Below are 60,948 nucleotides of genomic sequence, written 5' to 3'. Positions count from 1 at the left end.
ATCCGCATTTTTGCTTGGAAAAATGTTATGGTAGTGCCATAAGGAAAGGAAAAATATTGAGGACGGTCGGGTGTAAAGATTAATTTCACACTGGCCAATCAACAAACGCCATGTAGGCATCCCAAAAAGAATTGATTTGGATCCACATACATCGAAACCTCTCCCTCTCCCTTCCCCATTTGCACTCAAGACCTGAAACCTCTCATTCTCCTTCTTTCTCTCCCTTTCCCTTCCCATCTGCACTCAAGACCTGAAACCTCTGCCTCTCATTCTTTCTCTCCCTCTCCCTCTCCCTCCCCCATCTGCACTCAAGATGCTGACAAAAGTTCCAAAAAAAATGTGATCTAGCAAGGGATATTTCAACTTTGACTTTGTGTGTTACAGAAGCAAAGTTGAATAACAGAAACCTGATCAATTTCCTCTGCAATGAAACAACAAACATATGAATAAACCACACCATAAACTTATTGGATGTCAGCAACAAAATGTCAACCTCTAATATGATCAATTGAGCTTAATTTGATCTCTCCCATTCAACAATTTGATTGTCAGCCGGCGCCCTCCCATGCATGCATGCATTTTCTTATAATAACTAAACCACACCATAAACTTATTGGATGTCAGATTCAAGGGTCCCAAGGGCAATGACACAAAGCAAAATGCAATTCAATTATCTGCAACATTATTACTCGTTGACATTCGTCAGGATTCGCAGAGACATGTGTATTCACCCCGGTGCAGTGGCGGGAACTCGAACGCATACAAACATCGCCTTGATCAAACTTTCAACCACCTTTGCCCCTTCTTCTTGCTTTGTTTTTTTATGGTGATGAAGTTTGGTTGAGGTTTTGTGTAATGGGGCTCTTGGGGTGGTGGACCTTTACCATTTTGGGTAGTTTTGTTGGTGGATGCCTTCTGCATTTGGTTCATGGAGTTCTGCAAGTGGGTTTTGATCAAGAGGTGTTGCTCTATGCTCTCTTTCACCTGCCTTACAGGCATGTTGGATTTGCCAATTTTGCAGACTGAAACTGATACATAAAAGCACAATTACTCGTTGAAAAGAGATAAGCTTCACCAAATGGCACACGAACGCACTGCCTTCTTTCTATTCTTTCATATTTCTCTCACACAAATGACACACAAATTGCTTGAGTGCTGATCGGAAAGGGAGAGGGAGAGAAAGAAGGAGAGGGAGAGGTTTTGGTGTATGCGGGTCCAAATAGGAGCAGAGATGCATTTTTCTAGTAGGACAGATTTTGAGATTGTTGCAGAATCTAGAATGCTCAGTGCTTAATATACTGCCTTTATTAAGACCATGTTTTGGAGGTTACTAGCAAGGGTGAGTTTGGTTGATCATCTTAACAATCAAATATCTGAATTTGTGCCAAAAGCTTGCTAATAAAAGTAGAAAGAATAAAAGATTAAAATAAGAAAACAATGAGCTGCAGAAAATTGTGGACTGGTACGCTCATGACCTGCAACCATGAATAAAGGGGTTGTAACAAGAGAGGGTACAAATACAAAGTCAACATCAGTAGATAACAACAGAGGTTCAACGTTTACGAGAAAAATAGGGACAATCTGTAGTTAATCTCGCTAGCTTAGCTAAATAACTTTTGGCAATATGCGTCCAATATGTCTTGTAATCTTGACTAAGTAAGTTTTGAAGAAATGATAGTTTGTCTTTTTCTCATTTCTATCTCTATAAAATCAGTCTTGAGTTTAGTCTAATTCACATCAAATTTTCTTTACTCTATGTATCCATATGCATTCTCACTCTCTAAACTTTTTCCCTTTCTGTAATGGCTCAACAATCTTCTTCCAACAATCTCCTTGATCACTATATGAGGTATTCTATACTTCGGCTGCCAGTTATTTTTGTATCTGCCATAGATGCTATGATGCAGTATGAGAATGATATGACTAACAAGTTAGATGATGACACTATTTATGAGTTTGTGAGTCTCGGTACTCGATACTTATCATCCATTGTCACGTTTTCCCGGCAGTTGCAATCTAGAACTCATGAGGTTAAAAAGCTTAACGAGAAGATTTTTGTACTTCATCGACTTGTTCGCGAGTCTAATAAAAAAATAGAAGATTTAAAGTAGGAGAATAAGGATTTGAAATCATTGCTTGACTCTTCATTTTGTTTGCCTAATCCTTTAGATAAGGATAACATGTTGATATATGAAGAATAAAAGCGCTTGAAAAATGAGGCTAAAAATCTCAAATTTTTGTAATTCGTTTGAGATAATAAAATAAAGATGCTTAACAGATATTCATGGCATCCATCATTCATATTTCTCTTCTAATCATACATAATCTATCTTCTAGAGGAAGTTTTGTGAAAATGTATGTCAACTAATCATGTGTGCTTCTAGTACAATATCGCTTTTCTGCATATGATCTTGAAGAAAATGATATTTAATATGCATCTAAGTAGCTGATTAGATCGAAAGAAGTGTGCTTAGGATACCATAATGACCATGTGCCTAAGGTTATGGGTCCATATCTCCAATTATAAGTACCTCAATTATAAGCATAATAGCATCAATTAAACTTACAGATCACCTCAACATCTCGTGACATTCTCTAATAATGCCAACCTAATCATTAAATCTTTAATGTGCATGTCTAAGGCATATATGTACTTAAATCATCTTCTACTCGTAAACATTAAATTCTCGTACCTCAAAAATATATTGACTTCACAATTTCTTTTCATAGCTCTATTGCTAAATAATTCCATAATACATGACATTTTCCAAAAAATTTTTGTTCACCATTCATGCTAGGCAAGAGAACCACATTACCTAAAGAACATAATATACTTTCCATCAATAGTCATGAAATATCAATCATCATATGCAAATTTCCACCATAACTCTAAAACCTACTTACTAGGTTCCCTAATTTCCTTAAATAAGACTCCATCAAATATAATTCAATCTCCATCCATTCTTATGAGCCAGATACACTATCAATCTTAAAAGTAAAAGTTTCCCAACTTCACCTTCCTTCAATCAATTACATTGTCATAACCAACTTGACACGTAACTCTAGTACACATAATTCTCATAAAATTCTAGATATCCATGCTACATGAAATTCCTAGAGTCAGGTGTCATAATTTGTGACCATTAACTAATATTTCGATACTGACATGAATAATAATAATAATATCTGTCATAACCACAATAGTGCTAACTAGTAAGAGTTATAAAATATCCTATCATAAAAATATCTCAATAACTCTTGAGTGAGCTAAGAGCATCCTAGGTGACATTTTTCTTTCTAAGAGTCTGCAGAATCTCTCAGCTTGGGCTCTAATACCATACTGTGACACCCCCTTCCCGAAGGCTTTGGGAGTGTCACGTGGACACGTGACTGAAGCTAAGTAAGAGACTTGCATAATTTTTCTTTCTTTACTACATAAACATTGTTCATTCCAAAGGAAAACTTAAGTCAAATCATTGTCTAAAACATAGTCATATCCAAGTTTCCAAACTAATTGAAAAGGAAAAGACAATAATAAAATCACTAAGTACATAATCTGCTCCTTCTAAGTCTAGATGCCCATTTGTACTGATAATCATCACCTGGGTGGTGGAAAAACTTAAAACAAAGCTAAAATGAGTCGAAGACTCAGTAATAAATCCATCACAACATAAACATAATAAGCATATGGTTTTCATTAATAAACATAATAAGCATATGGTTTTCATTAACTTTTCATACTGAGAGCTTAAAATCATGACTGATCATACTGATGCTTACTAACTGATTTAACTGATTAATCTAACTAACTGATTAATCTGGCCCATACACTTAACCCTATGTGCAAGGTAGTGCCCCGGCTCCACATCCCACTATAGTAAGGGGAGCCGCTGAGTAATATTTTGGCATACTACGGTGGACCACACTTAAGTCCGTGGCTTGCACGTCTACCCTGGAACTAAATGATCATTTGATTAATTGATCTGATCTTATCTTGCACTTTGACTTAAGATAGCTTGTGTGTCTTATGTGACATGGGATGCATGATAAACATATTGATATAAATAACTGTAATTTCAGAATCTGAACATGATGCTGAATGACATGATCGTGTGTTGTACTTGGTGACATGATTGCATATGACATGAGTGGTGCATAAATAATAGTAGTCAATGAACTGGCTTGAATAATACTCATATATAAGCTGAACTATGATAATTTTAATTTATGATCAAATTACTTATCTCGCTGTACTGCTATTTGAATCTCACTTCGTAGCTCGTCATCTATACGAAGTATTAATGTCACTAAATTTGTCTAGGAAAACATGTCCTACTATCCTACTTAATTAGAATCACATCGTAGAACATAATCAAATAAATATTCTGTTTAATACGAAAATCTATGAATGCTAATATCTTAAAATATTTAAGATACTAATAACATATTTTTTCTTTCAAAATGTAACTTGGTAGAATACTTGGGCAATTGTAATAAAAACCTCAATTCTAAAAATAGGTTACCTTTCTTATAATTAACATAATTATTCAACAAGAAATCTAATAACTATTAATATCATTTAAATATTCTAAACATTTTTCTTTATTTTCAACCTACAACTTTAATTGCATAATTATAACAACATCTATTAAAATAAACAGTAGAATCTCGTTTAATAAAGCATTCAAATAAATTAAACACCTTTACTGCTAAAATACTAATATGATATCTAATCTTTCAAATATAATTTAACTATATATATATATATATATATTGTATCTAAAATAATTGGTGGAAACATTCGATTAATAGAAATAGACTTAATCATATTTAATTACACTTAGATTAATAAATAATAATGTTATTCAAAACTCATAACATATTCTTTAATTTCTATTTAAATATAACATAATAACTTTATTAAAATCCGACTAAATAGACAAAGAGAAATATTAACTAAAATAATAGGCTCCATTGTATAGTTTAAAATACATTTCAAATTCTTTAAACGTTTTTTTATAAAAATGAGCCTATGACTAATATATTTATTTAAATAAAAACTTTGGCTTAATAATCAGCCCAATCCCAATTAAGGAAAACAATTCATTTAAAAATCACTAGAATATATGAAAATTACAACCTGGCCCATAATAATATTAAAACACAAGTCCATCTGAATAAGCACAACACAGGCACTTGGCCATATGGGCTTAGGGCCTATACGAATTAAAGGGAGGCTACTCTTCAGGAAAGACACAAACTAAAAACAATTGAAAGGGGGAAATGGTCGTGCGATAACAGGAGACTCACCGAGAGGGGGGCTACGACAACAGTTATGGGTGGCTGGGAGTGAAGGCAGTGTAACTAGAGGCTCCTCCGGAGGGAGTGGGTGTGACGCCGAGAGAGGGAGAGAGAGGATATGTTAAGCTGAAAACAAGAGAGAGAGGAGGGTGGCGGACGACCGTGGCTTATTGGGAGGGAGTGGGTGCAATAAGGTTGTTCTAGTCGGCGATCTCTGAGAAAACGACGGGGGAAGAGAAGGGGTTTACCGTCGGTGTGTTTTGGGCAGCGTGGTGGTGCTTCGATGTCCTCTATGGTGGATTCTGACGAGGTAAATGGCTCGATTTTACAGAGGCTGTGGAAAGTGCTACGGGTTTCAGGTTTTTGAAGTTGGGCTTGCTGTGAGTTTTTTCCCTTCTCTGCATTTTTCTGTTGTGTTTAATACAGAGGCTTCGTGGGATTTTATAGAGAGGGAAAGGGGAGGATTGAGGATAGGATTATTGAGCTGGTGGAGATAAGAATACAGTCAGGGGATAAGGTTGAGTTGAGGATGAGGCTTACGAGTGGAAATATGAATACAATCTGGAGATAAGAATGAGTTGAGGATGAGGCTTACGGGTTGTTACAATTTGTGATCAGGTTTGTTATTTGCTGTATACGATTGTGTTCTAACTTCTCCTGCTTTGTGTTTTCCTCTTGGAAATGAGCACCCAAAGCATTAGTGTTATCCCTGATAACTTTCTAATATAGGATAAAGGATGAGAGAACACTAGAAGAGAAAGATATTAGCAGTAGAGAAAGAAAAAAAGCCAGAAAACTAATAGAAGAAGAAGACAGAGAAAGGGATGGAAGACGGCGACAGCCTCAATTGATTAATCTTCAAAAATTGATCTTCAGTGTTTCATTACAAGCATTTAAATAGTAAAAATAACACAAAACCTAAATAAACCTTAGAAAGTTTATAGGCTGAAGCCCAAGCCCATTAATATAAACCAAAATAAGATAAATAAAACATAAGTAAAATAACCAAAATAATAATAATAGAAGATGTCCTCATCAACTCTCCTGGGGTGGAAAAAACTCGACTCCGTTGAGTTAACAAAACACAATAAGGCTGCAATCAATCACTCAACCATAAGCTAAGTAATTGAGCAAATTTCTTCCGACGCCTATAAACATGTGTGAGTGGAGGCCTGAATCTGTGTCCCCACCAACTCCCTCGAAACAATTGGATGGTGACCCGGGCAAAGGAAGATCTTGCTGACTCCGATAAAGCTCCAATAAATCTGGATCAAGTTGCTGAAATGTCTCTCTGGGAATCCATCTACGGTCTAAATCAGGTTGATCTACCTAACGAACAAGGAATCGCTGAACCTCTCCATCATTGGTCAACGCCATCTGTTTATCTAAAATAACATCAATTTTATATTTGTGTGTTGTGATAGATGGTATTGGAGTAGGAGTGACAAAAGGTTCATAGTCAAAGTTTACAGATGGAGGTAGAAGAGGATCATTGGAGGGATTGAAATGGCCTTTGTAAGCAACTAAGTTTTCAACATTGAAAGTAGAGTGGCAACCCATATATGGTGGAAGATCAATGACATAGGCATTTGTACAAACACACTTTAAAATTTTAAAAAGACCGGCACTACGTGCCTACAATTTGGAAGCGGATTCAGGTGGACGCCATTCCAGTCTAATTCGGATCATAACATAATCCCCAACTTTAAATTCAACATATCATTTATGCAAATCAGCTCGAAATTTATATGATGCATTATTGGCCTCAAGTTGTTTATTGATCTCAATATGCAAGTCATGAAGATGTTGAACAAATGCCTCAGCTGACACAGACACACTAGCGTGTGGGGGGACTTGGGAATAAGGTCTAAACACTTCCTAGGCTTATAGCCATGAACAACTTCAAAGGGACTCATACCTATAGACCAATTCACAAAACTGTTATATGCAATTTGAGCTGTAGGGAGGATCAAATCCCAATTCCAAAGATTTTCCTGGACCAAATGTCTTAATAAGTTGCCAAGATTGCGGTTAACAACTTCAGTTTGGCCATCCGTCTGAGGGTGGTAAGTGGTGGAGAATTTCAATTTAGTGCCAACCATATGCCATAGGGTTATCCAAAAATGACTAGTAAAATGAACATCCCTATCTTAAACAATAGTCTTAAGAAGACCATACAACTTGACAATCTCATTAAAATACAACCTAGCGACCTTAGACGCATTTGAAGTCTTGTTACAAGAGATAAAGTAAGCCATTTTTAAGAAATGGTTCACTACAACAAAAATAGAGTCATGCTTCTTTGGAGTGCGTGGAAGTCCCAACACAAAATTCATACTAACATCTTGTCAAGGACAACTAGGGACGGGAAGGGGTGTGTAGAGACCGATATTTTGTCGTTTTTGTTTGGCCAACTGACAGGTGTTACAGGTGATAACTATCTTAGTCACATCTTTCCTCAAGTTAGCCCAATAGAATTGACGCTCAATCTCCTCTATGGTCTTATCACGTCCAAAATGTCAGGCCAAGCCTTCGGCATGAATTTCCCAAACTAAAATTCCCGAACTGAAGTCCGAGGGATGCACAACTTATTGGTTCTAAAAAGATAACTAGCCGCCAGACGGAACCCATCAGTCGTATCCGACTGCCCACTTTGCAAAGCGAGAAAAATATCCCTAAAATTAGGACAATTCATACTCTTCCTTAAGTCTTTCAAAACCTATGACCTTGACATTTATGATAGAAAAAAGGTAGATGTGGCGGCTCAAGGCATCAGCTGTTTGGTTCTCAACACCATTCCTATGTTTCAAAACAAAAGAATAAGCCTGTAAATATTCAACGCAACGGCCATGCCTATAATTCAACCCTTTCTAGGAGTTAAGGTAGCAGAGGACCTTATGGTCCGAATAAAGAACAAACTCCTGGAGCAACAAATAATGGCGCCAATAGCACAAAGCCTGCACAACCGCGTACAACTCCTTATCATAAGTAAAGTACCTTGTTTGGCATCATTTGGCATCATTTAACTTCTCACTTAAATATGCAACGGGGTGGAGTTTCAGGCTATGGACTCCACCTATTCCTACCCCTGAGGCATCATACTCGACCTCAAAAATTTTGGAAAAGTCGGGAAGTCACATGACAGGAGCTTCCATCATTCGCTTCTTGACTAACTTAAAAGCCTTAGCCTCTTCTGGTGTCCAACGAAACTCTCCTCTCTTCATGCACTCCGTGATAGGAGCTATAATTGTGTTAAAACCCTTGATGAAGCGATGATAAAAGGTAAGTAGGCCATGAAAACTCTTGACATCATGTGAAGTCTTGGGCTCTGGCCAACCAACAATGGCCTGAATCTTTGTGGGGTCAGCAGATACTCCTGTAGAGGATACAATGAATCCTAGGAAGACAACTCGATCGGTGAAGAAAGAACATTTCTTTACGTTAGCCTATAGACTTGTTCACGAAGGGTAGAATAAACCTGTGTGAGATGATCTAGATGTTGTTCCCTAGTTTTACTGTAAACAAGAATATCATCAAAGTAGACAACGAGGAACTTACCCATGAAAGGCCGAACTGCTTGTGTCATCACTCTTGTAAAAGTACTCGGGGCATTGGTTAGTCCAAAAAGCATGACCAACCACTCATAAAGATCATCCTTCATCTTGAAAGCAATTTTTCACTCATCACCAGGGCGAATCTTAATTTGATGATACTCACTTTTTAAATCAATCTTAGAAAATATTGTGGCACCAACCAACATATCATCAAGCCTAGGGATGGAAAAACGATACTTCATTGTGATCATATTAATGGCACGACTATCAATGCACATCTTCTAAGAGCCATCTTTCTTAGGAGTCAAAAGGGCAGGAATTGTACAAGGACTTAAACTCTCACGAATAAATCCTTTGTGAAGGAGTTCATCCACTTGCCTCTGGGGGTCAGCATGTTCAGTGAGATTTATCCTATAATGAGGCAAGTTTGGAAGAGATGCTCATGAGACAAGATCTATGGCATGGTGAATATCTCGTAAAGGGGGTAAGTGGTTAGGGAGGTCGTTAGGGAAGACATCCCAAAAATTCTGAAGAATCGACTGGGCCTTAGCAGAGGCCACTATTGGATACTCCAACAGAACCTCCATAACAATCACATCAAACAAAACAGAATCTCACATGAGTGTACGCTCAAACTCCTTAGGGTTAATGATATTTAACCCTTTCTGTTCCACAATTTTCTTTGCTTGCTTTGAACCAACAGGTTTTGGGGGTAAAGGATTAAGATGAGTCTTCTTTCCATTAAACACAAAAGACCATGAATTGGATCGACCATGGATGGTCACATCCAAGTCAAACCACCAAGGCCTACCAAGAATGACATGACCAACATCCATAGGAATGACGTCACACCATATACGATCCTTATACTTTACTGGATAGGCACCAAACAATGCTCTTTCACAGCTATGGAAGAAGTATCAACCCAAGAGACTTTATACGGCAAAGGGTGAGGAACATGCTTTAACCCAAGATGGGACACAGTAGCTACAAAAACTACGTTAATGCAACCACCACTATCCACAATGATTTTACAATCTTTATTATTGATTTTGATTTAAATATAAAAAATGACATGATGACGCCAATCATCAGCATCTTTGGGTTGGATAAGGGTACAACAAACAACACTTAACCGGGGTGTGTCGGAAACAAGGGGCACATAACCTAGACCCACAGGAAGGGTCCGGATACAACCTAAGAAGGTATCCTCATCATCACTCGAATCACCAAATTCTTCAAGCTTAGGTTCGTAGACTTGATCTTTTAACAGCTCATCAACTACACTCTTATGTTCCTTATTGACTAGGGCTCGACTGTGACAATTGGAGGAAATGTGGCCAAAACCCTTACAGTTGAAGCACTGCAAGCAGGAGGAAGTCCTAGGAATTTCATGACCTTTACCCTTATTTTCCCGTACAGGAAGAACATTAGATGGGGGAGGCCTAGGAGAGACTTATGGGGAAGAGTGGTGGCTGGGGTGATGGATGAATGGTTGTCCACACGCTTTCCATGCAGAGTCCTAGTAACCGACTCATAGTCTCGGACTAAAGAGTAAGCGTGGTCAAGAGTAGTGACACTCCGAAGGACAAGCTCGCGTGATAATCTTTTAGGCCTTATCTAAACAAACTCAAAGTCATGGCCTTATCCTCAACTACATGGCATCTCATTTGGAATTCATCAAATTGAGGGACATACTCAGTCACTGGTCGATTGCCCTGTGTAAGGGCATTCCATTGGTCCAACAAATTACCCCTGTAAGATTGGGGTAAGTACTTCTCTTGAATACAGCATTTCATTTCTTCCCAACTCCTAACAGGAGGCGCTTTGGCGCCTCTCAAGGAGATCCTCTACACTTTTCCAAAAGAGTTGGGGTAGTGTCTGTTAATTTCAAGCTAGCGAATTGAACTCTCTGATGCTTAGGGACCCCATACCAGGTAAAGAAACAATCCATATCCTAATCCATTGAGTAAAAACTTGAGGATTTAAGCAACCATCAAAAGTAAGGACATCTAACTTGATGTTTCTAAATAAGCACTCTTCATGATGAGTAGGAGACTGAGCACGCTGACGGTAATAGTCTCGTTCTTGCTCATGATCATAATTCTTATCCCCACGATCACGTCTAAAATGTTGTTGACCACTTAGTTGACGACGATGGTCTCTATTATGGAACGCTTCAGAGTTGTTAGACGAATGAGGGGGCTCTTCAAAATTGTTTAACCTAGCAGCTAGGTCCTTGTTCTCCTCATGAGTGTCAGCCATCTCAGTTTGGATAGCCGTTAATTGAGTCTATAAATGCTGCTTATTAGTGGCTAGTTGAGCTAATTGTTGGGTGAGGGCATCAAATTGGGAAGGATCCATGGTAAAAGGACTGGAACTAGAGATGACAAGACGACCATTACGCAACTGCATGCAATGCAACACCGCTAAATGAAGTGCAATGGAGAGATCAATGAACAATAAATACAAGCAATGAAAAATATTAACCTGAGCAAATTTTTTATTTTTTATTTTTTTTTGGGATTAAGTAAATCCAGATACGGCAAACAACTAATACTGATATTTAAAATAACAAAGCAATGACCAAATACCAATCAAGAAAAACCAATCATGTAGGATTTTTTTTTTTAGGGACAATTAATGAAAAGAAAAAAAAAAAACAATGGTATGGACTATGAAAATGAGAGAATGGGAAAATGAACAAAAAGAAACAAAGGTACAGACTAAATCAACCAAGGGGTAGTCAAATGGTCAACTTAAAAGGCGTCATGGCTCAATGGGTCCATTCTGATGGATTTGGATAAAAATACTACGGGTAACAACAGCACATAGAAACAATTAATACACTTTTAAAATGAACCGGTAGTATAAAACCAAAAAAGAGATAGGAAACAATGACACCCTTTGTTCGTTGAGAAACTGTGCACGGTTGGTGAAGACATCGCGCGAAAGGAAAAGCTTCTTATGGTAAAGGCGACCGATTGTGTCTTCCTTGGGCTGTGACAAATCGGTACATATAGTAACGTATTTGGCAAAGCAAGACCAGCACGCAAGTGAATGTCTTTCTTTCCTCTTCTCCATTCGTATTTCTCTCTCGCAAAATCGTCTCTCTATCTCGGCAATTTTGTTTCTGGTCTGGGTTTTGGAATATTGGTTTGGTGGTTCTCGGCAAGGTCTAAGAATAAGATGAAACGGTTTTCGACAGTTTTCTCCAATATTCTGATGGCCAAATTATTTGAGAAGACAATGAAATGAGTTGGTTTTGGTTTGGATAAAAGGAAGTTCTTCAGTGGAGATGGGTTTCGTGGGTTGCAGAAAAAAACAATGAGCAAAGATGAGGACCAAAAATTACTCTACTATTTGAGAAAACAATAGAATCGGCTCCTGATACCAAATATGAAGTAGGATAAAGGATGAGAGAACAGTAGAAGAGAAAGACAATAGCAGCAGAGAAAGAAAAAAAAAAAGCCAGAAAACTAATAGAAGAAGATAGAGGAAGGGATGGAAGACGACAGTAGCCTCAATTGATTAATCTTCAAAAACTTATCTTCAATGTTTCATTACAAGCATTTAAATAGTAAAAATAACACAAACCCTAAATAAACCTTAGAAAAGTCTATGGGCTGAAGCCCAAGCCCATTAATACAAACCTAAATAAGATAAATAAAATATAAGTAAAATAACCAAAATAACAATAATAGAATATGTCCTCGTCACTTTATCCATGCTCCGGCCCCAGGATCCCTCTAATCTTTTACCTTCTTTCGAAAATGAGCTAGAAACAATCACATTCATCTGCTTTTGCATTTCCTTTTGTGTGCTCATTAACTGAAAAATATGAAAAAACCATTACTCCAAAAGTACCACATTAGGCTTATCATCTGTTGAAAACAAATGAGATATGAATATTTAGAAAGTAGAAAAATATATAGAGATGGGAGCTGTATTTAAACAAAAATTATGATGTAATCATTATGTATATGGTAAAATCATTAATCTTAGAAGTTTCCAGTTCATTGAACCATAAAATATGACACTGTTAACCACTAATATTTGGTACACACACTGAAGCATTCATATGCCATACCATATAAGCTATGACATCAAATTAGAAGAAAAACACAGAGATATCATATGTATCAAGTAGTGGATGTAAAGGATTTGTCTGCAGTTGGCATGACAGGCAATTTGTTTTTAGGCTATAATATCAAAAGAGGGCTGCTAGAGACACAAAGGGATCCCACACACACTGATATGGCACACTATCAATATGCCACATGTCCATTTTTTTCTAATCCTTCATTTCTCCCTTTCCTTCTCTCTCCTCTTTCCCCCTTCAGTTGTGCGCTTCAGCCGTGCGCCTCACCCAACTCGGTCTCCCAGCCACAGCAACGCCGCCGCCGCCGCCGCTCGCCGACCACGACCAGCGGCCGTTCCCCCTCACCGGTGACCTCTCGACCGGACCCAGCCCCCCACAGTGCAGCCCCTCTCCCTCTCCTCCTCCTGAAATCGAGCCCCTCACACGGCTTCTCCCTCTCGCTGTTGCCAGCGCCGTCGTCACAGCGCAACGGCACCACCGCACCCAGCCCCTTGTCAGCATAAGCTTCTCCCCCAGCCACCTCACCCAGCCCTCTCTCTCCCTTCTTCTCGAGCAGCGTCTCCCTCTCTCGGTAAAGTGCCTCCCTCTCTCCCTTATCGGCACTCCATGTCGGTGGTGCTGCTTGAACCGTCGGCGTCTTTTGTCCACCATGAGGTGGTCCCCGACCACCATGGTCAGCGCGGGGAGAGGGCACTGGGAGATGGCAGCGGGTAGGAACGAGGGAGGGGAGAAAGGAAAAAGAAAAAAAAATAGGGGAAACGTGGCACACTGGTAGTTGCCATGTCAGTATGTGGAATTCCTTTGTGGAATCCCTTTGTGTCTATAGTGTTTTCCATATAAAAAACATAAGAGCCAATCTGTTATTTGTTCTCAATGAACTATAACAACTTCCGAAAGACAATAATATTTAACATGTAAATGAACATTCTGCCTAAAGGAAAATTAAGTGGTCATTGTAGTTAACATGTTAAATGCCAAAATCCAATCAAACTGATATTATCCTAGATTAAACCACCATATTTCTAATACAAACATGACGAGGAATTGGTACCTAAAGCATGAGACAAAACCTTTTTTTTTTTTAAATTTAAGTAGCATGAGATTAAACAACCTATATACTGTATTTAGCAAAACTCCTCAACAACAGCCAAAAATGGTCAAAACCCCAAGGGGTTGGCCCAAGTGGTGAAGGCCTTGGTTTTGGGATATCACTCCCTTCAAGATCCAAGGTTCAATACCTCATGGGTGCAAACAATACTTTGGGGCCACACCTCTAATGGAAAGCCAACGATTTAACCAGTTTCATGTAGAGAAACATCCGAGGGTGCAGTGCACCGGACCGGAGTTTACTCTACAGGAGTGGGTACGAAGGGCCTTGCCTTGGAGAGGTTCCCCGACATATAAAAAAAAAAAAGTGATCTCACTCAGTATTGCATCAAGTTTATGAAAATGTATCCACTTGTACTACAATATTCATCACGGCAGCTAGCAGGGCGGGCATTGCTTATGAGATGCCCAAAAAGTCCCAAATCTTTCTATGTTGAACCTAGAAATTTAAAACAATTACCTGATCAAGCACAGCCTGCATAGCCAATAATTGAGGCAAAGCAGCTTCTATAGTTGGGGCACCTGAACTGCCACCCGGTTTATTTGATGAATCTGTGGGGTTAAAAGGACTAGGAGAAGGGGAAGATGAACCAGACACTCTAGCATTTTTACCCTTTTGTCTCTTTCCTTTCGGAGCCGGTGCAGGAGATGGCAAAACTTCAACAGGAGTTTCTGATTCACCAACCTTTGTGGGTACATCTTTCATCGTGTCTTGAACTTCTTCCACAGAAGTGTTAGGAGTTTGGTTTGGTGCCTTAGAAATACTGACATCATTAGCTTGCCGTGATCTCTCCACATTGTAAGTTCCCACAAAAAAATCTCTAGCCATCTGAATGCCAAGATCTGAGGCCTGGGAATTAAAGGATTTCTCCTTTTTCTCTGCAACCATAATGTGCGAATCTCTCTGATAGTCAAACTCATAGTGAGGCGGATTAGTCTCATTGCAATTTAATGGGCTTCTAAAACCAGATAATTTGCGACTTAATCTTGGACTCAAAGGAAGGGGGGGTGATATAGTGTGGATATTTTCTGCTGTAACATGAGAAGGAAAATCACTTGGCATCGTTTCCACACCAGAAAGAGCAACTTCCACCAAGCTAGAAACCTTAGAAGAAGCCAAGTTTGCAGGAAGGCTCACTACTGGGCCAATTTCAGCACTGCTCGAAAAAATATGTGGCATAGGAGTTGCATTAACAACAGACATCTCAGTCGGTTTACATCCGTGAGGTGGTTCGAAAGAAGCAGAACCATCAGAAGCATCAAATACACGAGAAACAGTGGAGTCAGATTTCTCCAACAACACATTGTCTAGGGGTGGTGGCAGGCACTGAGATAGGGGAAGTGCATATTGCTGAATGGCTTGTGTTTGGACGCAGTAGACTTCGACAATATGTTCTCCATCTGGTAAACTGTCACTAGTTCCAGTAAGACTCAAGATAGGCATCGTGACCGTAAACTCGGAAATATAATCCATGCGGGTTGCAGCTGGATTAGGTCCATATTCTATGTGTACAGCATATATAACATTCTTCTTGGCATTTGCAAGTAATAAAAGGCCTGCACGGGGCAACAATATGACTTGATTAAAGAATGCATCCTCAATCTTGGGTTCAGAAGAACTCTTTATATCCAAAGTTTGAGTACACTTCCATGATTCAGTATCACTAGGCAGCAACCAGCCCTCCTCATCCGCAGAGGTCCATATTTTCACTTCCCGATTCAGTGGCCCCTGAAAAGAAACAAAGAAAAGGAAAGATATAACAGGTGCACCGATCATAATGTGTACTGCCATGTTGATCTTTACCAGACTAAACAATCTATTAGAAAAGCACCCTGAGTCATAGCATGAAAGTTACCATGTTTGGCATAAAGGGATAGACTAAGAGCATATACCGCTGTAATAAGAACAATGTGATCAGGACGGTGCGGGGCAGTCAAGAAAGTCACAGAATGCACAAGATTGCTATCATGGGGCCTGAATACTGCAAGTGGTAGTGCCTTGAGGTCTGCCCAAATCTTCACCTGTGGCAGAAGATCAGTGGCTGATGAGTAAGCAACAGAGCAACAATAATGAACAAAGCATAGTGGTGTATATTTCTTTATGGAAGGCACTGGCATGAGAGGAGAGGTAAAACAAGAATACAGACCGAGCCATCAATCGATGCTGAAGCTAAGCGGCTGGTCATCCATTGGCACATTGACAACTCTGTAATTTCATGATCATGTTTACCAACCAATTGGATCCCATCAATCAGTTCATCAATGGAGCATTTAAGAGGTTCCTCTGCCGAAAATACTTCCCCATTTCCAACTTTTGTGTTGTCAATTTTAAGGATATAACTTCCAATAGCAACCATCAAAATTTCCTGTGAAGCAATTCTCAGTGGTCAACTATAAAGACACACACAACTATGAACCAAGGAAAATAAGCCAAAGATACACAATGTACAAAAATAAAAAGCACATTAGAAGATAAATTAATTGATAACATAAATTACAAACTGATTAGTACTTGTTTGTGAGGATGCCAACACACTCGTGGGTGGACCGATTCCCCTCCTACTTCTATATGGATAGCAATGACAATTTTGCCTGTAATTTGAGGTTTGTCTTCCTCATCTGAGCCCTCATTGATCTTCCATATGAAAACTCGTCCATCTACACCAGCACTGAAGAAAATGAAAACCATAAATTTCTGATAAAAAGACTAATGAAAAGGAAAAATACAAGTTTGAGATAAAGGTCTACCTGGCCAAAAGGTGAACATCATCGGCGAAGAAAGCCATATCAGTTACTCTCTGCATGACATACACAAATATTCATAACACAAAAAACATAGTAATCTTGAATATGTTTAGAGGGTAATACACATATATATGATCCCCCATCCACACCAAATTGAACAAAAGCAATAGGATAAAAAGGTGATAAAGTCTCGTCCATATTTCAGAGAAAGAGAAAAAAAAATCAAATTCGCAAAACCGAAAAAACACAAGTTAAGATTTGAAATTGAAAACCAAAGTGCCGCCCACATTCTGCATTTGGTCACTGAAATGAGCACCTAATACAAGGTGAAGTGCGAAAGGGAGTGATTAAAGCAGCTCCTAGGAAATGCAAGTTAATCCTTTCACTTGTGATTTAAAAAGAAGTTTTTTTTTTTTTTTTTTTAAGTGTAACGTTCCTTCAAAAATTGTGCGAGTGAGAAGTTTCTCCAGCCAATGCCCAACAGTTCTCACATGAATTAAAAAAATTCCAACTTGCAATAGCTAAAGAAAATAATGAAAAGTGAAATAGCAGCCATGATTCCAACTGATAAAAAGTGACGGTAGTAGGCCTAAAGTACTCTGCTATACTCTGATTTAGAAGAAACAGAAGGAGAAGAGATCTCATCAACTATATAAAAGATGAAATGACACGAGAATAGAAATAGGTAGTCGAAGAAAAACAAACCTGTGTGTGGCCACGAAGCAAAGCTCTTAACGCAATATTTATGTTAAGGACGCGTATATTACCCAGCTTGAGACCATAACATATGTAAGATCTATTAACAGCAATCCGACGGCCAAGAACTAGGCCGGGATCGGAGCCGTACTTGGTGATGGGAGTGACTTCAAGCTGGGGCTGCACTTCGCCTTGCGGGCGGGCATCGATGTCGTAAACAACACGGTCACCGATCAAATGGCGTCCCTTGGGGAGTTTGGTGCTGAGTAACCGAGTGGGAGGTGGTACGGAAGGGATACTGTTCGAAGGCAAAGGTGAAGACGAAGACGGCGAAGGGAAGGGCATAGAAAGCTGAGGGAAATCAAGATTATTATTAGAGTTTGAGGGGGAGGAAGGAGGATTTTGGGTTGTCAAGAGAGCCATCAAACGGGCACTATGGGGAAGAAGCTGGTGCTGCTGCTGGTTCTGATGCTGGTGCTGGAAATGGTCAAGTAGGGAAGGTGGGTAAGAGAGGAAGTCGGGGTGGAAAGGGTAAGAAGGGACAGTGGGGTGGAGGATATGAGGATGAAGGCGTGAGATAAGGAGTAGATGAAGTAGGAGCAGGTGTAGGAAAAGATGGGGAGGAATTCAAATTTCCAGAAGGAGAGGGAAATAGAGAAGAAGAAGTAAGGAGTTTATGAGGAGGATTGGGTGAGGGTTTGAAGAGCTTGTGCACATCAATCTATTAAAAACCGTGCTTGGGCACCATTCGTGTGGTGATCTTGAACTCAAGCATACAACCGTATAGAGATCATTATAGTGAGCATGCTTGATTATGTTCACAAGCGTAAGATGGACTGCCGAGGGTTTGGAAATTCTCGGACAGTTAGAGAACTTCATCTTTTGGTAAAGAATAAGATCCCAAACTTTGTTTTCCTGATAGAAACAAAGTGTAGAAGAATCAAGATAGAAAGAACTAAGAAGCTTCTGAAGATGGAAAACAAATTTGTAGTGGATTGTAGAGGGCTGAGTGGGGGTTTGGCATTCTTATGGAGGGAAGACATTGATGCAAGTTTAGAATCCTATACTCAGCATCATATTTCTCTAAAAGTTAATAATTTAAATGAAGGAAAAACCCAGAACAAAGGTAAATGTCATTTTCTGTAAAAAAAAAAAAAAATGCAGCCAAAGATGGCTAGAGATCGCTTAAAATCTATTGTGGTAGTTATATCATATTTACCATAATGAAGGTAACGTAACCGATACCAACCTAATAAACCGTAAATTTCTGTTTTACTTGGCCAATGCTATCAGTGAATACATCCAGTGCAATATCGGGGGGGTAGATCTGAAGGTAAAAATCTCCTTGCCCATCTATTGCGGAGGGATCCCTTTTACTCACATTAACCCAATCTAATACGTTAAGTTAGATAACGTTGATACCTTACGCTATCCATACTATTTAATATTGCATATCCCACTGTAAAAAAAAAAAAAAAAATCATATTTCTCTGCATGAAATTACTCTATAGCAGGAAAATCAGCTTGGTGGAAGAGTGGAGATTAGTATTGTACCACCACTCTCCCCACAGCATCCAAGCCACCACTACAAGGAATTTCATCTTTTGCGGGGTGTGAGCTCACCGCAATTCGCCTAATTTCTCGCAGCAAAATTACACACGCTGCGATTTCCACTCACCGCAAATCGGCCGAGAGTAATACGTCTGGTCAGAGCAATTTCGGTGAAAAGTGAAGTTGGCCGTTGTTCCTACAGATTTTGCTGCCAATCTTTCTCGCAGCACAAGTCGATGGACAAATACGGTTTGAAGGGCAATTTCGGCTGGGACATCGTCGGAAATCGTGGTCATTTTTGGCCAATTTGTGGGCACCGCAATTGCAGATTTCGGCGACTTTTGGGGCACCGAAACTACTGAAGATGTTGCTGCCAACATCTCCCGCAGCAACCACGGTCGATCCCAAATTGGTTTGAAGAGCAATTACTGCCAAATTGCTGGGACGCCGCCATTATGGACATACGGAGAGTTTGGGTCACCGCAAAAGGGAACTTCAGATTTTGTCAATCAAAACCCAAAATCTCGTCATTTTCCAATTGCGGTGAATTTGGTTATGCCGGAATTCGTAGTAGTGCATGCGGGAAGGGTGAATACGCAGCAAATGCCATTTGTTCAGCCTTTCAAAATCATGGGTATTTGCGGTGAAATATTTCTTAGTAGTGGCTTCAAACCAACACAAAAACTGGTTGGAGGATTTACGCCAAACTCACTGGTTGGAGGATTTACGCCAAACTCAAGGAAATTACCCTGGTTATAATTTTTATGCTTTTTTCAAATACATTGAAAGGTATTATATATGATTGGAACTGGATCTCAGAAACCAACCCAGGTAATTGTTTCTCAATCTCAACTGTCACGCCCATATGCATTTCTTACAATAAATCTAAAGAATGCAGGCCAGATGATCTGTACAATTTACACATGATTTCCCAATCAACCCATTTTTACAATATGTATCAATTGAACCCTGTAAAAAAAATTTGCCTTATTTCTCAATAGCGAATTGGACAGCCCAGCTTGTACCAATTTCCTGTCATTTTTTGTTTGAAATAATTTGCCTGTGTTTTAGGACTTTTTGTTTTAGATGTAATGTAGTAAATTGACATGTTTGGCAAAATAAAACACCATATATTTTACTTGCATTTCCATCTACAATATTGCCATCTAGTTTTCATACAAGCTTGAATAATTAACATCTCATTTACAAGTAGTATAATCATACGTTATAGCAGGCAGAAAGATTAAATGTCATGCAAAATCAAGCTTAAATTCCTAAATACATACTGCCACTAAACACATAAATTCCATGTGCCACTCATTGGTCTTGTCTAAAACATGGCTATACATTTAAACCTGGGAGTGAAGTCAAGCATATAGCATCCTGTAGTCCGACGCATTGGTGCATCAAAAAATTACAATTGAGCTCATATCAACCTGGCCCACAGCTACCTGCATATTACATAGATGAAAATTTTGAGTGTGAAAACAAGTGTAGAGCCTACATGACATCATTCAACATTCTTATTGAACATAAATAATATATCCACCTATACTCCATTACAGAAATACATAGATAAAAGTTGATTTTTACCTAGTAAGCTATATTTTCTCAAGGTGCAGGTTTTAATATCAGAAACATAATTAAACCTTGTCTTACTACTTTTACTTACCATCACAATATCTTGGAAAAAGAGAATAATATACAAGCATCAAGAAATGTAAGAAAATGGAAAATGTGCAATATGAAAGTATTAAACTGCATCTAGTTTTAACTTTTGATATAAGTGCCTTCTAGAGAAGATTGTTTTATTTTTATCAAGTAAATTCATTGAGAGTCAGTGTACTAATTTCTACTGAACTAACAAAAATCCTTTTTAAAATCAGAAAAAAGTGGAAGAACTAGACTCCTATCAAAGCTAAGAAATGCATCCCATAGAAGATATGGGAAAATCATGCATTCTGATCACACCAATTAATTTTCTCCAAATTCCATAGTCAAAACAATTGCATGCATAGTTCACATATATCCATCACCTATACTCCATTACAGAAATGCCTAAAGAGAATTTTCTTTTTACCTAGTAAACTAGCATCTCTCAAGTTGCAGGTCGTCATTATCACAAACATAATGAATTATTAAACTCTCTTAACCACTGCAGACAAGACATGCAGTTGGAAGGGGTTTTAAAGCATTCTTACATAGTGTTAGACAAACCTTTAACAAAATAGAGACAGCACCATTTTGCAACAAATTCACATCATGACTTGCTGTAATGCCATTTTGCAACAAACTTCAAAAACCTGCACCCTTTCCCTTGACAACTATGTAACAAAATATGTAACTGCCACCAAAAGTGATGAATACTTAACAAAATTTCAAAAAACTCCCAGTTTAGAAACCCATCCAGCTAAAGATCTCCTTGAGTGTCTATATTAGACACTCTTTGAGATGTTAAGTCATTCATCCTTTGGTCATAGGACATTTGCCAAACCAATAATTGTCTTACATCCCTTTTCAGCTCATCCAACTCTGTCTTGTACATCAATGCCTCATGTTTATGCTTCTCATTTTCTTGGGCTAGGTGCTCAAATTGTGCCGACATAGCTGATGGTCTAGTCTTGTGTATAACTGAACCACCAAGTCCTCTTGTATAACCAGACCTGTGTCCTAGCACATCTTTGAATATTATATTTGCAGCCTCATTTGTACGCTCCTCAGACTGTATCTCATCTAATTTCTCACACATCGTATTCTGATGCAAAAATTTATCTTATATGAGTTATAGTTGAAGTAAATTAAGTAAAATGATTATCTATAAAAAATCTCAATTTTCTGAAAATGAGTAAGTTAGAGGCCACGCACATAGTAGGTTTCTGTCATGGAAGTGACAAATGCCCCTTTCTTCTTTGACCAATAAGTTTCTTTATAGAAGTTAACTAAGTTTGATGCGCTTGGACCCTAATTAATACATACATAAATATTACCCACCCCTCTTTCTATTACACACTAGCACTGACCATTCAGCTAATAAAGAAGAAAATCACTAGAATCTTACTATCTCTTGCATTAATCTCAGAAAAGACTTTCTGCCTGCGGTGTGGTTCACATGCTGCTTTTTCCTATTGGCCTTGTTTTGATTTGATCTTTTCTGCAATATAAACAGTGATATAGTTACGTTCATACTCAACACATATCAATTTCTGATAACCTTTTAATGAAACCAACTCAATACCCTGACACGATTGATCAACTCCTCTTTCTCTTCTGCATCTACAACATTCCAACTATTTTGAATCATGTTTGCATGATGTTTGATAATCCATGTTACTCTTGTTGTAAAAAACACCACATTCTCACATGATGGTGCCCTCTCACCATTATTAATTTACAACGGAATCAGACCATGCTTATGAAGCTTCATAAACTCAGTGCACCCAGCTGGACCATGACACCTCCGCATTGTTTGTTTCCCTGCCATTGATAGAATGTATGTCGAATATAAGTGACAATACTTTTCTGCAATATACCAACATGATATTTTGCACAACCACCAAATTTCCAACCACAGAAATTATTGTAGAAAATGCATCTAACAAAAAATGTATAACATCATATGCTTCTTCCATCAAGGCATACAAATACAATTGAGTTTACCATTATGCTTAGGCATTGTATCAGGAGTACCATTGGTAACTTCATTAAACTCAGTACCGAAAACCATGTCTGGGGACTGTGTTGAGTCATCCGATGATGAGATTTGCTCAACCATTTGTGTCCACCTACTAGGCTGCTCCTGAGGAGTTGGACCACTCCATGTGCAGCCATGACTTGGGCGTATGTGAGTTTGTGTCATTCGGCCATGTCCACCAACTTCTCTTGTTCCTCTCATGGCAAATGGTACTTACAATTGACTGCCAATTTAATCTAGTTGCACTTAATGAAAATTCTAACTGTCATCTGAAAATATTTTAGAGGATAGGGTTAACATCATGAATTTATATCTGAGAAAATATTTATACAAGCAACTACCCAAAATCGATTTTGGCCTAAACTTAAATCATCACCACATTAAACATATGAAGAACTAAGCTGGTAGACATTTTTCATTATCTATTACCATTAAGCCATGCTAGATAACTGCATACCATTTTATCTTAATGGAAACTGGTATACCCTATTTGTTTTGTGGCTGTAGAAGAGAAAATGTACTGAGTGCTGTTGGTTCCATGTAGGTGACCTATAAACTGTTAAATATGCACTTTATTGCACGTCTATTTCCTTACATATTATTCTTATGTTCAGCAAAATCCATCAACTCAGTTTATTAACCCCAGTTTAGCTCTATTTTTGGGGTGAACTAATCTAATTTCACATATTATTAAAGATAGAAATATAGTATTATTACATACCATTTTGTTGAAGTGCCTGTATAGAGGATGCAAAGGTAAATTTTCTGGTAAAACTTTTGGTCCCAACTTTTCTCTTCTCTGTTCTAATATGAACGTAAATTTGCAAAGGAACTAACAGTCCCAAAATTATATATATTGACCGTTTTCCTTCTTTTCTATTTACATTCATTTGCACATGTAGACATGGGTATTTCCATGTGGTGAACAATGACTATAAACAGCCAAGAGAACAGCTTTCTCGCCCCAACAAAAATGTAACAAGGAGGTGAGAAATCACATACAAGAAAACATATATGTGGGAAAAATTCCTTACTCGGCAGTTACATTCTATGCACTTATTCAAGTATGTGAAAATATTTCAGGTTACCAAACACGAGGATGCACCACAGAGCCACTGAAAGAACTGGAACTGGAGCATGTAGGAAAATACTTACATGGATCTCTTAGTGCTTAAAAGTAAAAGTCCGACTGCTCCACCGAGTGAAAGACTGACTCTGGAGGGAAAATCCAAATTTGTTTGGTTTCTGAGGTCTGTGCATTACACTGACTCCTTTCTACTTTTAAATTATTTTCACAGTACTTAAAAGTTGACAGCCATTTTGCCGCTTAGATATTTCACACTCCCGCGCGCGTTTTAGTTGTAATGCTTATTGTACTCTGCCTTTTTGTACAGTCCGTGGGACCCAATTGAAAAATAAACATGATTTTATTATCAGCATGCCTTTTTGCCGCTTACAATACCAAGCAAATGATGCAATTACCAATGAGATTAATATACTACCTGCATTATGTAACATTTGGACATATTGAAAATCCATTTTTTTAATATACTACCTGAACATTACACATGGTCTGATTAATATATTAATCTTAAAAAATATATTAATCATTTGGCTTTCGGTGCAGATGAGGATCAACTTACGCATGGATTTTCGGATGCCTCATCATGCCACTTATCGAATAGTCATTGTTCCCTTTTCGGTGCAGACCAATTTCTAAATGTACTGCAGCTTTATATTTATATTATATCATGACAAGAATAGTTCATGTCAGTAGGGTAAAATGTAATTATATATATATATATATATATATGACATACATAAATATTGTTTATGTCTCTATTGAGAATCTTATGGCTCAAGTATACGAGCACATACATATTTTGTATTTGTCAAAAATTCATACCAATCCACAAATCCATTCCTTGTTCATTGAAAGGAATTCCTATATATACCTCCAACGAACAAAACTAATACAAGCATAGGAAATAACATAGTACTATTCAAATCATACCTAGAGAAAAACTGTTCTTAATAACAAAATGAACATCAATAATAAAGGTTTTTGCCATTCATCTGTCATATATTAATATCAATTAGACACTCAAATCTTCCCCAAAAACCAAATCCTTTCATTATTATATATATATAAAGATAATTGACACATGTTTCATTAAACCACACCCAATGGAAAAGCATTTTGACTTTTATCTAGAGAATATCCAACAATAGCCTACATTGAATATTTGATTGATCCAGACCAAAAAAACAACATTAATGCTAATTGAATAAGCATTAGTAAGCAAATAGCTAATTTCATTTTATAATATTAATGTTATTATACAATATAATTAGGAAATTATATTCATTGTGTAAAGTATAATCATAAACAAAAAAAAAAAACCTCTTATTGAGAATCTAGTCATGTACTTAGTATAGAGCTGTGCTCCGACTCCGACGGAGTCGGAGTTGTCGTTTCTAACCTCCGACTCCGAGTCGGAGTTGTTGTTTCCAACCTCTGAGCCAAATTGTCCCTCCGACTCTAACTCCGATCTGAGGTTGGAGCTCCGACCTCCGATAGGAACTCTGACTTCCGAGCGGAACTCCAAACGGCGCTCGAGCGGAACCCATATAGATAGGTTCACTCGAAGTGCGCTCGACGTGGCGCTCCAGCGGAATCCATACAGAAAGGTTCACTCGTATTGCGCTCGACTTAGCGCTTGAGCAGAACCCATACAGAGAGGTTCACTCGGAGTGAACTCGACGTGACGCTCGAGCAGAACTCTTCCAAAGAGGTTCGCTCGACATGCGCTCGAGCGGAACCCATGCAGAGAGGTTCGCTCGAAGTGCGATCGACTTGGCGCTCGAGCAGAACTCTTCCAGAGAGTTTCGCTCGACTTGCGCTCGACATCTCGCTCGAGCCAATGTTCAAAACGACGTCATTTTACAGTTGAATTTTTGTTTTTTAAAAAAAAATAGAATCGGAGTCAGAGCTCCTTGGAGCTCCGACTCCGACTATCTATTCAGAGCTATTCTGAATTCTGACTTTGAACTCAGTATAAACCTCATCAAAACGGAGCAGCCATAAGATTCTCAATATATATATAGACATAAACAAAGTGTTCAATTTGCTATACAAGATGGCTAGTGACTTATGGCAATAGATGCCTTTGACCAACGCCTGCAATAGATTGTTCATTTTATGACAATTTCCCCAAAAATGCTGTATTCATTTTTTGCCATGACAGTCCATGTGTAATTACACATGATTTTTTGTCCTGTACTTTTAAATTTAATAATTAATATCTAATTTGATCATATATGCCATTCATCTCATCTGAAGTAAATGACCAAGTACATATATATAGTTGATGGAAAGACTGTATTACAGGAATTTAGTTCCAGATATATATTCGTACTTATAAAAAAAAAAAAAAGTTACAGATAGTCAAAGTCAAATATTGTTGAAAAAGGTTAGCATTGAAAAGTCCTTTTCCACACATCTGCAATTACAATAAATATCAGTCGTCAGCACTACTGGAATGCAGTTCTTCTCGACCAATTTCTCCAATATAATTCAAGGAACCTCGATGCACTGCAGAAAAATAAAGATGCAACAACTCAGTAAATAAATAAAAGAAATATGAAATAAATAGAAGCAGCACAAAATCAAATATTCCCACTAAATTATGTATAGCACATTCCAGAGGACCAAGGCCAAAGTAGATGCAAGCAAAGGAAACTATATATGTTCTTCAAAATATCTAACCTATCATATGCAAAGAATCAATTGTTTCCCTGCAAGTCGAACATGGCTTATTGTGATTTATCCTTCATCCCCACACCAAGCATGATTTACAGTACCATACATCCACATGCTTAATGAGGATTCCAACAAAAAATTAATTGTGGAAAGGGGTGTTAGGGTGTTTGCATATAAAAAATCTCATCCACTGCAGGTGGTCCTCTCTAGTTAATAACATCATGTTAATCGACCATTCATCTGTATTGTAACTGGAGAGCCATAATTAGGTGGCATCAAGGTTCGAAACATATATATTACTTACTTGTTTTCCACCGTTCAAACATGCAATGCATGAGATTTCAACAATCAAGTACCTCTATGGACATATTAATTGAACATGTTTTTTTTTTAAAAAAAAAAACTAAAGGTCATTTAAAAAAGTATTTTAGATAACTAAATTTCTTTGAGGCTAGCTGTTAGAGTTTCGGCAGTTATGGGTGAAAAGAGGAAGAAATCCTAACTCAAAGTGGAATCTGTCGTGCAAAGTGAAGTGTTGAAACTGAAATGTTAAAACATAAGTGATTAAAGTGCAAACTGAAGTATTCTGAAGTGGATCAATATGGTGCGTTAAGTGAAGTAATTAAAGATGCTGAAAATGGTGCGTTGAAAGAGGAGGATACAGTGCGTTGCAGTGAAGTGCTGAGGAATAAACAAGAAAGGGTGATACGCTGCCCTGTTTCTTCCAAGTCATGAAGGCCAGCGTTGCGCTGCGTTTTGGCATCTTCTTTTTTATTTAGACCCTTCTACACCTATTACCTGTCCTGCAGGAAAGTGTTTCTGAGGTCGCCTTTACCAACCCTTAGTCTGTTAGTGAATGTCAAAGAGGAATAAGTCAAAAGAGTCCGTCTAGGTACAATCCTAAATTGGAGACTCCGCATGTACTCTAACATAATTTAGTCATTTCCTATCTTGATGTTTGATCGAAATGCCCCTATCCTTGATTTAATCTGAAATCTAGTTTTTCTAGAGCAAGATTCTCTCTCGAAATTACATTTTCTCTTCAATCTATTTAACTTTAGCTTCTGGCCAGAAACTGGTAACCATGGTTATATAATACAAGGTGCAAATTTCTTGTACTTATCACCATTTTTTGGGTGTTTCTATGAAACTGGTAACTTGGTTTCAGGAAATGAAATATATGTTTCCTATCTTGCTACCAAGTATGCATACCATTGTACTTATTAAAAAAAAAAAAAAGTATGCATGCCATTGTACTGATTATGAAGCTTGTGACTATTTTCTACCTATTTGTACTAATTATTACATCTTCTCTGCTTTACACACAAATACACTTGTTCCAGTAACTGGTAATCTGTTGGGGAGCTAACATTAGTTATTATTAAAGGCATCCAACATAATAATAGAAATCCATATTGGGTTGATCAACCCCATATGCCACCAAAATCATACAATAGCCCACATACATAAACTTTCATATGTATATCCCGCAACAACATCAGCCAAACCTCCAAAAAAATTTCCAATACTTATAAATCAGCATCTAGAAATTGTTCAAAACAAACCCTTCAGCAAAATAAAAGTTTGTAATGTGGATAACTTTTACAATTTTACCTATTAGTTGCAAAAGAACAGAAAACCTAGCTAAATAAAAATACCCAAAATTTGAGAGAGATAGACACGGATTGAGGGAGAGAATTGTACCACCCGGATTGAAAGGAGAGGAGATAGCTTGCTTCAAATAGCCACCGCATGGAGGAAGTGGTGTGCGACGGTGGGGCAGCTCTGATTGCGGAGGAAGAGAGAGGGAAAGAGAGAGAAGACGGCCAAAGATAAAGAGAGAGACAGAGATGACTTACCGGGCAGGCATGGAACGACGGCGTGCAGGAGGTGGACGGTGATTGGTGTCGTCGAGGTCGAGGGTCGCCGAGAAGACATGAAAAAGATCAGAAATTTCTTATCGTTTGCGAAGAGAGTTTTTTCTCAAAGGAAAAACAGAGTTTTGCGGAGAGAGTCGAGGGCATTCGCTTTAGATTTTAGATGTTATCGTTTAATGCGGCGAGGAAAATGTCGCTGCAACAGGTCCATAAGTGTATTTCAATTCCTGTTGCCGAAAACATAAGTTGCAACGAGTCCAATTCACCGTAATTAGTATATTTAACCGCGAATATATGACCCGCCACAACAAAAATCCTGCTACAGTAATACAGGGTCTGTTGCGTTAAATATTCGTCCGCAGCAACAAAAACTGGCAGCAACAACCGATTTTTCTTGTAGTGCACCCATTCCTTGGTTCTATGGCTGACAAAACACCTGAGGTATTGTTGAATCCCTCGGTCTGTCCATATCAATGTAGTTACAGCTAACTACCAAAAGCAAAAACTCTAGCCATAACACCTTCGCACTGGTATACTGAAAGCTAAAGAATCAACCTAGAAAATAAATTTTTCGCCAGATAGCATTTCGGACCTGTCACAGATCCCTTCCCTTTAGAGTCCTACCAACCCCTTGGAGAACCAAAAACGTCGTCTTCGGGGACACACCTTGACTTCCTCTTCAAATGTGGTGATCCTATTTTAAGAGTAATAGGATAAAATGGATCCGTAATATTATATCTAAGGCAGAACATAAATATACACACAATAAAATGATGAGTAATTGGGTAACCATATGGTATCTCGTGTAATCCTATACTTATTTAAGGTCGATGGGAGCTAAGTATACACACATTATCGCCTTGATTACCGTAACCATAGCTTGGGTAAGCAAGACGGTTACATATCCTCTCGTGTCATTTGAACTCATGCTTATCATGGTTATCCTATACCAAATTAGCTAAGAATTATGGTTTTTGATTTTGCATTATATTGGACTATCAATCAAATGGATTTTATCCTCAAATTTCTGGTTTGGACTATCAGAAAGAATTAGAGCATATCGAGCAGGGTCAAACCACGCACTAAGTGTTAATGTATAGGCAGCTGCTAATTTCATTTTTTTAGCATGGATAGCTCTGTTAGCACTTTGCCAAATAAGCTTCAACTACAAGTTCACGTGTTATGTACTTAATATCTTAGAGTGTAGTCATGAACAACCAATAGGGGAAATAAAAAATGCACTCTCTTTGTTTACAAATTCCTTCCCTTGAGTTTCTCTGAAACTCAGTGCTCCTACAGATGGGTAAGTACATAATGTATTGTCTTTGCATCTGGTTGTATTTAGATTTCCTTTAAAACGTACAAATTATTTTAGTCTGTATATTTATCTTCTTATTTTAATATGTAATACAGTGGAATAGTTTCATGAGCCTATTTCAACTAATTGTTTGCAGTACTACGAACAGGACCTGAAATTTCTTGTGGGTTGTTCAGGCTTGTTTTCTCGGGATTCCTACCATTTGCTATCATAACCTGCTTTTATCTCAAGTGTCACCCCATCGTAGGGGAGACAATCTCACAGTCAGAGTACTAATATCTTTCAATTCTCAGGATTTCTATTCTCTTCTTTGGGTGTCAAGAAATGTAAATAATGTTGAATGATCCAAGAGCAAGGGCTGCCGTCTTGGCTGACATGGATGCTGTTGGAAGGGAAGCTAGCTCAGGCAAGTTATCTCAGGGACTTCTAGTTTTTTTTATTAATACCGGGTGACTGAGAACAACGTCCCGACTTATCTCAGGGTGCACAGACTCTTGGCAAAGCTTTATAACTAGTGTAGAGGTCAATTAATTAGACTAAGGCGTCGTTTGGATTCGAAGATGAGTTGAGATAAGTTGAGATGGATTGTGAATAGTAGTGAGATATGTGAGTTAAAGTTGATGAATAGTAATGAATAGTAGTGAGATGAGTTTAGATGGGTTGCAAATACAAACCGGGCCTAAAAATCTACGTGTCTATAGGCAAAAAACAAAAGCAAATATGATCAAGCCGAGAACTCGGGTATATATGATTTATACTAAAAATCTACTGGTAGCAGCCATTTTTAATGTTATCTCTAGAAGCACTGGTCATACAATCAAGCTACTCCATATCAAAAGGTCTTTATGATCAACCATACAATCAAGCTGCTCCATACAAACTCAGGTTGCTAATCAGGTAAACAAAAATGTTATCTTCTAATTCAGAATGGCTGCTACGGCCAGTAGATTCCGGATCCAGTCTGTTGATGAAAATTCAACCGTCAGTGGTGATTGTGGTTGCTATTGGAGTGAATCGGTTCTGTGAAATCAGCGGTCCAGAAGATCTCGGCTTCATTGAGCTCGTGCGATCCATGTGTCGTATTTGTATCTGACGTGGCCGATGCAATCTGCTTCAATTGTTCGTCAATGGGTCCCAGATGCAAATAAAGAAGTGGGGGTAAGGGTCACGTCAAATGCATATCTGCTTGTGGGGGAGATGGAGATTTATCTCGCTGCAATAACTTCCGACTTCATATCCTTATACGATGAAAATTGGTGGACCCATACGTTTAAAAAAAATTCCAAGAAGGGGTTTTTGTCCTCTTTGAAGTGATGAGTCATCAACAACAACTAATGTAATTTTTTGGATAAGCTAAGATTACCTCCAAAACATTCAGCTAGAGTGCATGCCACAATTGAGCACAAACACACCACCCACTTAGATACTATTCATTTATGGATAAATTCAATCGACATGTATCAACATATCTGAGCTAATTTAGGATACAAGTACTAAATGAATACATGAGTGGGTACACAAGTGCTATCATGGTTATGGATATGAAGCTCATTATCGAGTATAGAATATGAATACATAAGTGGTATCTTGGGTAATCCGGTGATAGTATACCATAATAATGTGTGTATACTTATCATACTTAACATATGGATAAAATGGATTGGGTAAGCACAAAATGAAGAGTAATAGGATAATAAGTATTCTTAATGTGGATGCACACATCTTATCCATAATAATGTGTTATATGGATATCAGTGAATATGGATATTCAAGATAATCCATATCAATGTATAAAATGACAAAAAATGTTACGTCTTGGGAAGCATCAGCAAGGTTCTAATTGAACACGCTTACCCAATTATTATGTTTCCTGTTACCCATTCTTGTTATACCGATGTATAAGCTGTAACATTTATCTATAACCATGATAGGACGGGGAATGTGGATGATGGGAATGATTCTTCCTCTTAGCTAGTTTGGATTTAGAGATGAGATAGGATGATTTTATATGAAAGTTGAATAAATTATTGTTAAAATATTATTTTTTAAATAAATAAATAAATCTAGAACCTTACCTTCAACCATGCTTTTTTTTTCATTTACGCAAAAGCTAATTGAAAAGAAAAGAAAGAACTACAGATAATGAGACATAGTAATATCAAATGTGTGAACAGACAACAGAATTAAGCACTGTTATATGCTAACACAAGCTTCTATATATATCATGCAGTATATGAGAACTTCCCTGCAAGCAGCAGCAGAGGCGATTGGGAAGAGAGACTGGGGAACAAGTGGACCGCATGATTGTGGCCAGTATAATCAATTTCCCGAGGATACTGGATTTTTCTGTAGGGATGGAACATGGAGCAGCGAGTATGCACAGTTCTTTCTCGAGTGGTATTCAGGAAAGCTATTAGAGCATGGTGATAGAATCCTTCTTGCATGGAAATGAAAGATGGAGAACAGCCCGGCAATGCAAACAGTTCGCCAGAAGGATTAGTTCAGCAAGAAAAGATGGCAACTAGAAGTGCTAGGATAGACTTGCTGGGGAGAATGCTCTAGAGAGGTATGATGCAAGTGCATATGGACAAGTTTTGGAGACAAGTAGGTTGAACTCTGGGAATGGATTGTGTGCATTCACATATTTAAGAATGAATAAGAAGTTGTTTGAAGGGAAGAATTGAAGGCACCTAGTTCACTTCATAAAAAGCATGTTAGAAGGTGGTCGAGCTGAGTTAGGCTGCGTTTGGATGTTGAGCTGAGCTCAGTTCTTTATGAATAGTAGTGAGTTGAGTATTGAAGGGAGTTATATGAGTCCCATCTAAACTGAGTTTAAAGTATATTTGGATGTTAAGATGAGTTTAGTACCTTTATGGAAAGTTGAAAAGAGTTGTAGGTCTCACGTATAAAGATGTGTTAAGTTGAAAAAGGTTGTGGGTCCCACGTGTAAGAAAGTTTTGAGTTGAGATGAGCTTAGTAATTTGAGAGTTGGGTGTTTGGATGTTAGACTCAGTTTAAAATTAGACTGGGCTTAGCTAAGTCTTGCAACCAAACGCAGCAAGTTTTCATAGTGTGAATCTAGTGGGAGCAACCTTTATGTTGGATTCATTAAAAAGAAGACTGGGAAGAATATTAAAGAGGTTGCTCTTGTTTAAAGAGCATATGTGTGTGTGTTCATTTGTAACAATCCATAGCTTGGTCTACTATAGTGTAGAGAAAATAGAAAAACAGACGGGAAAAAACTAAGTTACATATAGACTTTAACTTCAGTCTCCTATACTTAGCTCTGAGAAGGTTAAGAGATCTGCAATACGCTGATGTTGGGAAAATTTGGGGCCAAAAATTTTTCAGGGCATTGAGTTGTCTCGTGGCTACAACATGGTAGTCATTTGACAAACAACTAATTTGGTTGTGACTTTTCTCATTATTATTTTCTTCTCAATACTAAGGTCTAAGCTGTTTAGATTGTGCATATATACACCTCTGGAATCAAAAGCTCATGCTTTATCATGCTGTCTAAATTTTCCATTTAGTTCTTTGAGGTGAGATCCAACTTTTTTTATCTCTAGAAATTTTAATTCAAATGGAGGCATTTCCTCATATACATGTAATAGTTCAAGTAAATAGAGGACATTTTTTTTCGTATAGGTGCAAATAGTGCACAAAGGCTGACGCTCAAGAGACCAATTTAGCCAAGTGGTTCACATGGATAGAAATGCAATCTTGTTAACCCATTTTACCAAACAAAATTAAGCATGCATCATAAATTAGACGTTGGCCATAAATTAAAAAATAATACACCATGAACTCAGAATGCTTTTCACTAACAAACATTGGGCTATAACTTCTATCAATACCAATTCTGTAATCTGTGAAAATGTATACGTCTTTAGAAGACATGAATCCACAAACTGAGGTTAACATGCCAAGGTTTTAGAATTGCCATCTATAGTGCAAAATACTACTTGAGGATTACATATGGCAAAGGTAAAAAATACTGCCAAAGAAGGCTGGAGATTGCTTACAACAAATGCCTTAATACCTTAGGGATTTGTGGATCAGCACAAGGCTCAAGCTTTAGGGATGAAATTACTCTTCTCTGCCTTCTTGATGCTGTGGACCTTGACCAAGCTTCTGAATATGCCAAGATTCAAACTTTATTTTTTTTTCTTTGATAAGTAGAGATTCAAAACTCTACAGGTTTTTTATAACTAAATTTTCATGATCTTCATCCACATCTTGGGAAACAAGTGCACAACAAAAAATAAATAAAAATGAAGCATTGCATTATTATCTTGATCCTCTCAACAGGTCAGTCAATATTAGTAGCAACAATGTGATAAAATTGATTTGGTTTATACAATTATTTTTACACCAAAAGGTTTCTAGTGTGTTTAGGACATAAGTAAACATCCAGACATTCAAAAAAAGAGGACGATGAATTTTGTTACCATAAGATCCATTGAAAGTATGTTAATTCATAAGCTAACATAGATAAAACTTCAAAACCTTACATAAATCCTTTAATTTTGGTCCAACAAGTCTATGTTGCCACCAGCACTACCACCATTAAAAAACATCAACTAAAGAACAACAAAATAGAAAACTCTTTCTCAGATGTTCTGCTTCAAAGAGGACAAAATTCTTCATTTTTCGCCTAGGATCTGTTTGTTATCTTAAAGGAAGTTAAGACCCATGATAGGGAAAGACCAACGATTAACCTCGAAGGGAACATCATAAAAACTGAGATCTTTCATGAGAATATAAATGGATAAAACAAAAGTGCAAACGCTTGAATTTATGAAAAGAATGTAGGATGAGTTTGTGAGAGGCTCACTTTGTTTCTAGATTACCACAAATGGGTCAAATTCCAAAGATACAATCCGGGAAACCAGGAGGAAAACCTAATCTGTAATTAAGACAGACTACTTTTTTGAAAAGAACGAAGATTGATTACAATTACTTTAGAATCTAACAGGTAATTTACCCTTTAAAAATATATACCAGGTAATTCAGAATCACAACATAATGATACCATTACATTCATTCTATGTGTTATGATGTTATCGTCAGCCAAGACTCAATCTTGCAGAGTGAGATCCTATATACAGAACTCTAGCATTATTGCAAATCAAATAATACCCACTTCAAGCTCATCCCAAACCTTTTTTTTTTTTATCGGCAAACAAAATTTGAGAGAGATTCAAGCTCATCCCAAACATCCATCACAATATATTGTGATACTCCTTAAGCACAATCAGAGGAAAGCAAAAGAACCATTTTTTGAGATACCAATTAGCTTAAGTTTTCTATCAAATTGAAAAAACAAGAATACCCACAATGCAATTTGAACCAAACGAGAGAGGGGAATACCATTTAGGAATGGGGAGGCGAAGAAGCAGCAGAATCAGTGTTTCCGCGGCGGAGATTCTCAATCAATTCGTCGAGCTCCTTGCGGGCAGACTCCCGGCCAAACATGAACCCGTACCTGAGAGAGTTTGCATAGAGCTTAACTTCCCGAGAAAGTGACGGAAAGATGAGAAGGAATATGGGGAAGTTTTGATTTACCAGAAGGAAACGGCAGAGAAGGCTCCGGCTGTGGTGACTGTCTGAATCAGAGTGAAGCTCTTCCCCATTTTTTGCCTTCTATTACTCGATTCCAATTATATTTCTATGGAAGGAAAGAAGATAAAGTTGGGGCTTTACAGAGAAATGGCTTAACGTAAACGCCTACCCACTGAGACGGATAGCTGAAACTGGGTTTCCGCAAGGGTTTAAACATAACAATGTCAACTTCAATCCCATATTTGCATTACCAACAAAACATCTACTTATCGAAGATGAGAGATAATCAGGATTTAGTACTGATGGAAATACGTATGCATCAGCCTGCAGACTGATGCATAGAAATGGTACTGATTCATGCTCCCCTCCTACCATATGGGTGGTGTGCAAAACACTGGCGTTAATGTAAACATTATCGGTTAATGGACCGAGAATTGTTTACTATTTCCTGTAACTCGCATTAACCATTCCTAACTCATTGATTTTAAATGAGAGATAAAAATTAAATAAAATATTATTAAAATATTTTTTTAATATTATTATTATTTAAAATTTTAAAAAATTTAATTATTTTTTATTTTTTATATAATAATTTAAAAAAATTATAATTATGAGATGAGATGTTTTTCGAATCCAAAGGCCATCTTCTTCTTCTACTTTTACTCTGATGCATCTATAAGATACTTCTAACTTGAAAATAAATTAATTTCTTTTACCAAATACAGTCGCAATCTCACAGAGAGAGACAGAAAGAGACTCGGTGCTTGGCAATGTGAAGTAGAGACATAAACCTTTTAACAGTTAAGTTTATATAATTATTTACGAGATTTTTGATTGATTGTTTTGTCTGTTTATTACCCAAAACAATAATGGCGTAGAGATTGGAAGAGAAAGAAATGCATAGTCGCTGGCATCACCACCACCACCACCACCATCCCGTCTATCACTTCCCATTTTCTTTATCCATCTTCTAATCCTCTCACAACTCCCGGCGACGAACATGCACCTCCGGCCGGCTCGCGCACCGATCCTTCCCTTTGGATTGTGTTCAAAACAAGACATGATCTTTATCAATCTCCCATCTATCTCTTCCCATTCATTTCATCCCATGACTCGATCCACAACTAATTAATTGATACCATTAGGTCTATTTGAGTTAAAAAAATAACTTATCTTATCTTTTCTTATTATTATAATTTTTAAAATTTTTTATATAAATTATAATAAATAATTCATATTTTTTAAATTTAAAATAATAATAATATTAAAAAATAATATTTTATTTTATTTTATTTTTAACTTTTATTAAAAATTATCTCATCTACCTCAATCCAATCGGAGCCTTAAATCATCTCCTACTTTTTCATTGTTCTAATTGCCTTTTCTGGTTAGAAGAAAAAAGCAAGATGCATTGGCTGCTATTGATTGATCGTATGATAATCGACCTACACAGAACAGATGAATAAAGCAGGTCGTCAGCCACAACCCAGATGGCTTTTTATAGAACCCATGATGTGTAAAGCGGTAAAAAGCCCCCAGCATCAGCATACCATATATGTGATAAAAATATTATTATACCGCCTAATTTGCTTCCTCATTTTAACAGTTTATATATTTAAATTTTTTTACTTAATAATTAAAAAAGTAACTTTTAATATATTGATATATTTTTTTATTTTTTAAAAATATTGAAATATATTAAAAAATTATAAAAAATAAAAGAAGATTAAAAAATAAAAATTTTGTATTAGCGAGCACGCCAAGCGGTCAAAGCTGGACAATACGCTAGCACGGCTCATATGTAGATCATCATAAAAGAAGAAAGTACATTCCTTGCATTTTCACAATTTCATAATCCTTTTCAACACACCTACTAATGAATGAAACAACCGTTAAATTTACATTCGAATAGAAAAGACATCAGGATGAATCATTATACAAATATCTCGTATTTTGGACATAAAACAAGCGGAAAAGGGGGTGGGGGTGGGGGTCTAATATTCAGACCCATAAGAAAAAGAAAAAACGGAAGAACAAGAAAGCACAAGAAAAATAGATATATTGCTTTCGGTTTAGCATATGAGATCTCAAACTACTTCAACCGCAACAGCCTCCGCCTTGAGAAGAAGAGCCATCTCTGCCTCCTGATGGTCCTGGGATTCCACCGTATCCAACCTTTATTCCATAAGACTGCAAATAACACCAGACTAGTGGATTAGCACCATCTTACAACTATCACCGGTCTTACATTACAACGCATATTTTCATGTATATGTCATTGCCAAGGATTTTTCTCACTTACTGGAAGCATAAACTTCCTTCCATGCCAATAAGCAAAATGTTACTCACAATACCATATTTCCGACATTAGGATGCAAAATAGAGTAACAGGCAATGACTAAAGGAGAGCTAACCTCATTTGATACATCAAAAACTCCATCCTGAATCTTCTTGTAAATGGTAGCAGCTGTTTTTATAAATGCCTGCACAAATCCATTTACTATCAGAAACTAAGATAACAAACCAAACCTCAATTATTTTATATCGTTCAACTTTTTGTCACAAGTACATTCTCAAACATATAAGCTCAATATGTTCTCACCTCCTCAACGTTCTGAGCAGTTTTAGCAGAGGCCTCCATGAAAATTAACCCATGCTCCTTTGCAAACTGCTCCCCTTCCTCTGTGCTTACAGCCCTTCTGTGAGCCAAATCACTCTTATTACCAATAAGCATTATAGTCATGTTTGCATTTGCATGTTGCCTTGCATCTTCCAGCCAGCTAGCCAAGTGGTTAAAAGTCTCCCTCCTGAGTAAACAATCAAAACCGTCATCCCAATGCCTTATCTCAACTACAAAGCACAAATGATCAAACATAACAATAGAAACCAAAGCTCTTTATCTACACTTCTACTTGTATCTTAGTCAGACACTAAAATCTGCTCGAGGACACTTTGCTAAACCAGGCAAGAACCTATAGAGCCTTGCCCCTTTATATTATGGAATTATCATCCTGCTTTCTTTGCCAATACTGATTTTATTTTGCAAAACACCAATTTGTACAGAGATTTTAAGGGCAAAGCAAATATTCTGATGAGATAACTTATATGTTTGAAAGTGAATTATCATAAAATCACCATCCAGTTAAATGTTGCTCATGATGCTAGTTTTTTTTTTATTGTTAGGGAAGCTCTCCAAGGCAGAGCCCTTCAGACCCACCCCTACAGAGTAAACCACGGTCCCGTGCACTGCACCCTCGGAAGTTTCTCTACACGGAACTAGTTAAATCGCATGATGCTAGAGTTTTAAAACAACATATTTTTAATTCCCTCATCAACGAGGGAAAAGCTCACTTTATAGCACAAAAGTTGAAAAGTTAACTTTTTTGTATAAAAAACTATAACTCGAATGAAAGCTCAAATTGAAATGGAAGCAATACCTGGTAATATCATATACAAGCAATGCACCAGCAGCCCCTCTATAGTAGGACCTCGTAATAGATCTGAAGGATTCTTGACCAGCCTGGAATATTTCCAATAAACTTTAGCAGTTAAAACTTCAATAACATAAGGTGCAAAACAGAACACTTCAACAAATTTATAGAAATTGAAGCAATACAACAGGAAAAAAAAAAAATTCCATAAATAAAAGTTATATACATGTTTAAGAAAGAAGCAACCAATTTCATTATAATAATCAAAACCAAGTTTGGATGATGGACCCGGATACCATTTAACTAGTTATTTTATCTGGAAGTTTGCCTAAAAGTCCAACTAGGCGTTATCTTTTCAACAGCATCCAATAATTCACACTAGGGTGTGAATTAGAATAAGTTTCCAAAAAAAAAAAAAAAAAAACGTGTGCAATTTAAAATCTACAGCAACTATCTATAGAATTTAAGTCTGTGATATTGCAAAGCGGGGATGAAAAGAGAGAAGAAGTACAAACCGTGTCCCAGATTTGAAGCTTAATGGGTTTATTGTCAATGGTAATCATCCTGGCCCCAAACTCGACACCAATGGTTAGATCATGCACTGGCTGGAACCGCTTGTCCGTGAACTGTAGCAGAAGACATGATTTTCCAACTCCTGCCCAACAAACAAGCAAACAAACTCGAATCAAAAGAGAAATTACAACCAGATCGAAATCGAGTACACGGAATTTGATCCATTCTGAATGAAAGAATACATCGATTCGATTCACAAGATCTAAATCGAATTTCGAGATAGAATGATAAAGAAAAAAAAAATACCGGTATCACCGATGATGATGTACTTGAAGAGGTAAGCGTATGACATTTCGATTCCGTCGTCACTCGGGTGACCTACACACAGAGCTCACTCCAATCTTCAAAGTCCCTTCGGATAGAATCCCCGTAAAGGTTTTCGGTTTTGGGAATTCGAATTCCGATATATCTGCTCAGGTTCCAACGGAAAGCAGCCGAATAAGAAAATAGAAGCAGAGAGAGGGAGAGAAACCGAGAGAAGGAAGGAAGGAAAGAAAGAAAAGGAAGAGTTTTCCAGCGAGGCAAACGCGTCTTTACTGAGTTTAGCTGAGTCCATTGTCAAATCGTTCCACTCTATCTTATAAAGCTAATTAGAGGATAAGATGGATTATAGTGAATAATTAAAATTTATTCCCTCCACCTTTCAACATAAAATAACATTTCTAATTAAAAACATACTACAAATTTTATGCTAAAATATATTAAAGATTATAGCACCTAAAAACATATAGGGCAAAGCTCCGCTTATGTTTGACTAGGCCTGCAACCCGACCTCGTACAGCTGGGTTTAGGCCCGACTCGACCCGAACGATGTTGTTTATAGAGTCAAACCGACCCGAATCGACCCGAACAAAATGAAATCGGGTCGAACCGTACGACCCGACCAAAAAAAAAAAACACTCGAGAGATTTTCAGGGAGAGTGTGGCTGTGACGCGAGGGATTTTCAGTTTTGATGCGGTGGCTTGGGCAAGGTCGTTTCCTTTTTCTAAGGTCAATAGGAGTTTCGACTCTTGAGTCGGCGAGGTAAAACTCGAACTCGTCCGAGGTGTAGGCTGGGATGAGCGGCATAGCAGTGGCCCTGGCTCTTATCACAGCCATAAACAGTATAACAAACTGTAATTACAAGAGCAAATAAACAAATTACTCTCAAATAATCTTCTATATACAATAAATATACGGTAAAATAAAAACGAAGAAACTCATTCAGGTACCCAGGTGGGTTGATGAGAAGAGTTATCACAAGCCTCTTCAAAATGGGTCGCTTTAAAAAAAAATCAAAATGCAATATTTTCTTTGGTTTTAAATTGTGATGGTACTGCACGAAAGAAATTATTACCAACTCTTCGAAACCATATTCAACCCACTTCTATCTTCTTCCTACTCTCCAATCCCATGCTCCTCGCTCGCCTGCAAAACCCGTACTGTTATGACCCTCCATGGCAGTGAAGATAAAAATAGTAGTTGCCGAGGAATGAAGAAGAAGCAAGTTGGGCAGCGTCATTCACTAGATGGAGAAGAAGCAAGCTAGGCGGCGTCGTACCAGACCCTACTCTTACAGTCTTGCTTGTATCCTGCGACCCGAATAAGCTCTGCGCGTGGTCTCCTACGCAGACGCCTCGTCTAATGAAGGCAACCTCGCTTACGAATCGATCGGCCAGTTGGAGACGGGAGGCAGGGTTCTCATCTTGATTTGGGAGGCTAGGGTTTGTGAACTGAATATAAGTATTCTCTTATAGTCGGACGGGTTGACACCCAAAACACATACCCGCTACTTAGTCGGGTTGGAGATCCGAAAAGATGGCACCCGATAAAAGTCGGGTCGGGTTGAGTTATTTTGCTCGGGTTCAACGGGTTATCGGATTATATGCACAACCTTATGTTTGACAGCCCTAGTTGATCGTTGGTTAATTTTTTTTTTCTTTTATTTAATGATTAAAAAAGTGATTTTAAATGTATTAGTATTTTTTTTTATGTTTTTTAAAATATTTAAATATATTAAAAGAATGTGAAAAAAAAAGCCTAGGTGGCATAGCAGCCTTACCCAATGGATAAAATATTATACCATATTGAGTACATAATCATTATGGATATTGTTAAGTATCAATTTCATTTTAGAAAAATGCTAATTATATTTATGAAAAACTTATAAAGAAACATTATTTATCCACGTGTTCGATAATGATGTGCTAAAAATTATGATCAGTATTTGAATTTAAAAAAAAAACTGACAAAATGAGTCTTATACGTAAAATTATAAATAAAATTATAAATGCGTATAATACTACTCTTATTTTTATTGTTTTAATTGTGAAACCACTTAAATGTGTTGATTTAAGTTACAAATATATAATAATTGCTCATTCCAACTTTATTTTTATCATTGAGTTAATGTCTTTTTCTAATGAATAGACTTTAATTCAAAATTTAATGAATGAGTATGGTCTTAAATTTTCAAAAAAAATAATAATATCAAACTTGTTTTTTTCCTTGCATATTAACTTTTAACAAGGGGTCAAATCAAAATTTGAAAAGAAATCAAGATTCAATCCAAATTTGAAAAGCTTAAACACTGTTAATAGATAGAACATACCAAGGACGCCAAAGTTCCAGCTGCATGAGGGCTTCACAGCTGCACAGGGAATTAACAGCCAAGTTTCATATATAACTTTCGAAGTAATAACTTTATTTGTTTCTAAAGACATAGTTGCTAGAGATATAAAGGAATCTAATAAACTAATGTGGCATTGTACCACGTTAACCAATTTTTTTTCATTTTACTAGCTCATTTCCCTGCGTCTCGCATTCCCCCGCATCCTCAGCATCCCTAGGCATTCCCAAACCCAGCCCCCGAACTTCAGTTTCATTCTTTTTTTAGATCTGTAACTTCAGTTGACCCGATTTGGATACAAAATGTATCTCAATTTATCTTATTTAATTATTATAATTTTTTAAAATTTTCACACAAAAATTTTCAAATCTTAAAACAATAAAATTTGATAAAATTGCAACATGATGTGTCCACTTTGTCATAGACTAGCATCATACACCATCGATCGATCCTAAATACCAAATAATTTTAGAAAGGGAAGTTCTACCGTCTATTCGCACCCTTATCTCACTTTCATCCTACTATAATGAGATGGCATTGTCAATAATATCAATCTGTAGATTTTTTTGAAAAAAAATAAAAGATGATCCAAGAGTGCCATATTTTATATAGTGTGATGAGAGTAGGATGCGAGTGTTGGTTGAGCATTACTCTTCTAGAAATAATAAAGAAAATGGTAAAACGAAAGTAGTTTTAATTAATTTAAAAAAAAAAACTTAACAAATTGAAATTGGACACTAACATGATAATATTTTAAAGAGAAATACTTTAATCATAAAAAGATTATATAAAAATAAATCTACAAACTATATTAAATTGTAAAACTACTTTTAACGTTATAAAATAGATCTGTATATCAATACGTGAGTTTTTATAAGACTCTTAGCGACTGGCCATCTCTAACTCATAGTATTCATGTTCTGGCCAAAAAGCATGGCCAAAAAATTAAAAAATAAAAATAAAAAATATGGCAAGAGAATGTAATTAGTAAATAATATCTTACTCATGCTAATTCTAACTAAATTAGACTGATCCTCTCCATCCATCCTACTTTCTAACTGATCATCTTCTTAGCGGTAGAAACTACTATTGGACTCCTCACGTAGTGCCTGCCATCCGACCAAATTAGTTCTCCAAAAACATAGTCTCGAGCAAGACCAGATTCCTCGGCTTCCAGGGTCAACGTAAAGCTCTTCTCCTCTCCAACATTCTCAAACTTCAATATGTGGGGCTCCACATGGACTGAAACTCCAATTGGGTTTAGGACACGAGCTGCATAGATACCTGGCGAGCCAACATTCTTCAGTTTCCGAGTCACAGTCACCTTTCCAGAGAGCTTTGGGACAGCTATGGAGGGATAGTTGAAATCCAGAAGGCTGGCTGACTTGGGACATTCATAAGTAACATCGGAAAATAGTTCAACAGTGGTCTGGTTATAGCCGAGGCTGCAGAGGAAGTTCAAATAATCGTCGTTGGTTAAGTCATAGACCAAGCCGGGGTCCATGGCACGGTTTGGTCGGATGTGGCCGGCGCCTTGCTCGAATGGCGTTGCCTTCACATAGCTTGCATTGAGCATTGGCTTCACAGTGTTATCCCTTGTTCTTGCTGTCAGAAAAAAATGGTTGCAGAAACGGTTAAACAAACTATCCAAGCAAACCCAAGAACAAGAACAAGAAATCGAATTGATCTGAACACAGATATATCGATCGAGGTCCTTACCGGTTGTCATGATCGCAGATCTAATTGCAGCTGGGCTCCAGGAAGGATGGAGAGTCTTAAGAAGACCAGCAACTCCAGAAACATGGGGGCAAGACATGGATGTGCCAGACATAATGTTGAAAGGAACTCTACGATGATCAAAGGGTAGCTCTGTCGGGCTTGTTGCTTGAGTGAAGCCAGCTATGATATCCACTCCAGGAGCAGTGACATCAGGCTGAACATTTAGAGAAATTAGTTGGAAATGAAAATATATAACAGTTACAGATCGATACCACGAAATTGCAGTACTGGAAGAACAAGCTGTACTAATCTCATAGTGTAAATGAGGTGGTCATGGCCTAGCTAATTGGTTGCTTGGTGTCGAAGGAAAAACATTCAGCCATGACAATCAGTAACTTATATATATATATATATATATATATATATATGAAAATGCCTTAAATGCGAGCTCATCCCAAAAGAATCGACATATATAGAAAATAATTAATGTTCAATTCATTGCCAAACCTTGAGAATCTCTGGTGTAATAGTATTAGGCCCTTTAGACGAGAATGCTGCCATGAATGGTGCAGGCTTTATGTTAAGTGCTGCTGTTGGGGCCGTTATATATCCCACTGGGTCACTGTTGATTCATATAATTTATGAGGAAATTGACCAAAAAAAAAAAAAGCTGTTTACTGTTTAGAGAGAGAGAGAGATACTTAGTGGAAGTGATGTAGGCAAAGACAGCATGACCATCTTTATAGTTAATATGTGATGCCGGTAGCACGTGAGGATCGGCAATGATTTCATTACCATCGACCTTATCATTGCAAAGAATCATCCCAGCTGCACCAGCAAGAGCTGCTTGTTGTCCCTTATCAACCCTTGCATTTCCCCCCTCAGACAGACCAGAATTTTACCCTTTACCTTTTTAGGATCCAGTACTCCATCCTTGCACAGCATACTGCATGCACAGCACAAATAAACACAGTCAAAAATAAATTTCACTGGCAATAATTCATCACATAGTATATCAAACACAAGCTTCAGTTTGAGGCTTTTATTAACAGAATTCAAAGAGAAAATCGGCTGGAAAACGATTTGTTCTTACGCATCTACAGCAGATTTATTTTCAGCCCTAGCCTGTGCACCGGCTATAAGTAGGTAGAATCGATCTTCTGGCAAAGGTCTAGACAGGCTTGTACCCTATATTGAAGGAGTACAGAAAGTGGCAAACAAATGAAGTGGCAAAAATAGAAGAGTAATTAAAGCAAGTTTTTTTATCTCAAGGAAAGCATAGAATTAAAGATATTGACCTTGAGTCGGAGCCCATTTTGGAGTTCAACAAAAGCTTGAAACTGTCGATCCAAGGTGCTTGCTCCAACAGTTATCAACCAAGGTGCAACATTTGAGACAGTTCCAGGAGATGGCCCACTATTTCCAGCCGAGCAAACCACGACAATACCTTTCTTAACAGCATGGAATGCGCCGATTGAAAGGCCATCCTGGAAGTACGAAGAAGGAGGGCCACCGAGTGACAAAGAAAGGACGTCAACCCCATCATGAATGGCCCTATCGAAGGCTGCCATAATATCAGCATCAAAGCATCCACCGGTTGAGTCTCCTGGCCAGCAGACCTTGTAGGCAGCCACTCGGGCTCGAGGGGAACCACCTTTGGCAGTTCCATTGCCCACACCAAATATGCTTGCATCAGGGACGAAATTCCCTCCTGCTGTTGATAGCGTGTGAGAACCATGTCCTTCAACATCAACTACAGTTTCGAAAGTACTAGAGTTGACTGCCCCATTATAGGCGACGAAGCCTTTGATGTAGTATTGCGCCCCAATTAGCTTCCTGCGCGCATTTAATGAAACACCCAATAAGGAGGAAAAATTACAATTAATTCGCAATATATTGCTCATAGAGTGCATAATTTGAATATACAGATCTTAGCGAATGCTGTCTCTAAAGTGAAAATATGGTAAAAAAACACGGATTGAACCGTTAAAGATCAGAACATGATCAGACCTATTGCAATGGACTCCATGACTATTTCTACAATCTCCTTTCCACTTTGATGGGATGGGTCGATAACCTTCGTCGCTGAAGCTCTGTAATGTAGGCCAAACACCTAGAATACATATATAACAACTACTTCATCATCAGTGCCATAAATTCAAAGAAATGTCGTACTACATGAAACATTTGACTTGAAGAAGAAGAAGAAAATTAACAACACTTGACTAAGAAACTTCATGAGAGAGAATTCATTACCAGTGTCAAGATTTCCGATGATTGTGTCTTCACCAAATCTGGCCTTTTCCCACAAGGAGCTTGAGTGAACCACACCCCCTTGATCCATCGACATGAATTCCCATGAATGAGTTGTGTGTAATTTTCGTCCTTGGTTTAAGAAAATCGACACGACTTTTGGGTGCTCTGCAATTAATTAACATGATCATGATTAACATGAAATATTTTCTTAAACAAAATTAGAGACTGAGGAGAACATGATATGTTCTGTGATCTTTATATACTCATTATTTCAGCTGCCTCTTCCTCTTCGAGGTTAGCAGCAAAACCGTTGATATGCCTTCTGTACGAGTAGAAAATTGCATCCTTGGCCTTCTCATGACTGCATGGAAGCGAATCAAAACCTTTGGTTTAAGATATGAAAATACAAAAATATCATAAACGTAGATCAAGATACCATGCAAGTTGCATATATACCTTCCCAAGAATGATCCGAGGAATTCAATATGAGAATCAGTCACCCGATCTAGTTCAGCTTCAGAAACGTCTGGAGCGTGTGCATGGGATCCGAGGTACACTATATACGACTACATCACAACAAAACAAGAAGAAAATACGTACTTTATCTACGACCATGCAGAAAAAGCATAAAGAAAACTTCGAAGTGCAGAAAGAAAATCAGCTAGCTAGGTAGATATCAACGCATGCACGATCTCCATGCATGCCTTCAATGAAGGAAAAGTAGTACTGCGTACTACTCTGATCATGAGAGCTATTTTCAATGCTTACTTGTTTTGTTGCAAAAGCCGATTCTTGGAACGCAGAAAAAACGATGAACGTGAGGAAGAAAACTAAAAGCTTTGAAAACGCCATTTTGCTATGCCCAGTTAGCTAGCTAGCAATTACGTACGTACTTGATTAGCATCATATGATCACAGTGCAGGAATATTTATAGGCAAAAGGGAAAACCTAGTTCACATAAATTCCTTGAATCAGTTAGAAACTCTGTTCCTGATAGATTTCTAGAAACCTAGTTCGATTATAATTGAACAACAGGAGTGCGTGAGAGAGTAGAGTCCTTGGCTGGAAAAAGAGTCGAAGTGCTCAAGCGCGATATTCGATGATCAAGTTCGATAATGACTGTACAACGTCGGGGGCGGGAGATCAGGTCTATACAACATGCATACCTATCTATATACGTAAAGTCCTGCTCTCGAAAAAAGTCGACCTAACGTAGAATTGTACTCTGAATTTAATGTTACTAATTAATTAATGTACGTAAAGATATCGAAGGAATATTGCTGATGTGTTATAATAAATTACATGTTTAGCATGTGGTGTGAGATGATAAATGTATAGTATTAATTCTCATCATTTTAATTAAGAGTAATACTAGATATAAACGGTTCTAATCATATATAGTATTCCCTTTGAATAAAATTGGAATTTATCATTGAAAAAATAATTTATTTACATGAATTTTAAATTTGTCTACTTTTTTTCAAAAAGAATAAGCTAGCTTGAGAGAGAATATTTAAACGACTGTACAAATTAATCTGATCTTAATGTTCCTTTGATTAAGTGATCATGCTAGCTAATTCATAACATAGAAATAATTAATTATTGATCAGCTGCACGCTAGCTAGCAGAAAAAACTAAATCAATATCTATATCTATATATATATATATATATGATCATTAAACAAATATATAATATATTAAAATCTGATCTTTTACCAACATAATTTATAAACAAAGGAACATTATTAAATAAATAAAGTGATCTAATTGATCTGTGATACTTCCTAATCAAACTAAGCCTTAATTAATATGTGACCCTATTCTTGCATGAGATCATATATATATTTATAATATAATTATTAAGTTTTAAAAATAACTCCCAAATTCCGGATTAAGTTCATTAACTTGAATATTGTAAAATATCCTATATATATATATATTATCCAAAATATTACAGTACTCAAAGTTAACAAACATATTGAATTTGATGCCCAAACTGTTTAGTAGAAGTTCTTCACATATTTAAATTACCAACATTAAAAAGGAAAAAAGAAAGAATCATGAGAGAGTTTGAAAGACTAGGAATATTAAACTTTTCCAAGGAAAGAGATCATGATGATTCAAATAAAGGAGGCTGCCTGCCCTAGCCTGTATATAAACCCCAGGCAGCTTTGGCTGTATTCTATGGAACTATTTGTCAGAAAGAGACCTTAAGCTGCCGCCTTCTTACGACCTGTAGTCCTCCTCCTTTTAGCCATGGAGTTTCTTTTGTCTTTACCTCTAGTTTTCTGCTTTAACAACTCTTTGAATCCATCCCCTACTTCTCTTTGCCAACAAGATCACGGAAAGATATCAGAGAATATTGGCCCCCTGCTAGTGTTTTTTCTCAACATTTTCTCCCTGAGATTCTGCTGCTGCATGCAGGACGTAGCGCCATCTCTAAAAATCTTGTTCATCTCTGTGTTTAATTAGCTGCTGGTATGTTCTTTAAATTCAGCACTTTTAACCAAATGGTGATCAGTCCTTTCAAGTGTAGAGTAGGTCAAGAAGATTTTCTCTACTTTTTTTTTGTTCTTTTTCAGAAGAAAAATGTGTTTGATATTAGTTCTAGATGATGATGTGGGGATGCATATACATTCTTTCATAAGCGGATTAAGGATTTATGCAGGTAATTGTCAAAGCTCAAAACTTAAACAGACATTGGTCTGGTCTGGTCTAGTCTAGTATCTGTCTGCTGTCCTAGTTATCCTTTGCCTGGCTCCCTGAATGCCTTCTAAGAAGCTTGTCAAAGGGTGTTGGCAATCTTCATACATGACATCAGGGGAGTCATGCAGGCCTAACCATGCAGTAGACTGCTATTTGACGAGAGAAATGATTGTTATAGTCGTGAGTGTAAAAATATTATATAATTACTTTAAAAAAAGTAAATAAATACGGAATCTACATAAAAAAATAATAAATTTTATTATTTTTCAAAACGATTGTACGACACATACACATTTCATAACTGCACATAACATTACTCATATTTGACTGGGCAAGCTATTTGCCAAACCTGGGCCTACAGGCTGAGGCAAGAGGTAGTATGACTTTTAAACGTGCCAATCCATATATTTTAATTTTTTTTAAATAATTAAGTAAGTGATTATCAAGAAATTTATATATTTAAAAAAAAAACTTAAATAAAAAAAATTGTATTGGTGTGCATATTTCGAGTGCACATTTGATGTGCACTCTAGCATTGTCCTTTTCTGAATGCACAATATATAGAAAATTGAAAAATTATAATATTTATTGTTATTGGTATATAAATGTATTTTTTTTTTAATTTACCAACCACGTACCTTTCAATCTTATACTAATATATTAAAAACATATATTTATCATATCTCCAACATTACTTTATATTCTTATACAGCAGCACATATAAGTTATTTATAGTGATTAGTTTCACAATTTGTGGGCATTAGATTAACCATGACTTCATCCTCCCTTTTATTACTATAAAGAAAAAAATACCAATATTTGAACGACAAAGCAATCGGTTTGACAGCATTAACTAAGTTATAAATACTGTAGAGTTTATGTATCTATATTTAGAGAATAATAAATTTATATAAATCTTAAATATACAAGTCTCATGGGATCACTCACTTTAAGAGACCAGACTTTTGTAACGCCTAGCCCGGTCCCACGTGAGTCGGAGAATTACTTCTTATCACTTAAAATCATATTTAAACCATATAGTCATAGATTACAAATTTTCAATGACGCATAAGGCTCTCTGTTTCAAATCACCTACTCTAATATAATTATTCTAAACACCACAAAATCTCAAAATAAATATTAACCTTACAAAATATCCAGTTGACAGAGCAAAACAAAACTATTGAATAAAATTCTCTAATAACCAAAGTACCCTCTTTGTACTTAATCCATTATGCTCATGTAGCCTTATACATGCTTTCGATTCTTAATCCTCAGTTGAAACATTTAAAAATCTGAAAATATGGTGGAGATAAGTGGTGGGTTATCAACAACTCAGTAAGTAGTAGTAATGTTCATCCGAGTTCCGGCCCGAGAACCCTAGTATATCCGGACCAGAACCCGAGTTTCAAAACTAGCTGGAACCCAGACCGAGTCAACCCTGGGTTGGAACCCGGATTGAAACCGATTTTTAAAAACCCATAACTCGGGTTCTAGGTTGCACCCGTTTTCTTTATTCTTTTTTTTTTTTAATTCAAAGCTTACATGTTATGAATTTTTTTTCTTGAAAAAAATGTTGATGCAGCATTTAAACTCTATTTATTTAATTTTTTAAATCAAAGCATACATGTTCATTGACCACCAATAAAAAGCCACATGGAGAAGAGAGTAAAAAAAAAAAAGTATAAAATGGATAATTTATTGGAAATAATATGCATTTTTCTTTTGAGTTTCTATCCATTTAGTTGCTAGAAATGAAAAAAAAAAAAAACATTCAAACCGAAAAAAAACCTGGTACTTGGTGTACCTAGGTTTTTTTATGCGAGTACTGGCCCATATTTGTTCTAGGTCGGATCTCGTAACTGAAACCTGGATAACCGGGTTCCTGACTGGGTCAAAAAAGAACCTGACTAGGATTAAGATGCCTGGTAAGTAGAAAACATATATTAGTATGTAAACATGGAGATTTTCAAAGAGTTCAGAATGCAAAAACAAATCATTTAAGTTTCAATATGTAAATCTAAAAAACATGTTATCATAATATCATAGCGATCTAAGTTTCAATGAACAGTTTGAAAAGTCGCGACTTTTCAAATTGATCTTATTCCAAAACCAACTACTCATATTCAAAGACCCTTTGGCATAATATGACTGAATATTTTCATCTTATCATATCATTTCATGTCATATCACCATATCATATCATATATCATGTTTAGTCCCCGTGGTAGGGTTGTGCTATTCTCGATGGCCAAACCAAGCAGTATCAAAATGTGAAACATTTCCTTATTCATTCTTAAAACCCCGAGTGTGTACATAGGAAAGAACACGCAGAAAAACCACTTTGTTTTCAAAGTGTGTGCACTAATATCAAAGATGTTGATACAAAAAAATATAACAGAATCAGAGCCATCTTATCAGAACAAGAAACAAAATTAGATACAGAATCAAAATAGAATAAAAAAGTCATGCCAAAAGTTTTTCAAATGTCATATCATATCAAATAGAGTACTGAGCCTTTTCACATTATTTTCACATAATCGAAACAGATTCAAAGCATCTTCATATAACATATACGAAATTCACAAATTTCATATTTGCTCTTTTGCACATTTCAGAAACAACATGTCAAAATATTACTCATGTCTCCACTAGTCATGTCAAAAACACTTTCTTTTTTATATATATTTCATGAGTAATACAGAACACATAACTAAGGTTGTTTTCACATTTTTTTTCAAAACATATCGTACACATTTTTCATAAAATCAACCTCAATTCATTTTCTTATTATGCAAAGTCTAACATAAGAACTCCACTTATCTGGACTTTTTAATTTCTTTGAATTTTCTTACAACAGTGCCAAGAGTATATTAATTGTCACCTATAAGATAGTCGCGTAACATGCGTAAATTTTCAATTGAACACATTTCGTAATTAAAAATCTAAGATATAAAAAAAATTATATTTCTATAATGTCTAAAATCCTCGAAACCTTGAAATATCGTCACGCCCCAAAATATTTTAATTTCATGAAATTAGCTATCCTTTCGTGGGCCCAAGTCCTCAAAAATTAGTAATCTCTCTTAAACCTATAATGCATCGTTGTAAACCCACGACCCATCTAAACTTGCACAACCCATAAAACCTATCTGCAAGCCCATGGCCCATTTCAATTTGCATGGCCCATAATCCAATATACATACCAACCCATAATCCAATATACATACCGGCCTGTAAAGAGGGAAAGAGCTAATTAACTAGGGAAAGTGGAGGAGAAGGGAGAAGGCAGAGAAAGCGTGAGAAGGCTTGACACAGAGAGAGAGAGAGAGAGAGAGAGAGAGAGAGAGAGAGGCTTATGGTGCTGTTGGTCGGGAGGCACCTTGGGGTTAGGCGGTGCATAACTGACGACAACAGTGGCTAACCAGCATCTCCATGAGCTTCCAGGGTTTAACTTCGATTGGACTTTTGATCCAGCATTAAGTAGGCTAGAGGGACGCATGGTGGGGCTGTTGTCTGGCGTGCTATGGTGCTGTTGGTGATGGCGTTTGCATTAGCTTGTGGTTGGTGATCTGAACAGAGAAATTTTTGCACTGTTTTTAGTGCTTGAAATAGGGGCTGGTTTTGGTGTGGAAGTGGGTCTAGTTTTAAGATATAAGAGCTGCCGTGTGGTGCAACCTTGGTGGTTGAAGGGAGGGGTGGCAGCCACGTGAAGGAGCTTTGGCAATTGGTCCATCCCAAGTTGGTGCAGCAGCAGGGTGGTTTCTGCGACCTGTTGTGAGTGGGACGACTGATATTGTGGATTGGAGGGGGTGCATGCAGGAGCAGCGTTGTGGGCCTGTTGTGGCTTGAAGGAAAGAACGCTCACGGGAGAGGAACCATGGAACTGCTAGTTTGTTGTGGGCTGTGGAAAAAAATTGAGCAATTGAGTTGGTTTTCTACGGGCCTCAACAAGGTTGTGGCGTGTTGTCGTGTTCGTTCATCGTTGGGTGCTTGCTGGAGATGGCGACGTGGGGAGATGCAACGGGGAGGAGTAACCATCGGGCAGGTGTGGGGTGATAGGGCTATGTGATGGTAGTTTAGAGTGGTTCCATGGAACTGCAGCTAGAAGTAATCTGCCGTGATAGTGAACAACTTTGTAATGACTCGATGAGGGAGAGAGTAAGAGATTATGATTTCATATGTGCAGCCCTAATTTTGCAAGTATGTACTATATATATATATAGGTAGTTGAAAACCCTAAAGGATGAAGGAGAAGGCAGAGCACGTGCATGGAACTTACATGCAAGTCAGGATTCAGGATATTGAGTGTCTGGCTTGGGCTTTAACACATTTATTGAACCAAATATAAAAAAAAAAAAAAAAAAAAAAAAAAAAAAAAAAAAAAAAAAAAAAAAAAAAAAAAATCTACTAAACTCTAACGGCCTAATTGAAAATCCTAGCTAACCAAATTTTATGTTTGTGGGCTTATAATAAATTACCCAATAAATCTCATAAGAGTTTCCCAAAATATTGGCCCATTAACTAAAATTTCTGCAAATATTGGCCCATTAACTGAAATTTCTGCTCAAAAATCCATACTGCTCAAAGATTCATATTCTACGAAAATAATTTTTGGGCCCGTAGGCTATTGAAAATTACACATTAAATCTGTAGTGGCTTCCTGTACAATTTCACCTCAATAAAATTAATAGTACGTGGGCTTGCGTTGGGCCTGGGTGTTATAACTTTGGACTTGGAACTAACAATACCCAATTGAAACTTATCCTCCTTTAAACAAGAATCATATCGAGTTTTGCTACATACAAGTATATTTACGTACCAATCTTCATATTAATATTATTGCCTTCATATTCTAAATTTAAATTAGTACTGTTTTTAATAAAATTTACTTTCTGACTAATTATATTGAATGAGTACGCATATTAGTGCGCAGAATTGCTTATAATTAGATTTTTCCTATTCGATATTTGACGCCTCTATTTGCTTTAATATTAAAGAATAAGGTGATAATGAGATGAGATGAAGATTTTATAAATAATTTAAATTAAGATGATTTATTAAATTTTAAGAAATGAGAGAGAAAAAGTTGAATAAATATAAAATTATAAAGTTAAAAAACTGTTTATATATAATTTTTATTTTAAAATTTAAAAATGTTATATTATTTTTTATATTTTATTTGAAAATTGATAAAATTGAAATGATTAGATAATGATTAAAAATTTTTACAAATTAAAAATTAAAAAATATTTTGTACGACATTTAGAAGGAAAATTATGAAATTTTTTTTAGAATACTGTTATATATACAAAAGAATTATATAAAAATAATCTCTTAAATTGATTGCATAACTTTATTTAATTTATTAAATTTATTTTATAATAAAAATAATTTTAAAATCTAATAAATCATACGAAATCATATTAATTTATGAAATTACTTTTACGCGTAATCCTTCTTTGCTAGAGTATTTCCTTTTTTTTAGATGGTTTGATTTCTCATACATGCACCTACGTTTTACCCCATAACGTGTCGCCCTTCTACGAGGTCCTCACAGTACCACAGCGTGTCCACGAAGCATGACGGCCACGTATCTAACGGAAGCCATTGTCAAGCTCGTAGTAAGTACGCAAACTCTGCAAGTGGTATCTCTTGCTTCGCACCGACTACAGAGAAGATCAAGAAGAAGAAGAAGAAGAAGAAGAAACAACATTGGCCGTTTCATACACAGAAGCTAACAACCTCACCACAGCACCGATACCGTGCTCTCCGAATTACAACTCGTCCAACTCTAACAGTACCAGTACCGCCACCTTATCATTCTTCGCCGTGCAATTCCCCCACCTCACCAACTACCTTCGTGACCTCCAAACCCGCACCAACCCTTTAGAGCACAACCCATTCTACCACCCCTCCGACGGATTCTACGTCACCGACTCCGATGTAGTCCTCCGCCATGTCGTCCACGGCTTCTCCTCCCCTTCCCATTCCGCCGCGTACCACCGTGCCGGCCCGCGCAACCGGGTCTTCCTGGACCAACCTTCACGGACCCGGGCAGCCATCGTCACCTGCGGTGGACTCTGCCCGGGTCTGAACACCGTCATCAGGGAACTCGTTGTGGGCCTCTGGGACCTCTACGGGGTGCGACAGATATTCGGGGTGAAGGCAGGGTACAGAGGGTTCTACTCCTCAAAGCCCGTGGAGCTGAATCCCAAGCTGGTCCACAACTGGCACAAAAATGGCGGCACTGCGCTTGAGACTTCCAGGGGAGGTTTTGATCTCCAGAAGATCGTCGACGGTATACAGGATCATGGCTTTAACCAGGTTTGTCTGTCCTTCAATTCTAATGTATGTAGGAATAATATTTATGGTTTTTCTTTCACCATCAAAGCACTTACTCTGATAAACCTGGTGTTTTCTATATAAACTGGCAATCTGGATGGACTTTTTAATTGTATGAATGGTGTGCTAATTAGATTGCTCCATTTGCTCATTAATTTGCAAGCAAACAGGTGTACATCATAGGGGGGGATGGCACGATGCGTGGAGCTGTGAAGATATTCGACGAAATCCGTCGACGGAGACTGAATATTTCAGTCACCGGGATCCCAAAAACCGTCGATAATGACGTTGGCATCATCGACAGATCATTCGGGTTCCAGACAGCAGTAGAAAGGGCACAGGAAGCAATCAGTGCAGCTCATGTTGAGGCCGAGAGTGCAGTCAACGGAATAGGCCTCTTGAAGCTAATGGGTCGAAGCACAGGCCACATTGCCCTTTACGCAACATTGAGCAGCCGCGAGGTCGACTGCTGCTTGATTCCCGAAATCGATTTCTACTTGGAAGGAAAAGGAGGGCTGTTTGAATTCCTTGAACAGCGAGTGAAGGAAAATGGGCATGCAGTATTAGTAGTTGCTGAAGGAGCAGGCCAGGATCTGATTCCAAGAAAAGATGCACAGACGTCGGAGAAGGATGAATCCGGCAACCCAGTACTATTAGACGTCGGCGGCTGGTTGAAGTCGGAGCTGAAGAAATGGTGGGCAAGAGAGCACCCAGATGACCTTTTTACAGTGAAATACATAGATCCAACATACATGATTCGTGCTGTTCCTGCGAATGCTACGGATAATCTTTACTGCACGCTTCTAGCTCACTCGGCCATTCATGGAGTTATGGCAGGGTACACTGGATTTGTTTCTGGTCCTGTTAATGGAAACTATGCGTATATTCCGCTGGAGGAGGTGGCACAGGCGAAGAATGAAGTGAACATAAAGGATCACAAATGGGCATGGGTTAGATCTGTCACCAACCAACCGGATTTTGTGAGGAACCAGACATTGAACCATGCAGACAAATCGTGAAAAGCATCAATTTCCTGGCTCTTTGTGCATGGGAGCTCATCTTGAGTTTGTTTTCCGGACAAGAACGATAAATATATGAAACACGAGCAATGTTGTCCGAATTGTTTACATGGGTAATAGACAATATGATATATTTTATGTGTCTTTTCTATTTCTCTCAAATTTAGATTTTTTTTTTTTTTTTTTTTTTTTTTTTTTTTTTTTTTTATGCTCACTCAGGATTTACGTGCTCTTAGGTCATGAATGATCAAATCAAATTCTTGATTGCTTATAAGACATTTCTTAGATTGAGTTATTCTATTCACAAGTTCTTATATAGAGTGCACATACAATTTATATCACTTAAATGATAAGATTTGATTCGTAAAATTCAAATTTTAAAATTTATATTTCAAATCAAATTAAATTATGGCAATGTGTAGAAAAGAGGATGGATCTTATGAACCGGAAGATATTAAGGCTCTTGCTGCGTTACGAGGCTTACAGATGGTTTTACATTTTGGAGTTACAATTGAGGGTGACTGAAGGGGTGACAAATCGTGTTAACAGATCGTATTCATGTTGTATCAAGTCATGGGTGTTAAGGATAAAATCTTGCTGACCCATATGGCATCTCAAGCACAGCCCAAAGGATCATCATCAAGAAATAAAGAACAGACAATGAGGGGATAAGAAAAAGCAAGTATCAGAGAGAAATGAGGAAGGCGACAAAAAAGAGAAAAAAATGAGTAATGGGAGAAAGTAAGTCAGACACGCAATGGAGAAATGGTAAAAACTGACTCCCTCACCTACCACTGACAAGGCCACAATAAAAGAGGACTTCCTAACAGCTAATTAGCAACGATTACGAGAATATAGAGGTCATCTTCAACCTTAGAACAAGAGATCCAGGATATTATGTTCTCCAGAAAAGAGGTCTCTGACCTCCATTATATAGAGAGAAATGAAAGAGCATAAGAGATTGTAAAATACCTATATTATAGTATTGGATTTGCCCTCCAGACGGCCCGTGGACATAAACCCTATGCCGAACCACGTAAATCTATGTGTCTATATCTCTATTTATATTTCCAGTATTTATTTTCTATTTACTGTTATGGATGTACGTGTGGGCACAGTACCACCACTCCAAATCCCCATCGCGGGCTTCGAACTGTCTTATCTAGTCTTGGACTACCTCAATGAGCTGGAAATTATTCTTTCTCCCGCTCCGGCCTATTGTACAATTTTTGACATTAATAATGGGTATTATACTATATGGGTCAACACGAACACAATTCATTAAGCTAAACATGTCATAATTTCAAATCTTAACACGACTCATTAAAATAATGGGTTGACAGGATACGACACGTTATTAATTAATTAGAGAATGAGTCGACATGTCACAATCCATTTCAACCCATTTTATGTAAATGGGTTGAACTAACTCGAATAATCAATTTAACTTAATTAACATAATTTCACATGATAAAACTTAAAATCACAATATCTCAAAAAAATATAAAACTAACTCCAATGAAAAATATTAATATTTTTCATATTTTAGAATCCAAACAATAAAAAAAAATCCAAATTAAAATCAAATATTACAATCAAAATAATAAAAACACCAAAATCAAAATCCCAACAATACCAAATATTAACATAAGTCCAAAATTAGAATCCAAACAATATAAACATTTACATATTGTAATAATATTAAAGCTACAATCCCAATAATAATAAACACAAATCTAAACATTTGATTGGTTTATAGAAGGAAGTGAAGTGTCCTCCTTACTTTTGTTGATATCCAACTCCATAACATCTTCAATTAGCTTCTCCAATTTCATTTCGTGGGTTTCTATTAAAAAAAACATTAGTGAAGTAAATAAAATTATTGTATTGAAAGAATTACAATCTATTATTTAATAAAATAAAAATAACACTACCTTGCTCAACATATAACCGATCTCTTCTGCAAACCAATACTTCAACAATATTTAGTTGTAGCATACTTCAAAACTAATTGATGTTAAGCCCACCAATACTAAATGTTGGTATAGATGCAATTGTACAAACATGAATACTCAAAATGTCACGAGCCATATAAACATGATCAAGATAACGAAATATATTTCGTTTTCAAAAGGAAAGAATATAAAGGGGATTATTTCTATCTACCCTCGGGTCATCTAAATAGAGCTTCAATTGACATTTTTATATGTGGGTAGTAAGATCAACAGCTTGAAATGAATCAAATTCCTATACATAAAAAAAAAAAAAAAAAAAAAAAAGAAATTCAAGCCAATATAAAACTACAATTTAATATAAATCGTTAAACAATGAATTACCTTCATTACTTGTCTAGTCCCTCTACTAAAAGATTTAAATTGAGTTTCCACACTATAAATATCTTCAATTAGCTCCTTCAATTTCTTTCATTTGTTTCACTTTCCCTTCCTCACTTTGACAACTTGCTAAGATATCTTCCAGTGCATTCAAGTCGGTCAAAATATCGTTTTCGCTTGCTGCCTCAAACATCTATCATTAAAAAGAAAATCCAACATGAAAACTAGTTTAGTGGCAACTATAACATAACAACTATAATGTCTGCACAACAACTATAATATAACAACTGAGAATATATGTTTCAAGAATGTGTTTTAGATGGATTAAATATTTTCAGTAATAAAAATCTAAAATTTGAATCAATTTTTGATATATAACACACCGGCTAACAATATGTAACATCAATCAATGTCTTAAAATGAATTCAATCATTTCCATTTCTTTCTAGTTGCACATAAATTAGCAATGTTAATATATGAAACTACCTAGGATCCAACAAAGACTTTGTTGGACATTGATTTCATAGCCTAAGATTTTTGTTTAGTACTTGGTTGTGAGGAATATATACGTGGTTTTCTTATTGAAATAGGTAACCTACTCTAAGGCTACGTTTGGGTACCAAGAGTACCTCAAGTACTCTCACTACTATTCTTTACTTTATTATTATTTTTCACCTACTTTTTTTACTATTCATTACTTTTTACCTACTATTCATTATTCTATTATTACTTTTTCACTACTATTCATAAATATTCTCAACACTTCTCAGACATTCTCACTATCCAAACGTAGCCTAAATTGCTTGAAGAGAACTCTTTCGGGAATAGAGTGCATTGATCACAACACTACGCCGATACACATAAATCCCTGTTGTACTCTGTGTAGCAAAAAGATTTAGGGTTTCATCTAAAAATCATATCAAATCGACAAAAATTAACAGTGACCAAATAAATTGAAAAGAAGAAAAGAGGCACCAAAGAAAAGAAAGAAGAGAGCAACAGAAGCTACTGGCTTCAAGCTCTTCATATTTTTCTTATAGTTGCATTATGATTCTCAGACCCAAAAACAACCCGAAAAAATATGTACCCAATCAACTGAAATACTTAAAAAATAACCCAGAAACCCACATCGAAACCAACACCAATATCATACATTAATCACAAATCAAATAGTATTTAGCAACTATTCATACATTAGAAGTGGGACTAGGAGTGGGGGCGACGTGAGAGAGTTGAGACTGATGGTGTGATTTGAGACTCTAATAGAGAAGGAGACCGAGAAAGGTTTGAGTGGGGGTGGCCGACGACGTGAGAGAGAATGGCGGCATTATGAGAGATTGGGGCGGTGTGAGGTGAGAAAGATAGTGAGGTGAGGGTCGCCTGTCGTGACTTGTGAGAAAGATTTAAGGTTAGGGACTGGTAGTGTAGATAGTATTTAGGTTTAGGTTTAAAAAAGGATATAATTGTAATTTTTAGTAAAAATGCTGACAGGTCACTAACGGGTTAAATGGGTTGACACATTATTGACCAATTTTTCAAATCATGTCTTAACAGGTCAATCCATTTTGACTCGAATTCGTAAACATCAAACCCAAATATGCTAATTTTATATCATGTTTGTGTTGGATTAACTAGTCGTATCACATATTGTCACTCTTAGGTGACTCTTAAATTGTTGTGAACGTTGTTCATTCTAATCTCCAAGTTTCTCCATGTCGGAAGACAAGACAATTAGGCAACACATATCTTGGCGCTAAAGTTGTGGATAATAAATACTATTCAATGGTGGTAACAACCTCTTACTTTTCTTGCAAGTAGAGTGGCTATAGATGTTGTAGTCAATTCTTGTGTTTAATTTTTCATGTTTGTAATATTGTTTCTGAAGACTAAGTATTTAATTGGTTTGCTTAAGAATGAAGCTACAACTTTGTTAAGGGGATTACAATTATGTGCCTAATGGGAAGTTCCAAAAGTGTTGTTGGAAACAGATTGCCTAATACTTGTTCATGCTTTGAATAATGTATCTGAGTTTCTAACTGATTTTGATTTTATTCTACAAGATATCCAAAGACTCCTAATGGGTTTTCATGAAGCAAAAGTGGTGAATGTTAACCGTTTGGGCAATATGGCAACTCATAGGTTGGCAAGACATGCATGGGAAGTAGATGATGTAATGATGTGGTGGGGTTATTGTCCTTCATTTGTAAGTCAAGCTATTTGGCTTGATAAGAATTCTATTTGTAAAGATCTTATTTGAGTTCAATAAATGTTTCATGTTTATAAAAAAAAAAAAAAAAAAAAAGGTTTTGGAATAATTGATGATTTTAAAATAGAAATGAATTTAAAAAAATAATAATAATTGAACGTGTTAATAACCAAATGAATAAAATCAAGATCATAAAATGGTGAGAAAGATCATAATGTTGAAAAATAACAGTACAACAACTTGAATATATTTGTAAAGGACGTGTTCCACCACTGGTTGTGATCATTAACCTCCAAATAATTAAGTGGGCGGCACGATGTGCTTGTGACACTTCCGATACTTAAGTCAATAATAAGTGAGTGATAATAATTCAAGAATAATCAGTCAGATGATTCGAAAGTTACCTATTGCCCTTATATATAGGCATGAAGAATATTAGATAAGTACTATAACCTAATTAACTTTGCACAATACTTAACCA

At 36.9% G+C, this 60,948-nt stretch overlaps 5 protein-coding genes and 4 long non-coding RNA genes across 11 annotated transcripts; 3 read left to right on the top strand and 6 right to left on the bottom strand.

The window, feature by feature from the left end:
- Nucleotides 1–202: 202 nt before the first annotated feature.
- Nucleotides 203–18,384, bottom strand: LOC121267062 (enhancer of mRNA-decapping protein 4-like). Its single transcript, XM_041170940.1, has 13 exons — nucleotides 18,286–18,384; nucleotides 18,049–18,226; nucleotides 17,515–17,999; nucleotides 16,813–16,862; nucleotides 16,577–16,733; nucleotides 16,212–16,430; nucleotides 15,958–16,086; nucleotides 14,525–15,793; nucleotides 12,576–12,686; nucleotides 5,907–6,021; nucleotides 885–1,028; nucleotides 408–421; nucleotides 203–316 (listed from the first exon to the last, which is right to left on the bottom strand). The coding sequence occupies exons 1-13, from the start codon at nucleotides 18,382–18,384 to the stop codon at nucleotides 203–205; spliced, it is 3,084 nt and encodes a 1,027-aa protein (XP_041026874.1).
- Nucleotides 18,385–18,786: 402 nt separating this feature from the next.
- LOC121267475 lies at nucleotides 18,787–32,140 on the top strand. Its single transcript, XR_005941014.1, has 3 exons — nucleotides 18,787–18,797; nucleotides 31,535–31,538; nucleotides 31,936–32,140. It is a non-coding gene; the product is annotated as an uncharacterized LOC121267475 (long non-coding RNA).
- Nucleotides 19,095–24,679, top strand: LOC121267472. 2 transcript variants are annotated; one of them, XR_005941010.1, is made up of 4 exons: nucleotides 19,095–19,690; nucleotides 23,650–23,733; nucleotides 23,831–23,997; nucleotides 24,375–24,679. It is a non-coding gene; the product is annotated as an uncharacterized LOC121267472 (long non-coding RNA). The 2 variants fall into 2 exon arrangements; XR_005941011.1 differs by lacking the exon at nucleotides 19,095–19,690 and having other exon boundaries at nucleotides 23,710–23,733; nucleotides 23,813–23,997.
- On the bottom strand, nucleotides 20,173–23,720 carry LOC121267473. The gene is made up of 3 exons (XR_005941012.1): nucleotides 23,158–23,720; nucleotides 21,274–22,283; nucleotides 20,173–20,507 (listed from the first exon to the last, which is right to left on the bottom strand). It is a non-coding gene; the product is annotated as an uncharacterized LOC121267473 (long non-coding RNA).
- On the bottom strand, nucleotides 26,086–28,683 carry LOC121267474. The gene is made up of 2 exons (XR_005941013.1): nucleotides 28,370–28,683; nucleotides 26,086–26,342 (listed from the first exon to the last, which is right to left on the bottom strand). It is a non-coding gene; the product is annotated as an uncharacterized LOC121267474 (long non-coding RNA).
- Nucleotides 32,141–33,522: 1,382 nt separating the features above from the next.
- On the bottom strand, nucleotides 33,523–35,563 carry LOC121267471. Of its 2 annotated transcripts, XM_041171343.1 has the most exons (4): nucleotides 35,486–35,563; nucleotides 35,274–35,378; nucleotides 35,079–35,193; nucleotides 33,523–33,839 (listed from the first exon to the last, which is right to left on the bottom strand). In XM_041171343.1, exons 2-3 carry the CDS (start codon nucleotides 35,339–35,341, stop codon nucleotides 35,082–35,084), a joined length of 180 nt encoding a protein of 59 aa, XP_041027277.1. In that variant the 5' UTR covers nucleotides 35,342–35,378; nucleotides 35,486–35,563; the 3' UTR covers nucleotides 33,523–33,839; nucleotides 35,079–35,081. The 2 variants fall into 2 exon arrangements, with proteins under 2 accessions (XP_041027277.1, XP_041027278.1); XM_041171344.1 differs by lacking the exon at nucleotides 35,486–35,563 and having other exon boundaries at nucleotides 33,523–33,943; nucleotides 35,274–35,472.
- Nucleotides 35,564–37,084: 1,521 nt separating this feature from the next.
- On the bottom strand, nucleotides 37,085–39,829 carry LOC121267470 (ras-related protein RABB1c). Its single transcript, XM_041171342.1, has 6 exons — nucleotides 39,521–39,829; nucleotides 39,217–39,356; nucleotides 38,708–38,790; nucleotides 37,873–38,077; nucleotides 37,685–37,753; nucleotides 37,085–37,460 (listed from the first exon to the last, which is right to left on the bottom strand). Exons 1-6 carry the CDS (start codon nucleotides 39,564–39,566, stop codon nucleotides 37,368–37,370), a joined length of 636 nt encoding a protein of 211 aa, XP_041027276.1. The 5' UTR covers nucleotides 39,567–39,829; the 3' UTR covers nucleotides 37,085–37,367.
- A 3,108-nt stretch (nucleotides 39,830–42,937) lies between these two features.
- On the bottom strand, nucleotides 42,938–46,710 carry LOC121267061 (subtilisin-like protease SBT5.4). Its single transcript, XM_041170938.1, is given in 12 exon segments — nucleotides 42,938–43,488; nucleotides 43,603–43,816; nucleotides 44,110–44,224; nucleotides 44,304–44,478; nucleotides 44,481–44,548; nucleotides 44,696–44,790; nucleotides 44,901–45,438; nucleotides 45,613–45,715; nucleotides 45,859–46,023; nucleotides 46,122–46,219; nucleotides 46,315–46,424; nucleotides 46,627–46,710. Coding segments are annotated over 12 exon segments (2,316 nt in total).
- Nucleotides 46,711–52,566: 5,856 nt separating this feature from the next.
- On the top strand, nucleotides 52,567–56,090 carry LOC121267060 (ATP-dependent 6-phosphofructokinase 2). The gene is made up of 3 exons (XM_041170937.1): nucleotides 52,567–52,612; nucleotides 54,194–54,891; nucleotides 55,080–56,090. Exons 1-3 carry the CDS (start codon nucleotides 52,567–52,569, stop codon nucleotides 55,926–55,928), a joined length of 1,593 nt encoding a protein of 530 aa, XP_041026871.1. The 3' UTR covers nucleotides 55,929–56,090.
- Nucleotides 56,091–60,948: the final 4,858 nt, after the last annotated feature.

Source organism: Juglans microcarpa x Juglans regia, chromosome 5S (assembly GCF_004785595.1).
Source record: "Juglans microcarpa x Juglans regia isolate MS1-56 chromosome 5S, Jm3101_v1.0, whole genome shotgun sequence".
In the NCBI taxonomy this organism is placed as follows: Eukaryota; Viridiplantae; Streptophyta; class Magnoliopsida; order Fagales; family Juglandaceae; genus Juglans; species Juglans microcarpa x Juglans regia.
The sequence above is the reverse complement of the archived record's forward strand: the minus strand, read 5'-3'. Positions and strand labels throughout refer to the sequence as shown.

Excerpts from the sequence above, each read along its gene's own strand:
- LOC121267062 (XM_041170940.1), bottom strand. The coding sequence starts at position 18,384 with ATGAAGTTCTCTAACTGTCCGAGAATTTCCAAACCCTCGGCAGTCCAT. Across the intron at positions 16,431-16,576 it reads GTTGGCATCCTCACAAACAA|GAAATTTTGATGGTTGCTAT; the intron begins GTACTAATCAGT and ends ATTGCTTCACAG. Across the intron at positions 12,687-14,524 it reads TGCAGGCTGTGCTTGATCAG|TTAATGAGCACACAAAAGGA; the intron begins GTAATTGTTTTA and ends CATATTTTTCAG.
- LOC121267470 (XM_041171342.1), bottom strand. The coding sequence starts at position 39,566 with ATGTCATACGCTTACCTCTTCAAGTACATCATCATCGGTGATACCG. Across the intron at positions 38,791-39,216 it reads AGCTTCAAATCTGGGACACG|GCTGGTCAAGAATCCTTCAG; the intron begins GTTTGTACTTCT and ends GAAATATTCCAG. Across the intron at positions 37,461-37,684 it reads TTTTTGATGTATCAAATGAG|TCTTATGGAATAAAGGTTGG; the intron begins GTTAGCTCTCCT and ends TGTTATTTGCAG.
- LOC121267471 (XM_041171343.1), bottom strand. The coding sequence starts at position 35,341 with ATGGGGAAGAGCTTCACTCTGATTCAGACAGTCACCACAGCCGGAGCC. Across the intron at positions 35,194-35,273 it reads TTCTCTGCCGTTTCCTTCTG|GTACGGGTTCATGTTTGGCC; the intron begins GTAAATCAAAAC and ends AAACTCTCTCAG.
- LOC121267060 (XM_041170937.1), top strand. The coding sequence starts at position 52,567 with ATGGCGACGTGGGGAGATGCAACGGGGAGGAGTAACCATCGGGCAG. Across the intron at positions 52,613-54,193 it reads GAGGAGTAACCATCGGGCAG|TACGCAAACTCTGCAAGTGG; the intron begins GTGTGGGGTGAT and ends GCTCGTAGTAAG. Across the intron at positions 54,892-55,079 it reads AGGATCATGGCTTTAACCAG|GTGTACATCATAGGGGGGGA; the intron begins GTTTGTCTGTCC and ends GCAAGCAAACAG.